This window comes from Canis lupus, chromosome X, assembly GCF_011100685.1.
Source record: "Canis lupus familiaris isolate Mischka breed German Shepherd chromosome X, alternate assembly UU_Cfam_GSD_1.0, whole genome shotgun sequence".
NCBI lineage: Eukaryota > Metazoa > Chordata > Mammalia > Carnivora > Canidae > Canis > Canis lupus.
The window spans coordinates 101351116-101423204 of NC_049260.1; the positions used below are offsets into that span (position 1 = coordinate 101351116).

The 72089-nt window shown below is 38.3% G+C and overlaps 1 long non-coding RNA gene and 1 other non-coding gene across 2 annotated transcripts; one reads left to right on the plus strand and one right to left on the minus strand.

The window, feature by feature from the left end:
* Nucleotides 1-20742: 20742 nt before the first annotated feature.
* LOC119868565 lies at nucleotides 20743-20849 on the minus strand. Its single transcript, XR_005386559.1, has one exon. It is a non-coding gene; the product is annotated as a U6 spliceosomal RNA (small nuclear RNA).
* Nucleotides 20850-22583: 1734 nt separating this feature from the next.
* On the plus strand, nucleotides 22584-32002 carry LOC119868513. The gene is made up of 4 exons (XR_005386434.1): nucleotides 22584-22769; nucleotides 22889-22951; nucleotides 24592-24673; nucleotides 31834-32002. It is a non-coding gene; the product is annotated as an uncharacterized LOC119868513 (long non-coding RNA).
* The last annotated feature ends 40087 nt before the right edge of the window (nucleotides 32003-72089 follow it).

Here is a 72089-nt window from a genome sequence, read left to right on the forward strand (position 1 = left end):
TCTGTCTCCCTTTCTGATATTTCCCACACACTTCTTCTCCCTTCCCTTATATTCCCTTTCACAATTATTTATATTCCCCAAATGAATGAGAACATACAATGTTTGTCCTCCTCTGATTGACTCATTTCACTCAGCCATAATACCCTCCAGTTCCATCCACGTTGAAGCAAATGGTGGGTATTTGTCATTTCTAATGGCTGAGTAATATTCCATTGTATACATAAACCACATCTTCTTTATCCATTCATCTTTCGATGGACACTGAGGCTCCTTCCACAGTTTGGCTATTGTGGACATTGCTGCTAAAAACATCGGGGTGCAGGTGTCCTGGCGTTTCATTGCATCTGTATCTTTGGGGTAAATCCCCAGCAGTACAATTGCTGGGTCGTAGGGCAGGTCTATTTTTAACTCTTTGAGGAAGTTCCACACAGTTTTCCAGAGTGGCTGCACCAGTTCACATTCCCACCAACAGTGTAAGAGGGTTCCCCTTTCTCCGCATCCTCTCCAACATTTGTGGTTTCCTGCCTTGTTAATTTTCCCCATTCTCACTGGTGTGAGGTGGTATCTCATTGTAGTTTTGATTTGTATTTCCCTGATGGCAAGTGATGCAGAGCATTTCTTCATGTGCTTGTTGGCCATGTCTATGTCTTCCACTGTGAGATTTCTGTTCATGTCTTTTGCCCATTTCATGATTGGATTGTTTGTTTCTTTGCTGTTGAGTTTAACAAGTTCTTTATAGATCTTGGATACTAGCCCTTTATCTGATATGTCATTTGCAAATATCTTCTCCCATTCTGTAGGTTGTCTTTTAGTTCTGTTGACTGTATCCTTTGCTGTGCAAAAGCTTCTTATCTTGATGAAGTCCCAATAGTTCATTTTTGCTTTTGTTTCTTTTGCCTTCGTGGATGTATCTTGAAAGAAGTTATTGTGGCCGACTTCAAAAAGGGTGTTGCCTGTGTTCTCCTCTAGGATTTTGATGGAATCTTGTCTCCCATTTAGATCTTTCATCCATTTTGAGTTTATCTTTCTGTATGGTGCAAGAGAGTGGTCTAGTTTCTTTCTTCTGCATGTGGATGTCCAATTTTCCCAGCACCATTTAATGAAGAGACTGTCTTTCTTCCAATGGATAGTCTTTCCGCCTTTATCGAATATTAGTTGACCATAAAGTTGAGGGTCCACTTCTGGATTCTCTATTCTGTTCCATTGATCTATGTGTCTGTTTTTGTGACAGTACCACACTGTCTTGATGACCACAGCACTGTAGTACAACCTGAAATCTGGCATTGTGATGGCCCCAGCTCTGGTTTTCTTTTTTAAAATTCCCCTGGCTATTCGGGGTCTTTTCTGATTCCACACAAATCTTAAAATAATTTGTTCTAACTCTCTGAAAAAAGTCCATGGTATTTTGATAGGGATTGCATTAAATGTGTAAATTTCCCTGGGTAACATTGACATTTTCACAATATTAATTCTGCCAATCCCTGAGCATGGAATATTTTTCCATCTCTTTGTGTCTTCCTCAATTTCTTTCAGAAGTGTTCTATAGTTTTTAGGGTATAGATCCTTTACCTCTTTGGTTAGGTTTATTCCTAGGTATCTTATGCTTTTGGTGCAACTGTAAATGGGATTGACTCCTTAATTTCTCTTTCTTCAGTCTCATCGTTAGTGTATAGAAATGCCACTGACTTCCGGGCATTGATTTTGAATCCTGCCATGCTACCAAATTGCTGTGTGAGTTCTAGCAATCTTGGGGTGGGGGCTTTTGGGTTTTCTATGTAGAGTATCATGTCATTGGCGAAGAGGGCGAGTTTGACTTCTTCTTTGCCAATTTGAATGCCTTTAATGTCTTTTTGTTGTCTGATTGCTGAGGCTAGGACTTCCAGTACTATGTTGAATAGCAGTGGTGAGAGTGGACATCCCTGTCTTATTCCTGATCTTAGGGGAAAGGCTCCCAGTGCTTCCCCATTGAGAATGATATTTGCTGTGGGCTTTTCGTAGGTGGCTTTTAAGATGTTGAGGAATGAAAAAAAAAGAAAAAAAAAGATGTCGAGGAATGTTCCCTCTATCCCTACACTCTGAAGAGTTTTGATCAGGAATGGATGCTGTATTTTGTCAAATGCTTTCTCTGCATCTAATGAGAGCATCTTGGTTCTTTGGTTCTTGGTTTTTCTCTTGCTGATATGATGAATCACATTGATTGTTTTACGAGTGTTGAACCAGCCTTGTGTCCTGGGGATAAATCCTACTTGGTCATGGTGAATAATTATTTTCTTAATGTACTGTTGGATCCGATTGGCTAGTATCTTGTTGAGAATTTTTGCATCCATGTTCATCAGGGATATTGGTCTGTAATTGTCCTTTTTGGTGGGGTCTTTGTCTGGTTTTGGAATTAAGGTGATGCTGGCCTCATAGAACGAATTTGGAAGTACTCCATCTCTTTCTAGCTTTCCAAACAGCTTTAGGAGAATAGGTATGGTTTCTTCTTTAAACGTTTGATAGAATTCCCCTGGGAAGCCATCTGGCCCTGGACTCTTGTGTCTTGGGAGGTTTTTGATGACTGCTTCAATTTCCTCCCTGGTTATTGGCCTGTTCAGGTGTTCTATTTCTTCCTGTTCCAGTTTTGGTAGTTTGTGGCTTTCCAGAAATACGTCCATTTCTTCTAGATTGCCTAGTTTATTGGCGTATAGCTGTTCATAATGTGTTTTTAAAATCGTTTGTATTTCCTTTTTGTTGGTAGTGATCATGAAAGACATTTTTTAATAGTACAAGAAAAACAAAGCTTATTAAAATTGTCCAATCTTTCCAATTAATCTATAAACCTAAAAATGCACAGATACTTAAAGATATAATTAATTACAGTTGTAGTAAGTGGTTTTTTGGTTTAATGAGTGCTTCTGTCAAGGGGGATTTTCACTTAGTTATTCATAATACAATTGTTAGTAGATCCATATTTTTCATTTGTTCCATTTCAGTTGGTAATTTTACTTACATCAATTTATTCATTATAGAAAAAATGAATCAACTTTCTCAGTAAAGGGAGACAAACAACAAAGAGAAATAAGTAAAATAGCTCATTAATTTTAGTTTTAGGGAATTGAACAATAGTTTGAAAGCATCGTTCTAAAAAGAGTTCTAAGTCAAGTTCAATCTCTTCAGATCTCATCTAGAGAGCTGTTTGGTCTTGGATGTCACATTTTAAGAAAGATATCAACAACTGTGCTACTTGCTAGAGAAGAATGACCACAATTGTAAGGTGATCTAGAAATCCTGTCAAATGAAAAGGAATTGAAGGAACTGAAAAAAAAGGAATTGAAGGAACTTGAAAAGTTAACCTGACAAGAAAAATCTTGAGTGTGTATTCAAACAGCATTCAAATATATGAAAGGACCAGTAAGCAGTTGGTAGATAGATTTACAATATGTCACTCAAGAAAGCTAAAATGGGTTAAAGTTGCAGAATAGTAGTTTTGTCTCCACTGTAGAGAACTTTCTAACTGTAAGAACTATCTAGCAGTGTACTCTGTGTCCTAGATAATATAAAGCTGTCCCCAGAAGTGGGCAAACAGACAGGATAACACAATGTCCCAGGTTTCTCCCAACCCTAAGGTTCTGAGTCTAAGCTGTTCAACAAAAGTCTGCTTAAAACCAAGTGGGAAAAAAAAAAAAAAAACCAAGTGGGAAGCTTCCTTAGCTTAAAAAAAGTTTTCTTTAATCGGACAGGTACCTATTTATTCAATAAACACAAATACAGAGGAGATATTTTTGGGAAAAAATCAATACTTTTAAAGATAAAACCCATCAATGTTACTTGTGTCAAATGCCTAGAGTAAATTAAGTTTACAACTTCAGCAGACTGTCATGTGAAAGTGTGGCAGCGACTAACAAATTGAATTACCATAGTACTACATCACTCACAAAAGTATTATTGATAGTGACAGAGGGATATTGAATTTAAATTATTCATTTTTATTGATTGAACAGCACATCTTAACTAGGAAACAAGAAGAAAAGAGCTGATATGTTAGACTTGAATTTTACCTCCCATTGAGAATGACCCCCCAAAAGGAATATGTATATATGGATTTGAGCCCTGTAAAAATTAACTGAAGTTTCCTCAGGATACCCTTGCACAGCTGACTTCTCTATCCATGCCCACCTAAGTGGGGACCTAAATATCCAGAACTCTGTGCTTTAATGTCCCCTTCTTGTGTTCCCACCTTACCCTGTTTCCCTGGCAACCTAGTGGCCTGGTTTCATTCCTTATTTCAAAACCGTGTATTGGATACTTTTTCTGTGTTAAATGCCATGCTGGGCATCAGGGATGCATGAATGGGTATGGCTTTCTCTCAAGGAAGACACAGTCTAATGAAAGGAAAGAGACACATAAAAAAAAAAACAAAATAAAACAAGCTGTAATAAATTGTTACACATTTCTCCCTTAGCATTCAAAATCCACTGTCCTAAGCTCTGTCATCCTCATATCTAAGGAGATTCTTACCTTTTGGGGAATTGTGGGATTCATCTCAGAATGCTATATAAGCTATGGACTCTCTCTCTAGAAAAAAAATCACAAACATATATATATTTGATTAAACTTGAGGGAGTTTAGAGATCCTTGGAAGCCTAAATAAGAAGCTCTAGAGATAAAAGCCTTGCCCTAAGATGCTCAGGATCATTAAATACTGTTTTTCCTAATTCTGGAGCATTTCAATTGTCATGGGGAATTTCCAGAATCTAAATGCATCAAGGCAAAAGAATTAAATGACAATAAGAATTTTAGGATTCGGGATCCCTGGGTGGCGCAGCGGTTTGGCGCCTGCCTTTGGCCCAGGGCGTGATTCTGGAGACCCAGGATTGAATCCCACGTCAGGCTCCCGGTGCATGGAGCCTGCTTCTCCCTCTGCCTGTGTCTCTGCCTCTCTCTCTCTCTCTCACTGTGTGCCTATCATAAATAAATAAAATTAAAAAAAAAAAAAAAAAGAATTTTAGGATTCTTAAAAGGTCAGGAAAGGTGAGGAAACCATTATTCTCCTGACCAGATTACTCCACACAGGTGGCCTAAATTCAGAGATGTACTATGCCTAGGTCTTGTACACTGTTATGAATGTTTGTGTTCCCTCCAAATTCACAGATTAAAGCCCTTAATCCCCAGTATGATTATATTTAGATATGGGACCTTTAAGGAAGTAATTAAAGCTAAATGAGGTCTTAAGGATGGGGCCATGGTCAGACAGGTTAAGTGTCCTTATAAGAATAAATACCAGAGGCTTTGGGCGCTCTCTCTTCCTGCCCCCTCTCAAACACACAAGGAAGAAAGAGGTCATGTGAGCACAAAGCAAGGCTGCCAACTACAAGCCAAGAGGCCTCAGAATGAAATCTACCTTGCTGACACCTTGATCTTAGACTTCCAGAATCTAGAACTGTGAGAAATAAATATCTGTTGATTAAGCCCCCCAGTCTGTGGTAGACTAGGCGACTAATACATTTACCAAAGGAAAATCCTTTCATCTAAGTTCTTTGAGTACTTTCAAGCATCTGTCTGTCACCTCCAAAATCTCCCTTGTTTTAGGATGCCTGGGTGGCTCAGGGGTTGAGCATCTGCCTTTGGCTCAGGGCTGGGGTCCTGGGATCAAGTCCCACATCGGGATCCCTGCGAGGAGCCTGTTTCTCCCTCCATGTCTCTGCCTCTCTCTCCGTGTCTCTCATGAATAAATAAATAAAATCTTAAAAAAAAAATCTCCCTTGTTTCATTTTAATTAAACAAAGACAGGAACATTATTCCATCCCCCTCAGAAAAACAAAAACACAATTTACATCCATGAATTTTATAGCTGCAGAGATGTGTATCTTAATTGATTTGGGGTCTTTTTAATTAAAACATGTATGGTTGTTGGTAGAGCTTGAAAATTAAGCAGCTACCATTGGGGCCTCAGGCAAGGAAATTTCTCTACAGCAAAGGAACAAGTAGCCCCAAGTAAACAGCAATCACCTGGCTAGCTATACCCACTACCCTTTTTTTATCTCAAAGCCTTGCTACTCAAAGTGTGGTCAATGAGCTAGGAGTACCAGTATCACCTGGGAGTTTATAAGAAATGCAGAATCCCTGACCCATCATAAACCCACTAAATTAGAATTTGTATTTTAACAAGATACCCAAGTGATTCATGAGCATTAAAGTTTGAGAAGCACTGTGTTAAAGAACATCTTAGCTCTTCTTGTAATAGCACTCTCAGGCCTAAGGGATTTGGACTGTTGGACAAATGGATTTAAGGACTGAGGTACTTCCACTGGGGTAGTCTCAGCATCTAGCAGAGTGCCTGGAGCCTAAGAAACTGCAATAAATATTTGTTCACTGATCCATCAAAAAAGTATTTTTTGAGCTCTACTATGTGTAAGGCACTATGCAAGGCATTGTAGATACAATATTCAGAAAGCCCTCATGGATCTTAGAGTCTAGTGCAGTGTTTCTCAAAGAGGTATCATATTACTATCCATATCTTAATTATAGGGGTGGGTATGTGTTTAAAATAAGCTAATTCCTGGCACCCACTCCAGATCAGCTGAATCATAATCTGAATGGACATGGCCCCAGGAGTCAGCATTTAACAGGCACTTCAGGTGATTCTTGTGTACACTGAAGTCTGAGAACAATTGACTTAGTAGATTGTGGAGGACTAATGAATAAATTCATTCATTTTACAATTTATTGAGTCCCTACTATGTGCGAGGCACTGTTTTAGGCACTAGAGATATAGTGGTGAGTGAAACCCCCCGTTCTTGGGGTGCCTGGATGGCTCAGTCAGTTGAGCATCTGACGATTTTAGCTTGGGTCATGGTCTTAGAGTCATGAGACCAAGCCCTGGGTCAGGTTCCCCACTTAGTGGGAGTCTGCTTCTCTCCCTTTCCCTCTCCCTCTGCCCCTCCCCTCACTTGTTCTCTCTCTCAAATAAAGAAATATTTTTTAAACAAAGAAATTCCTTGTTCTCACGGAGTGCACACTCTAAATGGAGGAGGTGGATAATAAACAAGTACATATGTCAACTAGTGATAAATGCTATGAAGAAAACTAAAGCTAGGGCTAGTTAGTGATGGGGGTGCTATTTCATATAGGGTGGTCCAGAAACGTCTCTTTGTAAAGACAATACTTGAGCAAAGACTGTAATGAAGTGAATAAATGAGTCATGCAGATATATTGGAAAGAGTTTTCTGGGTAGAAGGAACAATATGGGTTAAGACCCTGTGGTAGGAATGTGCCTGACATGTTTAAAACTAGAAGAGGCCAGTTAGAAAAATATTAAAGAAGATTCAGAGAGGTAATATAGATGTGGGAATATGGACAAGTCCTGTTGGTCTTTGTAGGCCATTTTAAAGATATTGGCTTTTACACCCTGAGAAATAGGGAGCCATTGGAGAGTTTTAAGCAGAGAAGCAAAATGATATGATTTATATTTTTATAAAATTAATTGCTGTGTAGAGAACAGACTATATGAGGTGAATTAGGGAAAAGCTAAGCTGCTATAACAAAGAGATTCAACCTTATGGTAGATTAAGGAACAAAGGAATTTGTTTTTCTCTTACTTAGCCCTAATGTGAACAGTTCAGGTCTATAGAGCCAGTCTATTGCTCATGGTAATTCATGGACCTTTCCAAGTTGTTGCTCTGCCATTACCTAGGGCCTTGTCATGATCTGCAAGATAAAAGCCAGGTTATCAAGATATCTAAGTTCCAGCAGACAGAAAAAAGAAGATGAGGTCATAGAAGAAGCCCAAATGTCAGAAACTCTTGACTCAGAAATAGCACGTCACTTCTTCTAACATTCTGTTGATGAGAACTTAGTCACATGGCTACTCCTAACTGCAAGCAATGTTGGGATGTGTAGCAGCAGGATAGTTGTGCATCGTTATATTCCTGTGGATATATAGAGTTAAATGGGTTTTGATGGACAACTAGCTACATGTACCATAGAGGACAAGGGCAAAAGAAGGGAGATGTTGCAGTCAACCAAATGAAAGATTATTGTGTCCTGAGGTAAGGTGGTGGCAGTGGAAGTGGGAAGGAGTGCTTAGCTTATGTATATACTATATCTTAAAGGATGTGCTGATAGACTGAATGTGGATGTGAAAGCCAAGGATGACTCCGAACATTTTATTTTTATTTTTTATTTTTATTTTTTGGATTTTATTTTTTTAATTTTTAAAAAATATTTATTTTTTATTGGAGTTCAATTTGCCAACATATAGCATAACACCCAGTGCTCATCCCATCAAGTGCCCCCCTTCAGTGCCCATCACCCAGTCACCCCCACCCCCTGCCCACCTTCCCTTCCACTACCCCTTGTTCATTTCCCAGAGTTAGGAGTCTCTCATGTTCTGTCTCCCTTTCTGATATTTCTCACTCATTTTTTCTCCTTTCCCCTTGACTCTAAACATTTTAATCTGAATAACTTGAAGAAAGGAGTTGAATGAATGATCAGATAAAAAATATTCCACCTGAACCAGAAATTTCTCTCTTCTCTCCATCTTCCTTAAACCAGCACTACATCTTGGTGTGAATAAGACTCAAAAATCCTTCTTAAATATTCCAATTTTCAATTCTATTTTCTACATGTGTGACCTTAAGCAAATCATTTCATTTTACTAGGTCTTAGTTTCCTTCTCTATAAAACAGTAATAATAATAGCACCTACTTCATCAATTTAATGTGCATATTAAGATAACGTACAGAAAGTACATAGCATAGTACAGGACACATAGGAAGCACTCTGTATAAAGCAGCCCAAGACTTGTTACAAGGATTAAATAGGACTATATTTACCTTGTAAAGCACATAACACAATTCTTGACACATAGTAACTACTTATAAATGGCAGTCGTTATTATTAAAAGGCTAGAGTTGCCAAAGAAAAATCCAGTGACTTTCCAAATTCTTCCACAGATAGCACTGAGAAGAGTATGTTCTCACCACAGTGCAGAAACTAAATGAACATGCTGTATGGAGATGTTAGACTATCAGAAATATGTCTCTTAGACCTTGGCTTGTAAGTATCAGCCATAGTCTCTCCCTATCTCTGGTATACCAGACACTGACATACTCCATATACTAGTGTCAGAGAGTTATATAAATGATTTTCATTCAAACCATATGTTGTTGCAGTTTCATTAACCAATGCCTTCACCTTCCAAAGGAGCAAAGCATCCAATGGAAACTAAACTCAAGCAGGCTACATGAATGAATGCTTGTATTTGACAGGATGAAGAGACTTGCATAAACCAAACAGAAGGAGAGCTGTGAGAACCACTAGTCTCCTTTTCCCCCATGGTCAGTCACTAAATTCAAGAAAGAAAATATATTTCTGATCAACAAATGAGATTTCTATTATGACCCATCTGTTATAATCTGTGTACCTATGTACCACCCTACACAGTTTGCAACACACTCACAGACATTGATACTTTCAACAATTCTATAGGTTAGTAATTCTATTTTACAGATGAAAAAACTAAGAGTTAAGAGGTAAAATAACTTGCCCCCATCCAAACAGTTAGCAAGCAATTTAATTCATTTATTACAAGGTAGGGACCTGCCACAGCTTGGATTTAAGATCTTTATGGTGAAATTCTAAATTTGTATCATCATACTTGTGTTTTCCCACAATCAACAAGGTTTCCTAGTGTAGGTACCCAATGCAAACTAGAATCTGCAAATCCTGAGTGCCCCCTCCTCATCTTAGTAAGACTTTATAGCATTTGAGTTAATTAGCTTATTCAGGTTTTTTTCACCTATGACTAGAAGCTGAGCTATACCTGAGCAAAATGTTTCAGAAGGCAATGTTCCATACACCCTGATTAGATTGTTTCCCATGGCAGTACTTGCCTTCTGTTTGACTTGAGTTAGAACCCTGAGTTCACATCTTCTATCTGAGAAAAACTGTGCAAATTACTCTTTTCTTCTAAGCCTCAGTTTCCTCAACAGCAAAGTTAGATACTAGTGGTATCCACTTCACAGGACTGTTGTAGGAAATGAAGTAATGTCTGTAAAATACCAGGTACATATTAGTCATCCAATAAATGATGATGATCTGATGGGGGTAGGATTGATTGCAATGGCAGTATTAATTATAATTATGGTTTCCAGATCATTCCCTTGACACTTCCCATAAAAACATTTATCCCAGTTCTCTTCAAAGCCCTATCTGCTTGCCAAACCTATTGAATTACCTCCTAACCTGCTGATAATAATTTAATGTGTTACTTCCACCAGATAATACATATGCATTTTAAGAAGATGATTGAAAAATACTTGTCCTGAAAAATAACCAAACCAAAACTGCTGTACCTCAAAGAAAGAGATTTGAGGGCTAGTTTTAGTTTGGCTATACCCACCTTCTGCAGGCACACCCTTATTCTATCTGGTATAGATCCAGGCCTGACTGGTTGTGTTTGGCTCCACATGTAAAAGAAAAAGAAGGAAGAATGGGTTCTGCCAGGTATTCCAGAAATTGACTTCCAAGTCAAGATATTTGAAAATGTTTTGAAAAAAAACAAACAGAAGAATAAAATCAAATAAACCTTTGTCATTCCAACCTCCCTAGCTTCCTGCCTCCCTGCATCCCCTTCCTTTACCCCCCAACAGGAACATGCACGCACGCACACACACACACACACACACACACACACACGTAAAACAAATATATGGACCCACATAAGCTGCATAAAATATCATAATGTTCTGTCACAGTGAGGCCAAGGGTAAATGTTGTGCTGTACTGTAGTCAAATGCATTTGATAAGAAATAATGCATGAGAAGGGGAAAGCAGGTGTTATCAGAAATGTGCAAAATACCTCTATGCTTCTCAGAATTAATAAACACAAAAAGGCTGAACACAGAACAAAATCAGTCAGAACCCATCTTTTTCTAAGAATATGTGACTTTCCATGGTTATTTCTGAACACCTATATGGTGCACAAGCCGTGATAAATCTTTTAGATATAAGTTGGTCTTTTCCAGAGGAGCAGAATATCCTGCCTAGGGTATCTGGCTGCTGTGGATTTTCACATTTTAATCAGACACTGGCAAAGCTTTTTTGTATAAGACAAAAGGGCTGTATCATATATTCACCCAAGTAAAATTAACAATACAGAATGCCACCCTATTCCTCAATTTATCATCTCTTTTAGGAGGGTTGTCATCCTTGCTAGCTTTCCAATAAACCCAAATCTGAAGGCTCTTGACTATGGGAGAGTGTAAGTCTTCTAAACAATAAATGGTTTTATCCAAGAAAATGGAATTTTCCATGGATCCTGGCTTAAGTCTGTCTTTGAAATCAAAGGTACTACATCAGGCAATAGGACAATTAATTCAGAAAACTTTAAGTACAAACCAGAGCCAGCCTCACTAGGAGTGGCTGTCTATGTTTATAATTCCCCATCAACTTGTCATATAGTATTAAAATTCATAGTTTTGGAGTAAAACACAAAAATGCTGGTTAAAACGTATTGCCCCAAAAGAGGAGTATGTATATATTGGTTTATCAGGAAAGGGACTGATCTTGATAGAGCCAGAGCATTTGAATATTACCAATTGATGTACATCTGACAGAGGTCCTGACTTCTGGAGTTAAGGGACAGGGAAAGTGGAACAGGTGCTGAAAAGACTTGCAGTAGAACATAAAATTACATCATCAATTAAACAATTTTGCCAAGAGTCAGACCTTTTGGCCATCCCCATCTCTAAGCATCTTCTTACTTTACACTAGCCCCTGGAGGACTCTGAATGATAACCATGCATTATCACCTTGGTAGGGCTTTAATCAGCCTTATCTGATATGAAAAGCAGAGAACATTTACTCACTTCTGGTATTGCTTTCCATGACTCCCCTCACTTCTTCCCAGGAAGACGGAACTCACCTAAGAAGTGGTCAGAAAAAGCCTGTTGCATTTGTCCTAGCCCCTTTATCAACTCTTAGTCTTGGGAGTAAAGCTGTCAACATGGAATGTGTATTCTGTTCTGCTCATCCATGTAGAAAGTGTTATAGGAACATAAATATCCATGGGGAGGGGAAGGGCTATGTGATGGTCTAGTGCTACTTTTGGGTAAATAAGTCTGGGATACAGTATTAAGAAGCTCACTTATCCATAGATATAAGCTACATTTTAAAATATCAGCTTAATTGAGAAAGGGGTTATTTTCATTTCCCATCCTCTGTTCTCTTTTTTCTTAAATATCTATTTATTCAGAATTCAAAGTGTTATTCATTGGACTTCCTTCAATCCAAATACCTCATGCACTGGACCAAGAACATGGAGAAACAGACTAGGACTAGAATTAGCAGACTAAAATAACATGAGGAGAATGTCTGGGTGGAGCCAGGTCACATGGTTATAGGCCTTGGACTTCAGTATATAGATAAGATACTTTAAACTTGGCAGTCTATAGATGCTTACATTAGGCCAAGAGCCTAGTTTTTATAGTTATGCAATTGGATTTTGAATACACCAGGCCAAAATTAACTAGTGAGAAATTTCTCCAAATTTGATTGAAGTTCACAGATCATGGAATCCAGATATATGAGTAGACTGGCATCCCTAGCAAGGCTAAAACCAAGATATCTTCTATCTATTATTTTTTTCTTCAGATAATATTGAGTTTCCACCACAATCTTTAGCAATTCTGAGTACTAGACATAGACAACATAAATTTGTCTAGAACAACTTCTTTGGGTATTGGCCACTATATTAGCTGCCTGTTATTGCATAACAAATTATCCCAAAATTTAGTGGCTTAAAACAAAAAACATTAATTATCTCACAATCTCTGTAGGTCAGGAATCAGGTGCAGCTTAGCTGGACCTTCTATGTCAAAGGTAAAGTATTTTCCAAGGTTGCAATCACCTCAAGGCTCAACTAAGGGAGGATCCACTTCCAAGCCCACTCCCATGGCTGGTATCAGAATTTAGTTCCTCAGAGTATTGGACTGAGGGTGTCATTATTTGCCATATGGGCCTTTTCCTAGGGAAGCTCACAACATGGCAATTGACATCAATTCATACAAGTGAAAAGAGCCAGAGAGGGAGAAAGTACTAAGATGAAGCCAGTCTTTTGTAACTTAATTATTAAAGTGATACCCCATCATTATGACATATTCCATTTGTTAAAAGCAAGACACTAGGTCCAGTTCACATATAGGGAAAAGGATTCCAAAAGGGGTGAATTGTAAGAAACAAGGATCAATCCATATGAGCTACAAGGTGGCTATAATAACTTGTTAGTTTGTTAATTGAAAATTATGGGGCCAGTGATAGGATTATTTTATAGGTTCTTTTTTTTTATCTTATAGGTTCTATTAATTCTTTGAACTCTATGTAACATCAGAGACTTGGCATTGAACTACTATAAATTCTGGGGCCTTGAAGTGACCACACTCATTCCAATAAGTAATAGCACAGGCTAAAGCTGCTGAAAAATCCCAATTGGACACCGGCCTTGAAACCTTTCTAGTTAAGACTGAGCAGAATGAGAAGATAGAGAGGATATATTTGGTCCTTAATTTCCTTGAAATTTTACTCATGAGGACAAGCAAGCTTCATTTTGAACTTTAAGTTCTTTGGATTTTAAGAAATTTGGACTATTCTCTGGACTTTCAGTGAAAAGTGCAAGGGAATTCAATATTTGAACTTTAATGTCCCCCTAGAATTGTAATAAGGGCAGACTGTACTCAAATGAGTGGCATCTAACTGTTGTACATTATTATTGTAGTGTCTTAATGTCCTTTGATCTCACTGTATATCCTCTGATAGATGACTTAAAACAATATAGCTGGACATCATATGAAAAGGTTATTAGAATAGAGAATGAGGGGTGCCTGGGTGGCTCAGCAGGTTAAGCATCTGCCTTCAGGTCAGGTCATGATCCTGACGTCTTGGGATTGAGGCCCACGTTGGGCTCCCTGCTCAGTGGGGAGCCTGCTTCTACCTCTCCTCCCAGTTCATTCTCTCTCTCTCTCTCTCTCTCAAATAAATGAATAAAATCTTTTTTAAAAAATAGAGAATGAATTTTCATCATTAGGTATGGCATGATCCTGATGTTAATTTAATCAATATAGTCTTCAGACACATTTCAGAGCCTTCTGGGTGCATTAGCACCTACATTGTCCATCATCACTCCCAGTGATTGCTATTGGGGAAGTAGCTTCATCAAGGTGGGAGCAGGACTATCATAAACTGCTGACCTCCTGCTCTATGGAAATTGTTCAACAGTTAAACTTCGTGATTTAAGAGAAAAATAAACTGGAATAAACTGGGGAATATTAGGGGAGTCTCTTCTTCCCACTCCAGATGTTTCTTTTCATGTGTTGTGATATACCTATAGGGAGGAGGGGACTGAGAAATAATTTAACTGGTTGTCAAACTTGGGACAAGGAAATGTGCATGCACAGTTCTGTTCATACATCTCCTTACTGGAATATGACAGACTACAAAGGAGCTGTGTTCTGCTCTGATCTCTGCCAAACAGTGAGAGGGGCCTGACCCTGGGAAGGCCCTGCAATGGTATGGCACAGGCTGTGACCGAGAGGACAAGTCTCTCTAACACAGGGGCACAGTATTAGAAAGCCCACTTGCTCATTGATCTATATAGGGTGTCCTTCACCCCAGACTTTATCCATATTAAAGGTGATATTTTAGATTATCTTTAGATTCCTTTTAATTTCTCAATTGTTCAGAACTCAAGGTAAATAAAATACCATGCTATTGATTGGTCCCCCACTTGCTCACAAACACATGTGGTCTGTTTATGAAGGGAAATTTGCTTCTCAAGATGACATGAAAGAGAATTCCTATGGATAATGAGTGGGGGGACCCTGAATATACAACATGAAAATCTTGAAAGGTTGTCACCCAAAGCAGGAAGTAGGACCCTGAAAAGGGAAATGAGTCTTAACCACTTGGCTGAGGGCCAGCTGGGAATAACAGAACTATTCTCAGAACTTTACTTTTGAATTCAAAGATCCCTTTAGGCTCTACAAATGCTCATTTTAAAAAATTCTCCTGATTCAACAAGGTCTGAAGGCTGAAGTAGAATTGAGCAACTGTGATAAATAGCAATATGATCAGTGGCTTATTTGCTCTCACAAATTCCTATTGCCTCTGGGGATTTTCCTGATACTGGGGGACATGAATTTGCAAATAATGTCTTTCTCTGGGTCTGGAAGAGTTTCTGTCATTTTCTTCATTTTTGTTGACATTTCCCCAATAATTTATGAGCTTCCGTTGATATGTAGAAAGATCAATAGCTATGTGCGTCTTTGGGAACTAAGTGACAAAATAACACTAACATGCTCCAGTAAAAAGCATCACATTTCTCTTGTCATGGTCAATATTTGAAGTTGGTAAAACATAGAGGTGACTCTTTCTTTGTGCATATCTATATTTCCTCAGATATTCTGAAGCATGGATTCCTTTCTAAATGCCAAGGGACAGTAGTTATTCAAAAGAGCTAAGACACAGCATTAGGGGTGACAAGGAGCCCTCTCGGTGGCCATGGAAATGAAGAGTGAAGAGGTAGGTTCCATCTCTTACCCAACTATACCTGGGGCATCTTTGTTTTAATCTGTTTTATGTATTGAGCTTTCCTGAAATATTTCATTTGAACACAGAGTCCTAAAATTTTTAAAAGTTTGAAAATCCAACAGCAAAAATATAAACCCAATTAAAAAATAGGAAAAGGACTTGAACCTTTCTCTAAAGAAGACATACAGATGGCCAATAAGCACATGAAAAGATGCTCAGCATTACTAATTATTAGGGAAATGCAAGTCAAAACCACAGTGAGATACTGCATCCCACCTATCAGGATGCCTGTAAATTAAAAAAGTAGAAAATAACAAGTGTTGGTGAGGATGTGGAGAAATTGGAACACTTGTGTATTACTGGTGGAAATATAGATAGTATAACTGCTGTTAAAATGATATGGTTACTCCTAAAAAAAATAAAAATAGAATTACCATATGATTCAGCAATTCTACTCCTGGATATATACCCACAAGAATTGGAAGCAGAGGCTCAAACAGATATTTGTACACCTATATTCATAGCAACGTTATTAATAATAGCCAATGATAAATGGATAAACAAAATGTAATATATCCATATAATGGAATATTATCCAGCCTTTAAAATGAAGGAATTCTGACACAGGTTATAACATGGATGAAATTTGAAGGCATTATACTAAACAAAATAAGACACAAAAGGACAAATATTGTATGATTTTACTTATATGAGATAACTATTATAGTCAAATTCATAAACAAAGAAAGTAGAATAGTAGTTGCCAGAGACTTGTGGGAAAGTGGAATGGGGAAATAATGTTTAATTGGTACAGAATTTTGATCTGGGAAGACGAAGACATTCTGGAAATGGATAGATGGTGATGATTGCACATCACTGTGAATGTAGCTTCCGTAATAGTTTATTAAAGGTATACATCATTAGGCAAGGTTCTAAGACCAAGTTAAGGGAGAAGAAAAGTTTAAAGTTTGGGAGTAAAGTGGATTCTGTTGGATGCAGTTAAACTCAGATGCCAAAGTTGGGTTGAAGAGACCCCAAAACTGGAGGAAACAAAGAATATAGTCAACCCAGAGAGCAAAGAAGACTTGAAATATGGGTCTAACCGTAGTGTGACAAAGTTGGGGTAGTAGGAACAGTAGTCCTGAACCATCATTGACTCACAGGACACAGCACTCCAAACACTATACCGCTAATGGAGCTAACTTAACCTTTCTCAAAAATTCTGAACCAGGTAAGGGGAGACAGTGACAGGAGAAGCTATTGAGAATTCCTTAAGAATACTACCATCCATGGATGCCTGGGTGGCTCAGTGGTTGAGTGGCTGCCTTCAGCTCAGGATGTGATCCCAGAGTTCCAGAATCGAGTCCTTCATCAGGCTCCCTGCAGGGAGCCTGCTTCTCCCTCTGCCTTGTGTCTCTGCCTCTCTCATGAATGAATAAATAAATAAATAAATAAATAAATAAATAAATAAATAAATCTTTAAAAAATACTACCATCCAATGTGAGAGAGAAATATTCAAGGCTCAGAAGACCACTGGAAAAGAGAGGAATGTACCACTTCCAAAACAGTCAATTTACATATGGACGATTAAGCATGAAACACAACACTAAGCTCAGTCACCATGGGGTTTCCATTGTCATTAAGAACTAGCTAATTCTTGCCTCCATTGGTGTTCACTTTAAAGAAAGTAAGCCTGGGTGACTCAATTGTTTAAGCAGCTGCCCTAGGTTCAGGTCATGATCTCAGGGTCCTGGGATCAAGCCCTGCGTGGGTCTCCCTGCTCAGCAGGGAGTCTGCTTATCTCTCCCATTCCCTCTCTCCTTCTACCCTTATTCTTACTTGTGCTCTCTTTCTCAAATAAATAAATAAGACCTTTAAAAAATAAAGAAAGTGCTTCCAAACACACCAGGAGATTTCTATGTCAATAATAACTAAATCTTAGGACACCTGGGTGGCTCAGTGGTTGAGTGTCTGTCTCTGGCTCAGGGCATGATCTTGGGTCTGAGGATTGAGTCCTGCATCTGGCTCCCCTCAAGGACCCTGCTTTTCCCTCTGCCTCTGTCTCTGCCTCTCTCTCTGTTTGTCTCTTATGAATAAATAAATAAATAAATCTTTAAAAAACAAAACAACTAAATCTTTTTAAAAGTCATTTATATATTACCTTCAAATCTTCCTATCATCCTTGACTTTCTTCTTTCTCTCATACCCCCCACATCCAGTCTGTCAGTAAACTGCCTTCAAAATAAATGCAGATTCTATCTCCTCTTCAAATCTGCTGACTTTGAAATAAATTCAAAATCTGCCTCCTCTTCATCTCTTCTACCAAGCCATTATTTGTTGCCATGTCTACTCCAACAGCTTCCTAACTACCTTACCTCTACTTCTGTCTTCCTATGGTCTGCTCTAAGCAAAGCAACCAGAGGGAGCCATTTAAAATATAAATCAGATCATTGACATGATATATAAAAAGGCAGTATAATGCAGAGTAGGAGTGCAAGTCTGGAGCTAGACTGCTATAGTTAAAATTCTAGATCCATCACTTTCTAGCTGTATGACCTTAGCTAAGAAATTTAATCTCTATGTAACTTTCTCTCATCCTTACAACAAAGATAGTATTAGTAGCTATATTATAGATATGCTTGAAGATTACATTAGTTGATACACCCAACACACTTAGCTTAGTACCTGGAACCATAAATTTTAGCTATTGTTATGTCACGTAACTGCTCAAAACCCTCCAAAAGGATTCTCATCATGCTTAGAATAAAAATCCGAAGTCTGTACCACAGCTTAAAAGATCCTACATGAACTGACCTTTACATACTTCCCTGATTTCACTTTCTTTCATTCTTTTCCCTGTTCAACTAAATTGTATTCACATTGACCTCTTTGCTGTTACTAAAACACACTGGACATTATAGTATATATAGTTTATAATTTCACTTGTTCATTCAACAAATATTTGTTGGACAACTACTATGTAACAGGAACTGCTGTATGTATTTAAAATACATCAATGAACAAAGCAGATGAAAATCTATACCCTCTATAAACAGATCTAAGCCCACCCCCTCCCATCTTTGTCTACTAAATCCTATTTCCCTAGGCAAATCAAAGATAAGTGAAAGTTGATCAGGAAGACTGTGAGGCCAGGTACAGGCAAAAGAGACAAGTGAGAGGGAAATGTAGCCCTAGTTTCTCACATGAGTGTCAAGTTTCCCGAAGTTGAGTGGTTTATTAAGGAGTCCCGAGAGCTCAGGGCCAATCACCTGACGGTATCTCTCAGTCCCAAGCCATACCAACCAGTCTGCCCAATGAGACAGTCCCATCCTTCCTGGGTAAGGCCCAGGCACATAAAATTAGTTGTACTTATGTCCCCAGCTGAAACATTAAAGGACTTCAACCCAACATTGTGAGAAAAGGACTTATTTTGCTAACACAATAAATGTGACATGGTCTAATAGGTCACTGCTGAGGGAGCTCTTTAGGAGATTATTTTAAAACATATGAGTAACTTATTAAGACATGGATAGTAGATTCTTTTTATTTATGTACACTGAGGTGAAGAAAATCCTCAATATTTTTTAGTTAATTACTAAGCTAACTTCTGAATTTCAAGGCTTTTTTGTTTTCTACGAGGTAAGCAAGAACACAAACCACTGAGCCAGTCCAACAGGAGCCTAGTACACTCTGGCCCAGGCCACAGGATGGCCCCTCCTGCACATGTCCCAGCCTTCTCACTCAAGTTCCTTTGCACAGGACTTAACTAAGGAGCAGAATGATAAGGCAAAGTGAGGACATTTCCTGAAGATGCTAGGTTTTCAGGGTCTGTAAATGCTGTAAGATACAGGCTACAGGAACTATCTGAGGGCTCTGGAGCTAAAATAAAAGGTTGGACAGGCAACCAACACTAACAAACCTGGTTAAAAAAAAAAAAACAAAACTCTAAGGGTCATGTCATACATCCTAATTACTCCTCTCTATCCTTATTTAGCATTGGGCCTAGCTGGCTGCTAGGCCTCATTCCCTACCCTAAAGCAGCAGGCAACAAATGCTTGTGAGTCAAGGTTGCTGTTTACAGCAATCTGGTAGTAAATCCTTCTTTGAAGCAAAAATGACCCCAAAATTCTTCTGCATATCTGCACTATGTCTATTGATTTTCTGTTTTCCCACTGTGTATATTTTTAATTATACAAGTACTACATGGATACATTCTTGTAAAAATGCAATTGGTACACATAAAATAAAAGGGCCCCTTGACCACTGACTCCCTATTCTATTCCCCGCCCTAGAGAGAACCACTATGATCAATTTGGTCTATATCCCTCAAAGCCTTTTCCTATTCATCTTGGTTCCTTTATACATCTGAGTTCACAAAGCTGTTTTGAGGGATTTTTTTTAAAGAAATAGTTTCAAACTGTTATAGTGTAATTTTTGCTTGCTTTTTCTTCTTGACAATATGCCTTAGAGATTTTTCATGTTAGTAAATACACAGTTATCTTACTCTTTTTAACTGTTACATAGTATTCCATAATAAGGCTATACCTTTGTTTATTTAATCAGTTACCTTTGAGGGGTCTCCCATGTTCTCTTGGGCTACTCTTAAAATTTCTCAGAGATGCCTGCTAGACCAAATGTTTATGCCCCCCCACCGCAATTCATATGTTGAAACCGTAACCTCCAATGTGATGGTATGATCAGGCGGAGCCTTTGCAAGGTGATTAGGACATGAGGGTGGAGCCCATGTGAATGGGATTAATGCTCTTGTTAAAGAGACACCAGAGAATTCCCTTGCCCCTTCTACCACATGAAGACACAGTGAGAAGATAGCTATTTATGAACCAGAAAGTATGCCCTCATAGACACTGAATCTGCCAGTGCTTGACCTTGACATTCCAGCCTTCAGAACTGTGAGAAACAAATCTGTTGTTCATACGTCACCCAGTCTATGGTATTCTTTTATAGCAGCCTGGACAGACTAAGACAATGTCCCATTACAGAAAATAACCTGTTTTCCTTTATCATGAAACTACTTTGTTTTATTCTACTTTTCACTTTTCCCCCACTAACTCTCTATTTGGGAAACTGTTGCCTTGATTTAGATGGAGGACTATGGAATAAATTGCTCTGATTTTCTCTCTTTCACCAGGATGGTAAACTTTTTCTTTTCTTTTCTTTTAAATATGGAACGCTTCATGAATTTGCATGTCATCCTTGCGCAGGGGCCATGCTAATCTTCTCTGTATCGTTCCAATTTTAGTATATGTGCTGCCGAAGCGAGCACTGGTAAACTTTTTCTATCCTTACCATAACAGTGTGATTTATTCACAGCTACTCTGTCCCATCTCCTGTTTACTTCCCAAAGGCAAACTCAATCTGTTCACTCTTTCTGTAGTTTCTAAGACAACTTATCTCCAGAAGCAATTATCTATAACTTCTAAAAAATATACCACCTTCCAGGGATGTTATTCAAAATATTTAGCAACCATATGAACCAGGCACAGACCAATCTTACTGGATGCCTGAACAGGGCAAACAGTAGTTTTTGTATCATGCTGACACCAATTAGCTAAGTGCCAGTTTTTCTCTACCACTCCTTCATAAGATTGTCTGTCAAACATGTGTCTGCTACCAAATCACATTTTTGTTCCCCAAACTTCAATCATTAATTCAATACACATTTATCAGGAGGCTACAAAGTCCCTTGTATTTAGGCATTGCATTAGAGCAGGGTTTGACCCCAGGACTATTGACATTTCAGGTAAGATAAATGTTGTGGGGGACTGTCCAGTGCACTGTAAGATGTTTAGCAGCATTCCTGGCCTCTAACCATTAGATTCCAGTAGCAGCTGCCTCCTCCCCAGTTGTGACAAACAAAAATGACTCCAGACATCGCCAAATGTCCCCTGGGGGGACAAAATCACCTATGTATGAAAACCACTATAGTAGATGTTGATGAGATAGAAGACAAAATTTCTGCCCTAGGTTAGATTACAGTCTCATTTAACATTTCATTTAATATACTAGTGGGCCAGCCTAAAATGTTTCTGTTGTTACAGTTATGTAACCTCAATATTCACTCTTTACTCAAAGTTAATATAGAAGCATCTTCATAGGGGATCCCTGGGTGGCGCAGCAGTTTAGCACCTGCCTTTGGCCCAGGGCATGATCCTCGAGACCCGGGATCGAATCCCACGTCGAGCTCCCTGCACGGAGCCTGCTTCTCCCTCTGCCTATGTCGCTGCCTCTCTCTCTCTGTGACTATCATGAATAAATAAATAAAATATTTAAAAAGAAAAAAAAAGAAGCATCTTCATATTGGCAGCCTTGGCCCTAAGAGTATGAGCAGTAGTTAATGAAAGAATGCTTATAAGCTTCATTAATAGAAACTGTAATCACACCTGTGCCTTTTTTATTCAATAGCTGATTCCTGAAGAATTGTGGATAAATGCAATTACACTTCCCCACTGACAGAATTTAATAGCTCAGAACCACTTTTTTACATCTCCACTTGATTCTAAATGGATATAATCTCCTTAGACTTTAGGTATCAATTAAGAACATGTGTGTAAATCTGCTAACCCAGTTCTCGGTATTTGTCATGGATTATCTCATTCATTCATCACAACAAGCCTATAAGGTAGGTTTTGTTATCATCGCAATTTAAAGATGAAGGAATAGAAGTGCAGAAAAGTTAAATATGTGACCTAAGGTCATACAACCATTACAGGGTAGGCCCAGAGCCCAAATCCTCAACTACTACATGGCACTGCCTCAATAAAGATGAAGAAGAGAAAGAATAATGAGGAAAAGGAAGAGAAAGAGGAGTAAAGAATTAAACTTACCCCTGCCTCCTCCCATGGATTTGAATGTAGTCCAAGTACCAAGAGAAGGAGGTTCTGTATTACAAATGCCCCGGACCACTTTGGAACTTATGACCACCTCAGCAACAGGTGCCACAGATCCAAAGTCAAGAGTCCCTAGCAGGTCTTAAAGATGTGTCCTGAGAGGGCATATGAAATTGGCAGAACTACTAGCCTTGCTCAAGGTCAGAGAAGCAAGAGCATAACGTCCAAATATTTTGACAATGTCTCACTACCCTATTCACTGCAACATATTCCAAAGAAACTGAACTGCTTGCTGTGGAAGAGGAAGCTCAAGGTCAGAAAAACAGAAGATCCTGAAGCCAGAACACCAAATAACTGTTAGTATGGAAATCCACCAGAGGAGTCTTTAGATAGAGGCTCTGAATGGTCCACCACCAAAGTTAAGCATCTCCACTGTACTTCAGTGTTTCTCTTCTTTTTCTTTTTGCCTCTGCAGCACAGAATCTTCACTGACTTGATTTTCATTGTTTGCTAAGTCCACCCAAATACACTGTCCTAGGTAAGTTAATATATATAATATATATAATATATAAATATATATTCAGTCATTTCTGCTATAATATGGCATATCCTTTTAAAATTACTGCACTATGCAAAATTGCACAATGAAAACCACAGGGCTTATGGGAAAAATGGGGTTAGAGGAACAACAATAAAAAATATCAGTAGCATGCTAAAAACCAGATAGGAAAGGCAGCACAGTTTTACACATGTTAATGGTTAAGAAATACATAAATACTACAATAAATATGGAACTTCACCTTGAAAACACCTAAAGTTTGCTTGTAAATGTAGGCATAGCAGGTTATGAGTTATTGTGAAGTGGTGGAAGGAATGTTATCTGAAATCAGATGGAAAGTTGTAACACTAAATGTGAATGGCTATGGCTAGTAGATGTTTAAGGGTGTGTTTTGTGTATTACCAAACCACTCAGTTCAGCTGGGTGTAGTTTTCTGCATTCACCTAATATTTCTTGTTGACGGAATCATGCTCAAGCAAACACAAAATTCATGTCATGCTCAAATTGTTCCCTAATATATCAACCACATTGGAACAAACTCAAGTTTTCAAAACAGACATTATAGCAGAACTGACTTACAATGATTTAGGTACTAAGAAGATGGAAAACAGTGGCAGAATGGAGTATTATCAAGGACAATAAGCCTCCAATTAAAATTCCAGGCTACCTTTCCACGCTACTGTAAAGGCATACACCTACAACTAAAAGAAAGTATCTTTTTATATTCTCCCTTTTATTCAAAGATCCTAAAACAAAATACTATGGGGGCTGCAGGTTCTATTTATCTCCTACTGTGAAGGCACTGACTTGGACCCGCTGCCTTCCCCAAATAGACAAGATAGGTACGTAGAAGTCTGGGGGATTATCTGACATTCAGAGAACCTTTACACCAACCAATACTTAATAAGTCCAACTGAAGTAAATAGAGACAGAAACAGCCCCAGTGTTCATTTTTAATTCTTTGCTTTTCTTTTCATTCTTTGCCTCATTTTGTTGCTTTTGCATATCTAATTCCCCCCTCCTAGAATAATCTTTCTTCCCCTTGTGGTGGTTTTAAAAATATGTCCACAAATTTTTTGATACTTTCCCACTTCAAGAAGTGAAGTTTAATTCGCTTCCCTTTGAGTATGGCCTGGACTTAATGACTCACTTCTAACAAATAGGATAGAAGTGATGGTATATCACTTCTGAGATTAAGTTATAAAAAAGACTGTGGCTTCCATCTTGGTTTTCTGTGTCTCCCTTTGGAATCATTTGCCATGACAGAAGCCGGCTGCCATGCTTTAAGTTTTCCTAGCTTTCATTTGGTGATTGTTTATATATTTTTATTTTTTTGCTGGGGCTTTCAATTTTTCCATTTCTTTCAAGGATTTTGCCCTTGCTTATTGGTGTATTTTTATAATAGTTGCTTTAAAATTTTTTCATATAATTCCAACATCTGTCATCTGGGATTACATCTGTTGATTGTCTTTTCTCATGTGAGTTAAGACATTTCTAATTCTTTATATGCTTAATAATTTTGGATTATATCCTGGATAATTTAGATGCTGCCTTACCAGATCTTGAAAATTGTTTAAACCCTATGAAGAATGCTGATACTGATGGTTTTGTTTTAGCAGGCAGTCAGCGTTCTGACCCAACTTCTGTGGGTTGTGGTTCCAAAGTCCATTCCATTTTCAAAGCCTTTACAGCACTATCCAGGTATGTTTCACATGTCTGCCTTTTAGTGAATAGTCTGGGATCTAGGTTGTGGTCTGTTTAGTTCTTGAAGACTTTAGTCTGCTAAATAGGGTCTAACCCAGACATGTTCACTCAGGGTTGAGCTCTAGAGTTCATAAACAACTTTATAAGGTCACTTTCCCAAGCTTCTCCCTTTCTGTGATCTCCTCAGAACTTTCTGGTTCCCTGAGGCTCTTTTTGTTCAGTCCTCTGGACTGAAAGCTGAGGTTTAGTTATCCTACTCTGCTATTCACTTTTGCAATGTGCCCTTGTTTAGGTCCAAGCAATAGGGTACAGAAAGAGGAAAGAAGCAATGGAAATTGGCCCAACCCTCTTATAACTACAGATCCACCAAAAAGAAAAGAGAATACCCTGTCCTCAAAGACTTAGCCCCTGCAGCCTTCAATTATCAACTGCTGCCCACTATTTCCAAAGAATTTCTTGGGAGTCAGAGCACAAGAAAACAGAAAAGAGTTTTTAAAAAAGTGGAAGATTTCCACACTAAGTGTTAGTAGTTCCCTTTTCCATTCTTTTTTTAAAGATTTTATTTATTTATTCATGAGAGACGAGAGAAAGAGGCAGAGACACAGGCAGAGGGAGAAGCAGGCTCCATGCAGGGAGCCCGATGTGGGACTCAATCCGGAGACTCCAGGATCAGGCCCTGGGCTGAATGAAGGTGATGCTAAACCACCTGGGCTGCCCCCGCTTTTCCATTCTTGAGCCAGAATTAGATCACTTCTCCTAGAGCTCTGTCTGCTCACTGATGGCCACTTAACTGGATTCTGGTATGCTGAGTTCAGGCCAGAGTATAGCAAAATTTTTTAAGTGGCATACTCACCAGTTCAGCGATAGTGTGATTTCTGTTTTTTCCTCCCAATCTGCTACTATTTACTTTTCAGACTATTCGATGTTCTATTCATTCTGTTCAGGCTTTATAGCTATATACAACACTGGAGGGTAGAGTATGCTTATTTCATCTAATCCAGAATTGGAACCCCATTATGCTATATTATAATTATCTAATTTTGTTTTTCTGTTTCTCCCTGCAAGCTCCTTAGAACTGAGATTCTATATATCCCCCATAACTAGAACAGACCTTAGAATAACACTGGTGATTAATAAATTATTCTGTAATGAGTGAGTGATTGAAGGTCCTAACCAGGGATGCCTGGGTGGCTCAGCAGTTAAGCATGTCTGCCTTCAGCTCAAGGTGTGATCCTAGAGTACTGGGATTGAGTCCCACATTGGGCTCCTTGCATAGAGCCTGATTCTCCCTCTGCCTGTGTCTCTCTACCTCTCTTTCTGTGTCTCTCCTGAATAAATAAATAAAATCTTAAAAAAGAAGGTCCTAATCAGGAAACCTACCCATTCCTAAAGTCCAAAAGCAAGGAAACCAGCTTGGCAGCATGAGCATGGAGCAGAGCTTGTGCCAGTAGGAAAGAGTTACAATGCCCTCTTCAGTAGTGTAAAATTATTTCTCCAGAAGGCCTCTGATGGCAATGCTCCCATCTTTGCCATTTAATCCATTACTAGTTGCAAGACAGAGATTTCACACATAGTAGTAAAGGGATGGCTATATTTTAAAAATGACCATCAATCAGTAATTTGAATGAACAAGCCCATATAATATTCTCAACTCTATGTTAAGCACAGGAAGAATAAACAAGGAAAAGGCATTGACCCTACTTCTCAATTTGGTTATAATACAGTCACAATTTGTATGACTAACTCATTGAAAAACAGAAAAAATTCAAGGCATGACATCAGGAAATATGTAATTGTGAAGAGTACTGTAGTAGTTCAAAGGGGTGCAGATCAGGGTGGTCTGGAACAGCTACAACAGAGGAAGACGCAAAACTTGAGACAAGTCTTGAACTATGGGTTAAAGAGTAGTAAGTGGAGGTCTTTTTAGAAAGATTAAGCAACACAAGCAAAGCTGTGAATGGGGAAGAACATGAGAAACAGATGGGCCTGACTACAGAAAAGATTATATTTGATGAGCTCAGTAGTCTATACTTATTGCTACATTCTGGCCATGGTGTCAAAAATATTAAAAACCCAGAACTAAGAGGGATCTTCACTTATTCAACTCTATCCAGTGCCAAGACTCTGATTCATGCACCAGTTCCCCTGTCCTATACACACACACACACACACACACACACACACACACACACACACAAAGACCCTCTTTCTGACAACATGGGTCCATTTAGAATCAGTGTTTCTCTTTTAAGAAGTATCAGAAGATATTTTCTCTCTCTACTGGGGTTGCCAGGACACCATGTGGTGGGAGCCTAAATGTAGAATAAAGGAAAGCAAAGACAAACAGGGCCCAAAATAAATGGCAAAAAAGAGCCTGATGATATCAACTGATCCCTTAAATCAGCCCTCACTGAAGTCAGTTCCCTGTTATATGATACAACTGACTCTATTTTTGAGTTTTTTGAATTGGGCTTCTGTTATATGCCACAAAAAGAATCTTGAATAACACAAGACTTCTCCATACTCTCACCAACTGGTTAAGCAGCCATAGGATTTGGAGTTCCCAAATTATAGGGCAATCATTTCTTTCTGAGGCAGCCTATTAGGTCTTTAGATAGCCCTCATAGAATATTATTCCTTTCACTGAATTAAAATTTGCCTCCATTTTACTTCATCTTCTTGGTTCTAGTTCTCATCTCTGGAGCCAAATAGAATAACGGTGATCTCTCTGGCACACTCATTTGAGGACAACTTCTATGTCTTCCCTGAGATTGCTCACACTCAGTTCCTTCAGCAGTTCCTGATGGCATAGTTTGTATGACTGCAAGCCCCCTTACAGTCTGAGTAACACTGCTCCCAATGGGTTCCAGTTTGTAAAAGGTATTGTCCAAGACTAAGTGAAACATACTAGTTAGAACAATACACATTACAATTGGATTATCACTTGTCTCACATTCTATTATCGCAATGGTTCTCAACTTTGGTTTCCCATTGGAATCACCTGGGGAGATTTAAATATACTTATTTCTAGGCCCTACCCCCACAGATTCCTATGCAGTTGATCTGAGTTGCAGCCTGGGAAGCCAAGTGTGTGAACCACCATATTAATGTGTCACAAAAAATACACACTCACAGGCAAAAATATGTGAAGGGAGTTAAAAGGTAAACACTTCTAGTTATAAAATAAATAAGTTACAGGGATGAAAAGTACAACATAAGGAATATAGTAAAAAATATTGTAATAACTTTATATGGTGACAGAGGGTAACTACACTTATGGTTAACAATGAATAATTTATAGAATTATAATTCTATATATTATAGAATGTACTAGCATTAATATATTAATATTAGTATAATATTCTATATATAGAATTGTTGAATCACTATGTAGTACACTTGAAAGTAATATAACACTGCATGTCTACTTTAATTTAACAAAATATATTTAAAACAAACACATAGACATGTCTCATAGCTAATTTACCTTTGAGCTCATTGAATATTAAAGCCCCTAAGCCTTCTTTATATGAGCTCTGCTATGCCATACTCCATATTTGGGCAATCAGTTTCTTGGAATTTCCCCCACAGTCATATATATAATTGAAGTTCAATTTGCCAAAATATAGTGTAACACCCAATGCTCAACCCGTCAAGGAACTCCCTCAGTGCCTGTCACCCAGTCACCCCATCCCCCTGTCCACCTCCCCTTCCACTACCCCTTGTTCATTTCTCATAGTTAGGAGTCTCTCATGTTCTGTCACCCTCTCTGATTTTTCCCACTCATTTTCTCTCCTTTCCCCTTTAATCCCTTTCACTATTTCTTATATTCCCCATATGAGTGAAACCATATAATGACTGTCCTTCTACGATTGACTTACTTCACTCAGCATAATGCCCTCTAGTTCCATTCACATCGAAGCAAATGATGGGTATTCATCTTTTCTAATGGCTAACATTCCATTGTGTGTGTGTGCATAGATAGAGATATATAGATATATGGATGTATAGATATATAGATATATATACCACATCTTCTTTATCCATTCATCTTTCGATGGACACCAAGGCTCCTTCCACAGTTTGGCTATTGTGGACATTGCTGCTATAAACATTGGGGTGCAGGTGTCCTGCCGTTTCACTGCATCTGTATCTTTGGGGTAAATCCCCAGCAGTGCAATTGCTGGGTCATAGGGCAGTTCTATTTTTAACTCTTTGAGGAACCTCCACACAGTTTTCCAGAGTGGCTGTACCATTTCACATTCCCACCAACAGTGAAAGAGAGTTCCCCCTTCTCCACATCCTCTCCAACATTTGTTGTTTCCTGTCTTGTTAATTTTCACCATTCTCAAGATGTGAAGTGGTATCTCATTGTGGTTTTGATTTGTATTTCCCTGATGGCCAGTGATGGCGGAGCATTTTCTCATGTGCTTGTTGGCCACGTCTATGTCTTCCTCTGTGAGATTTCTGTTCATGTCTTTTGCCCATTTCATGATTGGATTGTTTGTTTCTTTGCTGTTGAGTTTAATAAGTTCTTTATAGATCTTGGATACAAGCCCTTTGTCTGATAGGTCATTTGCAAATATCTTCTCCCATTCTGTAGGTTGTCTTTTAGTTTTGTTGACTGTTTCTTCTGCTGGGCAGAAGCTTTTTATCTTAATGAAGTCCTAGTAATTCATTTTTGCTTTTGTTTCCCTTGCCTTCATAGATGAATCTTGCAAGAAGTTACTGTGGCCAAGTTCAAAAAGGGTGTTGTCTGTGTTCTCCTCTAGGATTTTGATGGATTCTAGACTCACATTTAGAGCTTCCAAAGATTTTGAGTTTATGTTTGTGTGTGGTGTAAGAGAATGGTATAGTTTCCTTCTTCTGCAGGTGGTCGTCCACTTTTCCCAGCACCATTTATTGAAGAGACTGTCCTTTTTCCAGTGGATAGTCTTTCCTGCTTTGTCAAATATTAGTTGACCATAGAATTGAGGACCCATTTCTGGGTTCTCTATTTGTTCCATTGATCTATGTGTCTGTTTTTGTGCCAGTACCACACTGTCTTGATGATCATAGCTTTGTGGTACAACTTGAAATCCAGCATTGTGATGCCCCCAGCTCTGGTTTTCTTTTTCAATATTCCCCTTGCTATTCGGGGTCTTTTCTGATTCCACACAAATCTTAAGATGATTTGCTCCAACTCTCTGAAGAAAGTCCATGGTATTTTGATAGGGATTGCATTAAATGTGTACAATGCCCTGGGTAGCATAGACATTTTCACAATATTAATTAAATAATTAATTAATTAATTCTTCCAATCCATGAGCATGGAATATTTTTCCATCTCTTTGTGTCTTCCTCAATTTCTTTCAGAAGAGTTTTGTAGGGCAGCCCTGGTGGCCCAGCGGTTTAGTGCCACCTTCAGCCTGGGGTGTGATCCTGGAGATCTGGGATCGAGTCCCATGTCAGGCTCCCAGTATGGAGCCTGCTTCTCCCTCTGCCTGTGTTTCTGCCTCTCTCTCTCTCTGTCTCTCATGAATAAATAAATAAAATCTTTATTAAAAAAGAAGTGTTTTGTAGTTTTTAGGGTATAGATCCCTTACCTCTTTGGTTAGGTATATTCCTAGGTATCTTATGGTTTTGGGTGCAGTTGTAAATGGGATTGAGTCCTTAATTTCTCTTTCTTCAGTCTCATTGTTAGTGTATAGAAATGCCACTGACTTCTGGGTATTGATTTTGTATCCTGCCACATTGCCGAATTGCTGTATGAGTTCTAGCAATCTTCCTAGTCTTTTATGCTACATTTATAAAATTTCACCTTGCAGATTCTGCCCATCTACCAAATCTGTCAAAATTTGCAGAATCATAACTCTGGCTTCCATTGTAATATCCCTTTATAAATCTTATGGGCCTGTTTTTTATGACTTCAATCAAGTCATGAATAAAAATGTTTAACAGAACAAGGTTGAGGATAGAACCCTATAGCTTGTTACTAGAAATCATTATATTAATAGTGTCCAAATCTGTACGGATACATTTTTGTTATATCACTTCAACAAACTGCTAATTGACATAACTATATGAGTGAGACTACAGATTGTCACACTTTCCACAAATATATCATGGGAAATCATGCTAAAGCCCTAGATGACAGCCACATATGTATATCGTATGGTACATTCCCCAGATCCATCACTCAACTAATTAAATGAATGAAATTTGCATTACATGACTTCTCAGCAAACCTGTGTTGCCTCCTACTGATCAGACCTAACACTTCTTGAGATTTTAAACTATCCTTTAATAGCATTTCTAGAATCATTGTCTAAGACTGACATCAAGTTTGCCATTCTGTGTTTCATACAATGAATCCATCATTTCTTCCTTTCTAAAAACTAGAATTTAATTTGGCCATTTCATGTCTTCCCCAAAATGGGTAGAACCCAGGGTCTAACTTCTTCTTCAACTTTTATTATCTGCTAAAAAACCTAGAAATTAATGTCTTACTGTATCTGATGTATGACTTTCACACCTAAGATAGCTGTGTCTTATTGAGAACTGAGACACTGAACTAACTAGCCTCTACTTCCACTCCAACTTTCTGCTGTAAAATTGAGCACTATAGACATTAGCAAGCATCAAAACACCCCATTAGGGAACCAAATAAAGGCTCCTCTCCTCATCTTAGCTCAAAGGTCTTTTTCTTCTTTGTTCATTATATTCACTATCATTCACTTCTCCAGGAGGGGTTGCCAAAGTGTGTGTGTTATGGGATGGGGCTGATTTCCGTGTCATCAATTTTTTTTTTATCTGTGGCTGTACTGTACCTTTGAGTGTTTTGCTGCTTTATCATTCTCTTTGAGCTGGGAGCAAAGAGAGAGCCCACATTATTATTTAGTAGAAGCTGCAATTGAAGAGTCTGGGCAGCAAGCAGAATAAGGAACAGCAGAATATTCCTTTGTTCTTACACAGCTGCTTGCTTTTTACCTCTATATTTTATATGTTCAGATCTTACCTGTCAAATACTTTCATGTCTCTCTCCCTCCCTTTCTCATGTTCCCTCTCTCCTTTCTTCCACCTTCTGTTTCTCAAATACATTGCTATATTATGTCCTCATAGCAAAGCTGGGCCTCTCATGTTGATCTGAATTCATTATTTTTGTTAATTTTATTTAGATGGAATTTCTTGAACATACATGGAAAGGAACTGAGATGAAAAGAGGCACTCTTGAGCAGCCCAGGTTGGCTCAGCGGTTTAGCACTACGTTCATCCCAGGGCCTGATCCCGGGATCGAGTTCCACGTCGGGCTCCCTGCATGGAGCCTGCTTCTCCTTCTGCCTGTGTCTCCGCCTCTCTCTCTCTCTGTATCTCTGATGAATGAATAAATAAAATCTTTTTAAAAAAGAAAGAAAAAGAAAAGAGGCACTCTCGTGAGCATGGCTGGTCCTAACAGAACTGGTCAACAAGTAAAGTCTTGTTGTCATTGTCCTCAGCTCATACTACCAAGCATGTGATGCTTGCACACAAGCTCCCCTTTTTCCCTGAATCTGATCTTGCAGGTCTAATGCTTACCTAGGAATTATGCCCCCTTTAATATCTTTTCTGCAGGTCTTGGGAAGGAGGCTCTGGTGTAGAAGTATGGGCACTGGCCTTGGTCAGCTCAGCTCCATCACTGATTTACCTCTGTCTTGGTCCACCCGTTCAACTTTTCTAAACCTATTATTTTATCTATGGGTTGGGATAATAATAATAACAACATTAACAATAATGTTGATCCCTATGAGATTGTTATAAGGATTTGAGAGACATGAAAGAATTCTATAAACTTTGATCAGTGAACTAAGAAGAGTGGGCTACTGAGTCTCAAGGCCCTCATATGAACTTACATATATATAAAATATTATCAATTATGATAATGATAGTTAAGATATAATAGTTATTATGTGTAACAATGATTGTTAAAATGCATGAGGTATCTGACAGCCCCTCTTCTATGCACTACACACACGTCATATGTGCACATATGTAACCATGTACATAAAAACCAGAGGTCTTCTGTAAACCATGCCACCCATGTGTGCTGTCTGAGCTCACACAACAGGCACACTGTAGTATACAAGAAAAAGCACAAAGTAGGACATCAGGAGATCTAAGATATAGCCCTCACTAAGCCATGAATTTGCTCTGTAGTCTTAGGCAAGTTTACTCCCATCAGAGATAAAGTAGACAATGCCTACAAACCCTTCCTCTTACATGCAGAGACTAATAGTAAAAGGGGACATAGCACTATGGTAATGCAAGAGTCCCTGTTCCAGTGCCTCACTATGAATACTGATGGGAAAGGATTAGTTCTCATGCCAATCACCAGGGCTGGTCCAGCCTTTATGTTCAGCCAGTACAGTATGCTTGTGACTCTCCTGATGAGGATGGAAAGGATGACGAAGATGAGTATCAGCTATTTTGTGATGTCTGGAGTCCTACTGCCTTCAAAGAAATGGCAGGAGTTGCCCCTGGCCTTGATTCTAACAGGATTCTTCTTGCTGATTTTATCCAGATTCAAACTCATCTCAATCCTTATCCATTAAATACTCTACAAAAGGTCTCAAATGCCAACTTCCAACCCCAGAACCCAAGCAGTCCAGGCCCCATTACCAAGAGCTGTGGCAACTACTACTCCTGCCCACCCACTGCTGCAAAAGGCTAACAAGCAAAGGCTATGCCTCATATAACCCTAAGAAAATTGCCTTTCTCTAAGAAGGCTCCAAAGGATATATATTTTCTAGTAGCCATTGAGGTGGTATGAAAAAGCTACCTACTCAAACTTCTCTCCTCCATAACCTAATGTCTTCATGCATGAAATTCCACTGTACATCATTTCTTTGAGGGAAGCATCCTGCTAATATGCAGATAATATATGAGAAAGGTAATACATTAGAGCATTAACATATTAACCTATAGTTTATCAGGTAAATTTTATATACAACAGGTCCCAAAGGGAATGGGACACAAAACAAGGAATTTTTGACAATTATGCAGAAGGTAAAGAGATATCCAGAGATAGAGGAGACTCCTTGAATTGCAAAAAAACCTCAAAACCATGAGAGTGATGTGGAGTATGGGAAAGAGGGGCATACTAGGGCAGCCCGGGTGGCTCAGTAGTTTAGCATCTGCCTTTGGCCCAGGGTGTGATCCTGGAGTCCTGAGATCGAGTCCCACATCAGGCTCCCTGCATGGAGCCTGCTTCTCCCTCTGCCTGTGGCTCTGCCTCTGTGTGTGTGTGTCTATCATGAATGGATAAATAAAATCTTTAAAAAAAACAGTAGCTTTGTGATGTCATGGAATACATAAGCTTTGGATTCAGACAGATGTGGGTGTAACTACTGACTCTGTTAATTTATTTACTCTAAGCCTAGGTTTCCTGATCTGTAAAATGAGAATAAAAGGGCTGATGTCATAACTAAATCTGAATGAATGATATAAAAAATGTAAAGCACTTGACATATGGTAAATAATAATATAATTCTCTTCCAATGTGAAGTCCTACCAATTAAGCTTATGAACCAAAGGGCAGATGCAATCATAAGTATTAATCTTTTCCAGGCTCTACAAGTTGTATGGTTCTAAAAGACCACTAAGAATGAGATAGAAAAGCTGCCTTATTTTGCAAAACAACTTTAGGGCCCATGTGTCTGATAGAAAGCAGCTAGGCTAGACATCTTTTCTTTAGTCTCAAGGACACATACTCTGCATTTGATAAACTATTGGAGACAACTCTAAGAAGCCTAGAGCAATGTAATACCAAGAGCTGACTGCTACTGTTTCAGTGCCTCAAAGCTAAGTCACTTGGATACCTACATTTCTGTTGTCAAGGAAATAGGATTCTCTGAGTCCTAGACAGATGGTGAGTGTGGTTAGGATGCTCCTTCCCAGGTGGAGGAAAAAAGGTAGAGAGGGCAGAGTGAGATTGCTCAGCCCAGGCTGTGTCAGGAGCCAGAGGTAGTGAAATGGAGTTACCATGCCCCAGCTTCCCAAAATATCCCTCTCCTAAGGCATATAAAGAAAAGAACTGGTGGTGACTACTACTAGCTCCTAGCTTGCTGAACATACTCAAGTAAATAACAAGAATCATAAGATCTCTAACCTTTACTGAGCTCCTGCAGCTCAGAACAATGCCGTGAGGGAGGCTGAACAGATATTATAATCCCACATCACATATGCGGAATCTGAAGCTCAGAGACAATATGTAGTTTATCCACAGTCCTGCAGACATTAAAGGATAGAAGTATTATTCAAGCCTAAGTCTGTTTAGATCCCATTCTAGAGGTTACCACATGGGAAGAAACAGAGTCATGAAGAATGCACCAGTATACAACTCTATTATCTGTGGCTTTTTGTCAGCAAAAACCATGCAGAGAGACCTATAGGGATGATGATGCTGCATTTATAATGGGGACCAAGAATAACAAATCCAGTTTAAGGAAGTAGGTACTTTGATGACTCACACTATATGTCTCCACAATGCTCTGAAACCCCAAATAAAACTAGCAGAATTTGGCAGAACTAGCAGAGCGAGTGATAAAAAGAAGAAATCTTATTCCTTAGTAAGAACTCTTCTAGGAGGAAAACAGGCCTGGAAATAGTAAGCAGTGAAGAAACTAAAGATTACAATATCCCTAGTCTTTAAAATTTAAATAAAAATCATATGTTCATTTAAATTTCATGTGGAAACATAAGATGTCCTCAACCAAATATTTATATGACCATAATTAATCTGTCATTTGCCACAATGATTCTATATAGCAAACCATCCCTAAACTCAGAATCATGAAACAATAATCATTTATTTTTACTCACATGTCACTCACCTAGGTTAGGCCTATGTGGGCTTGGCACCAAGCTTGGGATGGATACAGGTATGCTCCACATGTCTCATTTTCCCTGTAATAGCAGGATCATTGGGACATGTTCTTTTCATGATAGTGGCAGAAGGGCAAAAGATAAGCCTAATTATAAAACACATTCCACAGCTCTGCTCTTGCCATGTCTCCTCAGTGAGGTGGCTAAGCCCAAAGTCAAGGAGTGGGGGACCATAGTCCAACCACCACTAGGCCAAAGCAAATTACATGGCCAACCTCAATATTAAGAGGATAGGGAAGTATACTCCTTCTACAGGGTTTGAGAAGGAAGATCAAGGAAGTGAACAAAAAATGTAACACAGTCAGTAAAAATTCTAGATGTGGGGCAGTATTTGTTTAAATTTAAAAGGCAGCACAGTTTAGTGGTGAAGAGCTTAGGCTATGCTGTTAAACAGGCTTGAGTTGAAATCTCACTTTGCCACATAGTATAGTAGCTTTTTACACATGATCACCATCTTGTATGTGCCAATGTGGGGCATAGTGGAAGAGGAGGTCATCAAAATGAGCAGAATGTTTGTTGCACTTAAGATATCACCCCAAAGGGATCCCTGGGTGGCACAGCGGTTTGGCGCCTGCCTTTGGCCCGGGGCGCGATCCTGGAGACCCGGGATCGAATCCCACGTCGGGCTCCCTGCATGGAGCCTGCTTCTCCCTCTGCCTGTGTCTCTGCCTCTCTGTCTCTCTCTGTGTAACTATCATGAATAAATAAATAAAATCTTTAAAAAAAAAGATATCACCCCAAAGAAATCTTAAAATTGCTGTAACCAACAAGAAATATGTCTTGTACTCAAGAGTTCCAGTAAATCAAGGGGTGCCTGGCTGTCTCAGTCAGTGAAGCATGCAAATCTTGATCTCAGGGTTGTAAGTTTGAGCTCCATACTGGGTGTAGAGATTAGTTAAAAATAAAATTTAAAAAAATTTTTAAAAAGAGTTCCAGTTAATTAAGTCTTAATTGTTTGGGTTTTTTTTTTTCACTTTGCTTTGATTGCAAAAGAAAATGAAACATTTCCTGCAACAAACCCAAATTATCCTAAAAAAAATGGATTTGAGATTTGGCCCCAGGTAAGTTTTCTCTCATCAAAATTAATCACAAAGCCCAGGCAGAATATACATGGAGCATCTATTTGAAAGGTAAATATCAGGGATAGAAAGAACACCAGAATTTGAGGCATCACAAACCCAGCAGTGAGTTTACCATATTCTTTCCTCCTAAATCACCTGGCCAGTAATCAAAGTGTCAGAAACCCAAAAGTGTACTCTATGGTACAGATAGAGAAAGCTCCCCAAAAAGCTCTCTAGTTGTGGATGGAGGAACAGGAAAAGGAATTACTCATGATCATAAAGTAAAAGAAAACCCTAGTTTCTTTTCCTTCTTTCTCATTTTCACAGTATCTCAATCTCTAGGTGATTCTGCAGCTATAGCAATGGAAGCAGCAGACACTGGAAAACTGCAGAAGCCAAAACTCTGGAGAGAACTTTTCTTTCCCTTTGGTTGAGGTATAGTTCCAAGATGGCTAAGCACATTACTTTTTTATTTTCTCTTTGTCCTCTTGATGCCTGGCCCTGCCAATAGGACAATCATGAAAGTAGGTGGTTTCTCATCAGAATATCAAAAAAGAAAGCCCCCAGGGAACCATAAAATATTGAGGATATTGAAGAGAGGGAGGAGCTCATAAATGTAACCCTATAATGCTGCTTATGAACTCCTACTCTCACTCCCCATGCATGTATGTGTGGATCTGGTCTGAATCAGCATACCAAATTCAGTTTCAAGAACTAAATCAAAAAACAGGCCATTACTCAGATTCCAGTCTGGCCACTGGGTGGCACATAGGCAGACAGATTCATATAGTACTGCAAAAGTTTTAGAAACTAAACTGACATAGGAACTTCAGGCCACAGAAAAAGTGTTGGAACTTGTGGTCTGAACTAAACCAGATGGATAACCTGATAACCCAATTAAAAATAAAAATATCAACATGCTCAACAGAATTTAAACAAATCCTAGGGTCGCAAAATATAATATTCAGGGGCACCTGGGTGGCTTAGTAGGTTAAGCATCCAACTCTTGTTTTCACCTCAGTTCATGATCTCAGGGTCACAAGACTGAGCCCTGCATTGGACTTCACATTCAGTGAGGAATCTGCTTGAGATTCTCTCTCTCTCCATCCTCTTCTATTCCTCTCCCCACTTGCATGTGCACATACTCTTACTCTCTCTCTAAAATAAAAAAAATGTAATATTAAAAATGTCCATGATACAATCCAAAATTGCTAGACATATGAACGACCACAAAAATCTTGGTTGATACAGAAAAAGATAATCAAGAAATGACACAGATGTTGGGATTATCTGATAAAGACTTCATACAGCTATTATAGAGAAAGATCTAGGTGACCTTGAGTTTGATTATGATTTTTTAGATACAGCACCAAAAGCACCATATACAAAAAAATTGATAAATTGAGCTTTATTAAAATTAAAAATGTGTTCTTTGCAAAAGGCACTGCTAAGATAATGAAAAGACAATCCACAGAGTGGGATAAAATATTCACAAAATACATATCTGGTAAAGATATTCATATCCAAAAAAATTTTTAAAACCTTTTAAAACTCAACAATAAGAAAGCAAACAAATTTTTAAAATGGGCAAAAGATTTAAAGAGATACCTCATCAAAAAAGATATACAGGTGGCAAATAAGCATATGAAAAGATGCTCAACATGATATGTCATAAGGGAATTACAAATAAAACACCACTACACGCTTCTTAGAATATCTAAAATCCAAAAACCCAATAATATTATATGCTGGCAAGTGTGCAGAACAAGAGGAACTCTCACTCATTGCTAATGGCAATGGAAAATGGCACATCCACTTTGGGGAACAGTTTAACAGTTTCTTACACAGTTAAACATACTTTTACCATATGATCTTTTTACCATATGATCTGGCAACTGTGCTCATTGGTATTTACCCACTTTAGCTATAAACTATGTCTGAAAAAAAAAAACAGTACACAAATGTCTATAGCAGCTTTACTCCTGATCACCAAATGTGGAAGGAACAAAGATGTCCTTCAATAGGTAAATGGATAAACAAACAACTTTGGTACAGCCATACAATGGAATGTTACTCAAGCAATGAAAATAAATGAGCTATCAAGCCACAAAAAGACATGGAAAAACTTTAAATACATATTGGTAAGTGAAAGAATCTAGCCTGAAAGGCCATATAAGATTCCAACTATATATTACGGAAAAGGCAAAACTATAGAGATAGTAAAAAGATCAGTGGTGGTCGGGGGTTTGGGGATATAGAGGGATGACTGGATGGATCATAAGAACTTTTTAGGGTGGTGAAACTATTCTGTGTGATACTGTAATGGTAAATACAGTATGCATAATGGTGACATTATGCATTTGTCAAAACCCACAGAAATATGCAACACAAAGAATAAACCTCAATGTAAAGTAGACTTTAGTTAATAATAATGTATCAATATTGGTTTGTTAATTATAACAAATGTGGCACAAGAAAAGATGTTAATAATAGGGATAACTGTATGGGAGTAGAGCGTGGTAACAGAGAACACTCTGTACTGTTTGTTTGATTTTTCTGTGAATGTGAAACTGTTCTTTAAAAAGTTAACTAATTACCAGAAATGTTAAAATTTAAAGATGGATTTTGTAACACATAGAAAAATCACTAAAAATATTGTTCACAACAGTAGATTAAAATAGAATACTAAAAATGTTTACTCCAAAATAAGGCTGGATGAGAGAAATAAAGGAATAAAACACAGAAGAAACAAAACAAACATGGCAGATGTAAATCCAAATATACCAACAATTACATTAAATATAAATCATCTAAACATACCAATTAAAAGACAAAACAGACGATAGAGAAAGAACCACCTGGCTTCTGCATCCTAGTCCTCAATATTGCACAGTCTAATTGAGACTATAACCCAGAATCCGAGAAGATGATAAGTGAACCTCATACTCATGGTGCTCCAACAAACCTGAGAACATCTTTCAGTTCTTCCAGCACACTAAAATCATTTCTGTACAGGAACTCTGTACTTGCTCTTATCTGTTCCTGGAACACTGTTTGCATGAGTGCTTCCTTACCTTTTAGGGCTGAGTTAAATGTCACCTACTCAGGGAAGCCTTCTCAGGCCACCCTATGTAGTTAGCCTGCCTCTCCTTCACTCTCTATCCCCTTGTCTTGCTTTTCTTCATATCTTTATCACTATCTGAAATTAACTTGCTTGATTGTTTACCTCTTTGTCATCTCTCCCACAAGGATGTCAGGTTCATGAAGGCAGAGAATCATGTCTGTTTTGTTTACTGCAATATCCCCAGCATGTAGTAAGTGTTCATAAATATCTATTCAGTGAGGGAACAAGGAACATTTAAAATATATTTAAAGTATATATTACATCAACATAAAATTGAAGCATGGAATGTGCAGCACAGAAATTATTTTTTGATCAGATGTGGTTAACTGAGGCAGTCTTCTTTAAAAAGGTAAACTTTTATAAAGGTTTTGAAAATGGGCAGATACGTATTTGGAGAGAGGAGGGACAAGACATTCCAGGCCATGACAATTTCACAGGCATACAGCTGAGAGATGTAAACATACTTTAACAGCATGGTCCCAATTGGGCCATATCTAGGATTCAATTACATCTGGCAGATGGAGTTAAGTTACCACTTTCTTTACCACTCTCCACCCACAAACCAATTACATTGATTGACTTGTACTAGTACAAAATCTTCTGACAAAGGACATCAGCCATATCTCTTCTTGGATTTCTGTTGAATATATGGAGAACCCAGCTGAAGATATGTTTCTGAACAGATTTTAGGGCTCCTGGGAGTTCTCCAGCTGTATATGTTTCTGAACAGATTTTAGGGCCCCTGGGAAAGAATCCACCAATGAGTAAAAAGAAGTCTGGCGAATCAGATTTAGCAAGAGGGGCTGAGAATGAGGGGCAGGCAGAGTTTACAGTTATAGGATAGCTGTTGTTGCCTAAATCCATCTCAACCCAACTACTCTGACTGGGCAAATATGTGCTCTGGGGAATTAGGACTATGAGCAAAAAGCAAATGAGCTGACTAAACTCTGTAATATCACAGGACCCGAATAACTGTGTTATGAGATTCCCCTAAGGGAACATAATGCAGGAAGGAGAAACCTTTGCCCCTTCTGACTTTGCAGTTGATTGTCAAGGTCCATTGCTCTATGAGGATTGAGAGCATCAATAACCAGAATAATCAACAGGATATATCAGACTGGCAAGGCAGCAGCAGCAGCATCACTGACAGAATGAGGCACAGTATCAGCAGCAGTGATGGTGGTCTGGCTAATTCAGAGCTCATGTATGGTAACCCCTGGGGACTCCCATAAATACTTTGGCAGTGTCTTTTTGAGAGGGACAGGCTTAAAATTACTGTGTGATCAGATAGGGGCCAGAGCCAGGGTCAGTTAGTTATAGCCATAAATCAGACATGACAGCACAATGAAACGTGATACAAAAACAACCTTCACACTAGAATGACTATACATTATTTACTCTCTGACAAGAGCAGTTGTTTTCTTGGTGCCATTAACTGATTTGATGGTATTAAAAACCTAATAATTAAAATGACAAACTCACATGGACAAGTCAAAGTCTGCTTTGGTTAATCAATTTCCTTCTCAATGTGTGCTACTGCACTTCTAGAAAATCTGCTTATACTTGGGCAAATTTAGTGAACATGTTCATCAGTTCCACGACAGAAATGACACATTTTAAAATAGGAATCTTAGTACCACATACAAACTCACAGAAAGGAACATTAAAAATGGGATAAATAGAAGTCCTGGGGATGCCTGGGTGGCTCAGTGGTTTAGTGCCCACCTTCCACCCAGGGTGTGATCCTGGAATCCGGGGATCAAGTCCCACATCGGGCTCCCTGCGTGGAGCCTACTTCTCCCCCTGCCTATATATCTGTATCTCTCTCTGTGTGTCTCTTGTGAATAAATAAGTAAAATCTGTAAGAAAAAAAGAAGTCATGGCTACAGCAATCAGACAAAAAAAAAGAAATAAAATGTATCTAAACAGGTAAGGAAGAAGTAAAACTATTTGTAGATGACATGATACTACATATAGAAAATCTGAAAGACCCCACCAAAAAACTGCTACAACTGATAAATGAAGTCAGTAAAGTCGTATGATACAAAATCAGTGTATACAACATATTTCTATAATGAAGCAGCACAAAGAGAAATTAAGAAAACAATCCCACTTATAATTGCACCAAAAATAATAAGATACCTAGGAATAAACCTAACCAAAGAGGTAAAGGTCTGTACTCTGAAAACTACAAAACACTAATGAAAGAATTGAACATGACACAAGGAAATGGAAAGACATTCCGTGCTCTTGGGTTGGAAGAATATTGTTAAAATGTCTATACTACCCAAAGCAATCAATACAGTTAATGCATTCCCTATCAAAATACCAACAGCATTTTTTTTACAGAATTAGAACAAACAATTTAAAAATTGATATAGAGCCACAAAAGACCCTGAATAAGGCAAGTTTTCAAAGCAAACTTGAGGAAGAAAAGCAAAGCTGAAGGCATCACAATTCCAGACGTTAAGTTACATTACAAAGCTGGAGTAATCATAACAGCATGGTACTGGCACAAAAATAGACTCATACATCAATGGAACAGAATAGAAAACCCAGAAATAAACCCACAACTATATGGTCAATTAATCTTCAACAAAGCAGGAAATACTATACAATGCAAAAAAAAAAAAGAGATAGTCTTTTCAACAAATGTTGCTGGGAAAACTGGACAACTACATGCAAAAGAAAGAAACTGGACCACTAACACCACATACGAAAATAAATTCAAAATGGATGAAAAACCTAAGTATGAGACCTGAAACCATAAAAACCCTAGAGGAGAACACAGGCAGTAACTTCTTTGACATCAGCCATAGCAACTCTTTTCTAGATATGTTTCCAGAGGCAAGGGAAACAAAAGCAAAAATAAACTATTGGGACTACATCAAAGTAAAAAGTTCCTGCACAGCAAAGAAAACAATGAAACTAAAAAGCAATCTATGCAGTAGGAGAAGATATTTGCAAATGACATATCCAATAAAGAGTTAGTATCCAAAATATACAAAGAACTTACTTAACCCAGTACCCCCAAAACAATCCAATTAAAATGGGTAGAAAATATGAACAGATATTTCTCCAAATAAGACATCTAGATGGACAACAGACAAATGAAAAGATGCTCAATATTATTTATCATCAGGGAAATGCAAATCCAAACTACATTGAGATACCACCTGACATCTGCCCAGAATGGCTAAAATCAAAAACACAAGAAACAACAGGTGTTGGTGAGGATATGGAAAAAAAGAAGGTATGTAGATACCTCATGCACTGTTTAGCAGGAATGCAGCCACTCTGAAAAACAATGTGGAGGTCCCTCAAAAAGTTAAAAGAAATAGAGCTCTCCTATGACCCAGCGATCACACTATTGGGTATTTGCCCATAGAATATAAAAACACTAATCCAAAGGAATACATGCACCCATATGTTTATTGCAGCATTATTTAAAATAGCCAAGATATGGAAGCAGCCAAGTGTCCATTGATAGAGGGATATATAAAAAAGATGTGGTATATATATAATGGAATATTATTCAGCGATAAAGAAAAATGAAATCTTGCCATTTGCAATGGCCTGGATGGAGCTAGAGAGTATAATGCTAAGTGAAATAAGCCAGTCAGACAAAGATAAATACCATATGATTTCACACATATGTAGAATTTAAGAAAAAACCAAATGAGCAAAGAGGGGAAAAAGATACAAATCAAGAAACAGACACTTAATTATTGAGAATAAACTGATGGTTACCAGAGGGAAGGGGGTAAGGGAGTGTATTAAATAGGTGATGGGAGACTCCTAACTCTGGGAAACGAACAAGGGGTAGTGGAAGGAGAGGTGGGCGGGGGTTTGGGGTGACTGGGCGACAGGCACTGAGGGGGCACTTGATGGGATGAGCACTGGATGTTATGCTCTATGTTGGCAAATTGAACTCCAATAAAATTATACCAAAAAAAAAGATTCAAAAAAAAAATAAGTGATGGGGACTAAGGAGTGCACATGTGATGAACACCAGGTGATGTATGGAATTGTTGAATCACTAAATTAAAAAAAAAGAATTGGAATGTTTGTCTTTTTAAAAAATATATTTTAAATGGGATAAATATAGCAACTCAATTGGAATGTCACAGGAAATGTCATCTCATTGGTTAGATTCATGGAGATAGGCAAACACTTCCTAAAATGCTTTTTTACAGAAATATATATTCCACTTTGGACTAGCTCTTGAAATAATAAGAATAGGGGTGCCGGGGTGGCTCAGTCAGTTAAGCGCCTGCCTTTGGCTTAGGTCATGATCTCAGGGTCCTGGGATCATGTCCCACATTAGGCTCTCTGCTTGGCAGGGAATCTGCTTCTCCCTCTCCCTCTGATCCTTCCCCCTGCTCATTCTCTCTCTCTCTCTCTCTCTCTCTCTCTCTCTCTTCTCTCATAAATAAATAAATAAATAAATAAATAAATAAATAAATAAATAAATTCTTTTTAAAAAAAGAAATAATAGGAATAATAGCCAACACTTACTTGGGCTTACTCTGAGTCAGATACAACTCTAAGTATTTACTTGTAAACACATACCCAATCCTCCTAAAATTCCTATTAGTCAAGCACTTAGTATCTCTATTTTTCAGTTGAGCAAAATAAGACTCAAAAAGTCTATATAGTGAGTGGCAGAGAGAGTATTCCAACCTAGGAAGTCTGATATCAGAAATAAAGCTCTTATTTTGAATGTTTTCTGTGCATATTTAATGCTTGGATCCCACCTCTAGCTTCCCAGGGTCCACCAGAGTGTTACTCCATCACAGCCTACCTTTCTGAGCAATTCTCATACAACATGGAAAATAGGCTAAACAAAAATGTGCCTGTTCATGAACTTGTCTATTCAGCCCACTCTCTCCATGGGCAGGTAAGTAAGTATGCTGCTTGATTGGAAACCTATGCTCTTTCACTCTAAGCAAATGAGTTGGTAGCAAAATAATTGTCCCAGCACTACTAGTTCAAGGTACTTAGTCTGGTTCATAAGACAAAACTGTTTTATTCCACATCTGGACATGATCCCCATGACTAGCTATTAGTAGGACATTCATTTTAAGTTGGTTCTCCAACATAGAGATGACTCTTACCAAGTCATCCATATTCTCTACTCTGGCCCAACGTTCAGTTTCACAAGGAAATAGGCCATTAGGGTAAATAAACCTTCCACATAAATCTTAACCACTTTTTCAAAACTATTTCTTCTATTTCCCCTGCTTTGTATCATGTTTTATCACACACCTGATGACCCAACAATTTTTTGTTTTCTGTTTTTGAACAGATAGACCTAATTTACAATACCACCTCTGCCACTTCCTAGCTCCATGTTCAATCTAGGGCAAGTTACTTAACCTTTCTTTGATTTAAATTTCGCAACTCTAAAATGAGTACACAGACCTATCCTTACAATCAAGTTAGTGGGGAGAAAATGAGCATATGTGTGAAAACATTTGGCAAAGAAGATACAAAATAATATCATTTTGCTTTAAATTGCATAAACTCTCAGAAGGACAAATAGCTGGAATCAAAAGTGAAAATAAAATAATCTTATAAATCCAAGGAGACAGGATTTTTTTAAAAGATGTTATTTATTTATTCATGAGAGACACAGAGAGAGAGAGAGAAAGAGGCAGAGACACAGGCAGAGGGAGAAGCAGGCTCCATGCAGGGAGCCTGATGTGGGACTCGATCCCAGGACTCCGGGATCACATCCTGGGCCAAAAGCAGGCACTCAACCGCTGAGCCACCCAGGTGTCCCAGAGACAGGATTTTTGATGGATTACAGTTTCCAGGTGTCTATCTATGAACCTCCACTGCTCAGTATTAATAATCTGTATAGACTGTCATTTTCTTGGCATTCAGCAATGGCCAGAACTCAACCAATCTGTAATCACAGTTTCTAGTAAATACAACAACTTCAGTCCTCATAAATTCAATTCCTAGTCTCTACCATTTTAACCAATATCTAAACTAAATGCTCAGGTTCTTTAAGAACAGTGTCTAAAGCTATCGGACCATATTGCCAGACAGTGGGTTCAATTTTTAATTAAAATAGACCATGGGGTAAGGGGTGCCTGGGTGGTTCAGATGGTTAAGCACCTGCCTTCAGTTCGGGGCATGATCTCCAGGTCCTGGGATCAAGCCCTGCGTCGGGCTCCTGGCTCACTCTCCCGCTGCCTCTCTCCCCTGCTCATTCTCTCTCTCTCTCTCTCTCTCTCTCTCTCTCTCTCTCTTTCTCTCTCTCAAATGAATACATTTTTAAAGATCTTTAAAATAGACCATGGGGAATTATTAATGGGCCATTTAGCTTCTCCAGAATACCTCCAAACATATTATTTGTTTTTCTCTAACCTGCAGTCATTCTGAAATACCGGAGTCCAGACCAGTATAAAGAAGTATGAGTTCAAAAAAGGGAAATTCAAAATGAGAAATTACAGAAGGAAACTGAATCTACCAGACAAATTTTCAGCAAGAAATTAACATATGCCACATTTGCAAAAAGGATAAAACAACCATTCCCCCAAATATCCATATTTTAAATTAAACCTTTATTAAAAATTGAGATCAGCTGAGTTCCCATCAATATTACACATGTCCTGCAATATTGTAATCATACATATTTCATTAACTACATACCCACAGCTTTCTAATAAGATTTCCATTTGGACTTCCTGTCATTGGAGCTTATATTAGTATATAGGCACATGGAGTCCATGAGGAAGGGAAGAAAAAACATAATAACCAAAATGTGCTTTCATTCTCACTGTCAGCAGGAACTGTAGCTTGAGACACATAATTTAAAAGCAATACTGGCTTGAAATACTGCATTAGACAAGAAAAAATACAGTGGCAGATTCAGAACAGAGAGAAGAAATCATAACGTTGTTTATCACAGGTAATTGCAGGCTTTCAATATTTTTTAATTTATTAGATATCATTTCACCAAATTTCCTGTCTTCATTTGCATGAAAAAAAGAACTCTGACATTTGCTTCTGCAAAATACTCATTATCTGGTAGAATTTTGAAATCTTAGAGCACACAGTAAGAGGCACAGACAGGCAGCCCTCAAGTTACAAACCAATGACACAGTGTTCTGTTATTACTTGCTTAATTTCTGACAGTTGCCTTTCAAGCAATCTCTTCGATTTGAATGAATGCTATATGCACTTAACCTTCACCTTTACTTTTTCTATACCATTTTTCAGGTCATGCTTGTCTTAACTTGACCACGTAGAACAGGACAGGGTCACTGTGAAATGTCAGTGCCAAAATAGATTTGCAAAAGCAAAACCAGGGATAGCCTGGGATTTGTTTGCCTGGAGAACATGGGCAGGCTGCCACAATCTGGCCTTTGAGTCAAAGAAAATTGGGAGCAGAGTTAGGATCAAACATAGGGCAATCCCAGCAGGGAATGATAGATCCAAGTGGATGAATGTGAGAGTTAACATCCACGGGCAAAACTGAAACCAAAGGTATAAAAGGCCTGACAACCAGGGTAGATACAGACAAATCCTATGTATCACACTTCCTTGTAATCTTTCCTTGTAACCTTTTGAAGGCATAGGACCCCAATCCCTGAGATATGCCTCTAACAGTATGAAGAGCACAAATCTCTTCACAATAAACTCCCACGATACCTAGCATGAAGTAAATGTTTAGAAATTATCTAAATAGAGTGCTATAAAGTACAAGTCCATGATCCTTTATATGCAATTTCAAAATACAAAGGGCTCTGAAATGGAGAGATATTTATAACTCATTTGGCATCAAAATCTGACATGAACAATTATGAGGTTATTTATAGTCTACATTTATCCTTCTTAGAGTGAATATATTTATACGTTTTGCTGCAGAAATATTACCGAGTCTGATTATGAAGCACTGCCCCACACGCTACTAAGGACATCATAAAACGTTTGGTACACACATTGGATTACCTTATTTAAAATCTGAAAAATTCTGAGTTTAAAATCACAGTTGGTCCTAAAAATCAGATAAGGGATGTGGATCTGTATTAAAAGCAAGGTGCCCAGTTGTCGGGGCACCTGGGTGGCTCAGTTTGTTAAGCAGAGGACTCTTGGTTTCAGCTCAGGTCATGATCTCAGGGTCCTGGGATGGAGCCCTGCTTTAGCCTCTGTGTTCAGCAGGGAGTCTGCTTGAGATTCTCTCCCTCTGCTCCTCCTCCCACTCACACTCTAAATCAATCAATCTTTTAAAAATAAATAAAAGAAGTTGTCTCTGAGTACTGGAATTGTACAGTTTGTTTTTTAAAACTTTTCTGTATTTTAAATATTTTCCATAGTACATATATTATTTTTATAATTATAAAAATATCTTAATAAAAAAAACCTATTCATCACAGATATTGCAGGACATCTGTCAACCCATATTCTTTTGACAGTTAATTTATTACATACACTTAAACAAAACAGTTCTCTAAACAAATGTTATACTATAAATCAGGCTTTTTATCAGTAGAAACTTTGACTTTATTCCAAATGAGGATTTCAAATGAGGGGTATTGGATCAATTCAAATGAGGGGTATTTCTTCCTCAACCATTCATTTTTAAAAACATTTTATTCATTTATTCATGAGAGACACAGAGAAAGTGGCAGAAACATAGGCAGAGGGAGAGGGAAAAGCAGAGTCTCTGGAGGGAGCCCAATGTGGGACCCAATCCCAGGACCCCGGGATCACGACCTAAGCCAAAGGAAGATGCTCAACCACTGAGCCTCCCAGGCATCCCTCAACCATTCATTTTTTAAAGTTAATAATTCCAAGCCAACATGCTTGTTTTAGAGGGAATTTATGTATTGAGTGACATTGCTTTTCAAACTCTTCTGCCAAGGCAGAAGAGAATGAACAGTTACTCCAGGGGGCCTGAAGGCATAAAGCCTGTCTCCTTGGTCCTCCATTGTAACCTAGGTGCCCAATTCAGGTCCTGGCAGGAGTGAAATGAGTAAAAAAAATGAATAAGCTAATAACTAATTTTCTTTTTAGAGCACTGCCTAAAAACAATCCTGCTTGTAATACTTTAAGGATCAAAGAAACTCTTCAAGGACATACATACCTTATTTACATGTCTCTCTAGATGTTAATTAGTAATCCTGGAACCAAGAATTTTCTCAGTGGTCAATTTAGGATTTCCCAAATGGCCTAGAAGTTTTAAGCAAAAGTGCTGAGGAACATATGGGGAAGGGAATACCAATGGTTTGAATTTTTGTACTTATCTCTGCAGCCAAATCAAGCCCCATAGATTAAAAACCTAGAGTAGAATCTTGGAGCCAGATAGGCCTGGGAAGTGTGTGTTTGTGTGTATACTTTGAATTTTTTTAACTATGCAAATTGGCTTAAAGCCAAAGACTCAGGGCCTGAAAAAAAAAAAACAGGCAAAAATTGAAAGTATCAGTTCTTACGCAAATAAAAATCAGAACTGAAAGAGACATGATTTCTTCTTTCCATTATCTCTGGAATGTTAGTGTGTTGAAAATGGAGTGGATTAAGATAATTAGATTCTTTATTGACAAGACTAGATTAAGGATATCTGTGAGTAGGATAAAGGAGAAGCATCTTCTCCTTATAGGAAGGGAAAGCTTGTTTCTACCCATTCTTGTTCAACTGTTGTGAAAGAGGAATAAGATGCATCTTGTGGGCCATAATGCTCAGCAAATAAATGCCTTACCCTGAAAACTGAAAACAGATTGGAGCCCTGGACAATGCTCAACATAATACAACATAATATTCCATGCTCTTAGCAGCATGGTACTCTTCTGCTTGGAGTCACAGCTCATTATGTCAAGAGCTACTACTGTGAAGTAAGGAGATCTGGGAAAGGTCCTCCTGCCCACTCATTCATTCAGTCATTCAAAAATATTTATTGAGGGGCTACCATTGTCCGGGCTCTTACTTGGAAGATACAAAACTAAGTATAGTGAGAGAAGAACACAGAAAATTACCACTCATTTGTGATTTAATCTCAAAATATAGCAAGAAGGAACAAACATTTTCTACCCTACCCCTGCCCGCAACTTCATTTCCAGCTAGAAGATGCCAAAGCATTCAATGGTAGTATTCCATCTCATCAGCTAAAGGTTGGGTTCTCTGCTTCAGTGGCCCTTTGTGCTGCATCAGCCATGTCTTCATCATGTTGAAGAAGTTCTCCATCCTTTCCAAGAGCAAGCAGGTTTTGACAAGGTGGGATAGAAGAAAGTTAAAGAGGTCTGGGGACCTGTCAGGAAGGTTAGGAGTGTAGGAAAGGGAGGAAAGACAGGCCCATCAAGGGAAAACAAAAAAAAATGAAGGCAGCAGCTACAGGAGAAGAAACTCCACCAAGAACAAACTGGTAGCTGTAACAATTTTGCCAAAGATTTACTTTGCAATAAATACCAGAGCCAGGAAATGGATTGGGGAAGCGGGCACCTCAGCAAAAGAGCAGAGAAGACAGACAAGTATGTGGAGGAAACTGTAAGCCAAATGCATCTGCTCAGGATTCACATGGTTGTTTCTACATTTCTTTATGGTAATTATAATTCAGACCACTGAGAGATCTAAGTCTATACTCTCTGTCCCACTCCCTTATACTCCTGGACAGGTTCCCAGACTCACTAAGATCCTATTTCTAGTCTGAAGACTGCTTGACTGTGTGATTATAAAACAGGAAGTCACATGGGGCCCTTTAATGATATCAAGGCCACAAATACTAAGAAAGGCTTCCTGCACAACATTAGGGTAAGATATAAAGTGTCACTTGTCATAAGTCTGTGCAATTAATGAAGAAAAACTGAGAGCCTTCCCCCTAAGATCAAGAACATGACAGGGGTGTCCACTCTCACCACTGTTATTCAACATAGTACTAAAAGTCCTAGCCTCAGCAATCAGACAACAAAAAGAAATAAAAGGCATTAGAAAAAGAAATAAAAGGCATTCAAATTGAAAATAAGAAGTCAAATTTTCCTCCTCATAGATGGCATGATACTGTTTACAAAAAACTCAAAGGACTCTACCCTAAAATTGCTATAACTCATACAGGAATTCAGCAATGTAGTAGGATATAAAATCAATGCACAGAAATCAGTGCCATTTCTATACACTGAGACTGAAGAAAGAGAAATTAAGGAGGCAATCCCATTTACAACTGCATCCAAAACCATAAGATACCTAGCACTAAACCTAACCAAAGGGGTATAGGATCAATACTCTAAAAACTACAGAACAGTTATGAAAGAAATCGAGGAAGACACAAAGAGATGGAGAAACATTCCATGCTCAGGGATTGGCAGAATTAATATTGTGAAAATATCTATGCTACCCAGAGCAATTTACACATTAAAAGCAATCCCTATCAAAATACCATCGACTTTTTTCACAGTGCTGGAACAAATAATCCTAAGATTTGTTTGGAACCAGAAAAGACCCCGAATAGCCAGAAAAATGTTGAGAAAGAAAACTAAAGCTAGGGACATCACAATGCCTGACCTCAGGCTATATTACAAAGCTGTAATCATCAAGACAGTATGGTACTGGCATAAAAACAAACACATAGATCAATGGAACAGAATAGAGAATCCAGAAATGGGCCCTCAATTCTATGGTCAATTCATCTTTGACAAAGCAGGAAAGACTATCCACTGGAAAAAGACAGTTTCTTCAATAAATGCTGTTGGGAAAATTGGACAGCCATGTGCAGAAGAATGAAACTAGACCATTCTCTTATACCATACACAAAGATAAACTCAAAATGGATGAAAGAGCTAAATGTGAGACTAGAATCCATCAAAATCCTACAGGAGAACACAGGCAACACCCTTTTTGAACTTGACCACAGTAACTTTTTGCAAGATACATCTATGAAGGCAAAAGAAACAAAAGCGAAAATGAACTATTGGGACTTCATCAAGATAAAAAGCTTCTGCACAGCAAAAGAAACAGTCAACAAAACTAAAAGACAACCTACAGAATGGGAGAAGATATTTGCAAATAACTTATCAGATAAAGGGCTAGTATCCAAGATCTATAAAGAACTTATCAAACTCAACACCTAAGAAACGAAAAATTCAGCCATGAAATGGGCAGAAGACATGAACAGACGTTTCTCCAAAGGAGACCTACAAGTGGCCCATGGGCACATGAGAAAATGTTCAACATCCCTTGCCATCAGGGAAATACAAATCAAAACCACAATGAGATACTACCTCACCCCAGTAAGAATGGTGAAAATTAACAAGACAGAAAACAACAAACATTGGAGAGGATGTGGAGAAAGGGGAACCCTCTTGCACTGTTGGTGGGAATGCAAGCTAGTGCAACCACGCTGAAAAACAGTGTGGAGGCTCCTCAAGAAGTTAAAAATAGAGCTACCCTATGGCCCAGCAATTGCACTACTGGGGATTTACCCCAAAGATACAGATGTAATGAAATGGCAGAATTGCACCCCAATGTTCATAGCAACAATGTCCGCAATAGCCAAACTGTGGAAGGAGCCACAATGTCCTTTGTCCTTTGACAGATGAATGGACAAAGAAGATGTGTGTATGTGTATATGTGTGTATATGTGTATATATACATACACACACACACATATACCATGGAATATTACTCAGCCATCAGAAAGGACAAATACCCACCATTTACTTCAATGTGGATGGAACTGGAGGGTATTATGCTGAGTGAAATAAGTGTATCAGAGAAAGACAGTTATCATATGGCTTCGCTCATATATGGAATATAAGAAAAAGTGAAAGGGAGTATAAGGGAAAGGAGGGAAAGTGAGTGGGGAAAAATTAGAGAGGAAGACAAACCAAGAGAGACTCCCAACTCTGGGAAACAAACGGTTGCAGAAGGGGAGGTGGGTAGGGGGATGGGGTAACTGAGTGATAGGCACTAAGGAGGGAACTTGATGGGATGAGCACTGGCTGTTATACTATATGTTGGCAAATTGAATTTAAATAAAATATTAAGTACAAGTTAAAAAATTGGTGCAATTATAGATTAATACAGATGTGGAGTGTGATTTGATGGATCAAATTCCCAATCTCTTGCCCTCTCGCTCTTTCACACACACACACACACACACACACACACACACACCCCTCACACATTCTCCACTGTCATTCTCATAAAAAAAATACCTAAAAACACCAATATATTGACTACATCTTTGAAACTCTTGCATCCTGAAGCATCTAAAATGTCACTTGACAAATAATTAGAAAATATTTCCACCAAAGGCCAATTATTTTTAAATAAAAAAAAATGTCTACATTCCAGCTTTTGTCTGCACCCTGACTCTGGGCACAAACTCAACATCTAATTTTAATTAGCCATCTTAGAAATGTGTAATAAAACAGGCAAGGGAAGATCAATGTGAAAGGATGGGTGACATAGAACAAACATCCCCAATGACGGAAAAATCCAGAAAGCTCCTCTTTTTCCCAGAAGGTTATCTTCATATTATAGAGGATAGTGTATTTTGCTTTCTTTGGTTAAAGGAACACACCTGACAGGCGAGTTTTAGAGCATGCCAGTGAGTTCAATGAGGGCCTCCTCCATAGAAGACTCTCATCATCAAGTTTTCCATGACACTCACTCCCAGTGAAAAGGCTTAAGGCAAAATCCAAGTTCATTAGTTTCAACTTCACAAAGGCAGGAAAATACCCAGCTAAGTTTGCCTTCATGAGAAAGTACCTTTAAATATGCTTAGGGTGTCTTTTTTTTTTTTTTACAAGATCCCTTATTTGCATCTGACTCTGCTCACTGCAATATAACACACACATAAAACAGTGCAACTGTGTTTGTTTTAATAAGGCCATTTTGAGCAGCTGTTTAATGATCCATGTTGTTAAATGAAAACTACAGGTGTTCCAAATGCAAACCTTATGGCCCAGGGCCCCCCTTATTACCGCTTCACAATTAGCAGCCAACTGCTCTTAGGCTGTGCAAAGAATTGCCGCCATCATCATTACATTATTTCTTAATTTCATTCTCTGCCTAAGTGTCTTCCCCCAAAGGAAAAACCTGCTTGGCATGGGAAAGCATAACACTGACAAAACTAAAAGGGAAGGAGAACACAAACCACTCTGTCCAACCAAAGGCAGGCTTCAGTCAAGGGGGAAATAGCTGGCTGAAAGGCTCAGACACTTGAGGAATACTCCAGAGTGACTTGATGGTCAAACTGAGCAAAGTCTTCTTGAAACTACTGGTGTGCAAGAGGATTCCATTAACTCTTTCCTCCTCATGATTTTCCAAGTTTTATTATTCTGCTAAACCAAAATACCAGAAGCCACATAACTGGAGCCTATCACTCTGGCTTCTGCTTTTGCATAATTATCAGTTTAAACCTCACAACTTCAGCTTTCACTGACAATACATACAATAAGGAATAAAGGAGAAAAGCTTCCATATCTCATGTGAGATTGCTAATCTATAGCATCATTCATTACATAGCTTAATACCCCTTACATAAGGATGCCTGAGACAAATTTAATCAGAGCTCAGGAACAAGTTTATCTTCCCATATCAATGGGTATTCTTTCTTCTATAAAAGTAGTAGTTCTCAATTCTGGCTGTACATTAGAATCATCTAATATTAAACATATTCACATGACAGGTACATCCTAGCCCAGTTAAATTTGGAGTTATAGAAGTGGGTGCTGAACAAGGCTGTTGAGTTGTGCAGCATCAGGGGTCACCACTTACAATGTGCTTGGCTAAGCTCCAGGGTTATACTCTGCAGCCAAGGTTGAGAACCACTGCCCCAGAAAATTAGAGTTTTATAATTCACTGCCTTTGCCTCTTCATTTTGGTTACTAAGAAGCTCAAAACTAATTATATTGAATTACAGTAGTTTTCCTCTGCCAAACTTTTTCAATATAGTTTTCCCTCTGAATCCCCTTGCACTAATGGTTTTACCAGTACTTTAATGTAAGCTACCAAATATTCTTTTTGTAGATAAAGTAAAATAAAATGAGCAAATAAAGAATTTGTTGGGAAGCAAAGGTAGATCAATATATGGATCTCTAATCATCACCAACATAAGATGGCCAAAAATGGTCTCCTGGTTCCCCTGATACTAGCTCTTTCCGAATTCTTCCCATTGCAGTAAAAGATGCCCCATTTGCTCAGTTACTCAAAAGTGATCCTTGACTCTTCTCCTTTTCTTTCATCCCATATCTTACAAACACCAGAAAGTCTTTTTAGTTATGTCTTCAAAATATTTGTAAAATCTAACAGCTTCTTGCCATTTCCACTGCCAGTATTTGGGGGGTTTTGTTTTGTTTTAGGATTTGGGTGGATTTTGTTTTTGTTGTTTTTAGTAGCTTCAAACAATCCCAGAATCTCTGGGGCTTCTGGAAATAAATATTTATTTCTTGCTCCAGTTACATGACAGCTGCAACTCAACTGAATTCTGCTGGGTTCTACTGGGATGAACTTAATTCCATGTGTCTACAAAGGACCCTGAAAGTCATGCTATTCTCATAGTGGAGAACAGAAGCAGAAGGGTAGCAAACCAAATCACAAGTACATTTACAACTCTGCTCTGATAGGATATAGGTTACATTTTCTCAAATTTAATTGGCCAAGTCAAGTCACATGTCCAAGCCCAAAGTTAAGGGGGAGAGAAAATATACTTAGCCTACAGGAAATCATGGCAAGAAAGAAACAAATACTTTTGAACAAATATACAATTACCGCAGTCTTCTAATAGCTACCCCAGTTTCCACCCTTGGTGCCATTTTTTTCAACACAGCAGCCAGAAGATTCTTATTAAAATTCAAAACTGGGACACCTGGGTGGCTCAGTGGTTGAGCATCTGCCTTTGGCTCAGGTCATGATCCCAGGGTCCTGGGATTGAGTCTGCAACAGGCTCTCTGTGGGGAGCCTGCTTCTCCCTCTGCCTATGTCTCTGGATCTCTCTCTCTGTATCTCTCATGAATAAATAAATAAAATCTTTTTTTAAAAAATTCAAAACTGATAACATAACTCCCTTGCTTAAAATCCTCCAATGGCTTCCCAACACATTTAGATTCAAATATAAATGGTTTGTTTGTTTAAAATTCCCTTCATGATCTGACCCCTGCTTATCTCTATGGTCTCCTCTCTTATTAATCTCCTCTTCACAAACTCTATTCTAGCTACATTGATTCTCACATATACCTTCCCCCACTCAGGGCCTTTTCATTGGCTCTATCCTCTACCTTCAATGTTCTTCCACTTGATCTTTGTAGTCTGGCTCCTTCTTTCATTAAAAACTAAGTTTAAGTATTACTTCCTCAAAGGACCCTTCCCTGACAACATAATCGAAGGTTACTCCTCCCAGTCACTCTATCACATACTCCTATTTTAATTACCCATATGCCATATATTACTACCAGAAATTATCTATATTATTTTATTTACATGTTATATAAGCCCTCCCGACTCAAGTTTAAGCTCTTGTTTTATTTATTTATTTGAGAGAGAAAGTGTAAATGCATTCATGCCAGCAGGGGGAGGGGTAAAGGGAGAGGGAGCTGCAGACTCCCTGCTGAGCAGGGAGCCCCAAGACTAGGCTCCATCCCAGAACCCCAGGATCATGACCTGAGCCGAAGGCAGATGCTTAACCAACGGAGCCACCCAGCACCCCAAGTATAAGCTCTTTGGAGACAGAGACCTCATCTGTTCTATTCACCATTTTATTTACAGCACCTAGAATAGCATATGAAAAGTAATAGGTGCTCAATGAATATTCATTGAATGACTCAATCACTCCCCAAGAAAATCTTATATTTGTAAATATTTAAGTAACTATAACAATAGTTTCTTCAAGCATAGGACAGGGAATTGGACTAGATGACCTTTTGAGTCTTATCAAATCTATGGTTTTCTAGACAAGTCCCTACATTTGTACAGCAATTTTCCATTTGCAAAGATTTTCACAATCATTGCCACTTTTGACTGTCACAAGAACAGTGGGATTTCCAGAGCAAGGTATTAATACATGTGAAGAAACTGCTTTATACATTGGGTAAGGATAAGGAAAAAGCAACAACTGAGAAGCACTATTACTGACTATTTTTTAATTTTTTTTTATTGGTGTTCAATTTACTAACATACAGAATAACACCCAGTGCCCGTCACCCATTCACTCCCACCCCCCGCCCTCCTCCCCTTCTACCACCCCTAGTTCGTTTCCCAGAGTTAGCAGTCTTTACGTTCTGTCTCCCTTTCTGATATTTCCCACACATTTCTTCTCCCTTCCCTTATTTTCCCTTTCACTATTATTTATATTCCCCAAATGAATGAGAACATATAATGTTTGTCCTTCTCCGACTGACTTACTTCACTCAGCATAATACCCTCCAGTTCCATCCACGTTGAAGCAAATGGTGGGTATTTGTCATTTCTAATAGCTGAGTAACATCTGCCTTTGGTTCAGGGTGTGATCCTAGGTCCAGGGATCGAGCCCCTCATTGGGCTCCCTGTAAGGAGTCTGCTTTTAAAATATTTTTTATTTTTATTTTTTTTTTATTTTTTTTTATTTTTTATTTATTTATTCATAAGAGACACAGAGAGAAGCAGAGACATTGATAAAGGGAAAAGCAGACTCCTTACAGGGAGCCCAATGAGGGGCTCGATCCCTGGACCTAGGATCACACCCTGAACCAAAGGCAGATGCTCAACCTCTGAGCTACCCAGATGTCCCCTGACTGACCCCTTGTATGTGGACTGATGTAAGCTGTAGGATCTAAGCTCTTCAGGTTCCATACTTTCCCTTTCCAATCCCCATAAGACATTCAGGCACTGATACTGGTGTTGTATACCAGCCCCTGCCATCTCTTTTTGATTCAGAATCCAGATATCCCTATCCTATACTCCTCCACTCAGCTGGATCTGGTCAGAGAAATCTATGACTAGACTGTGACCTTGTCCCAAAGCAGTTCGTTCTCCTTGTAAAGGAAACAATCTCCAGAAGTAAATGAGATGAAATTCTCTGCTGGTATAATGCATTGAAATGAGTCCAGACCATCGTGAGGAGTGTGTCTCACCATGCCCCTGTCCACAAGTAAGCAGAGAAAGGAACAGATGGACCAATTTTACCATCTTTAAAAAAATTGTGTTTTCAGTATGGTCTCCAATATGGAATTTTGTTGGGGGAGTGGATGGCCAAAGAATTTATTTCAGGAAGATAACCATAAACCTAGTTATGGGCAAGTTGCATGTTTTCTGATTGATAGCATTCATTAAAGTGTGGACCAACAAATGAGCCAGACTTCTGCAGTATGTAACTGTCCTTGGAACAAACTTCAGGTAGAAACCGAGTCTGTTGAAACATGCCCAAATCCTCTACCTCCCACCTGCCAGTGCTTGGAGATCTTCACAGAGAGCCTTGCCTCTGTTGGTTCTGCTAACAGAGTTGGTGCCTGCCTCTGGCCTCTGAAGAACCCGGACTTACTCTAGGTAAGATCACCCACACTGGTTTTGTCTATTCTCACTAAGAAGCAGGTTAAATCAGAGCAGAGGAAAACAATCCTGCTCAATGAGATAGCAAGAGATCAGTGGGGTTCAGAAAATACCTTTTTTTCCTTCAAATTTTTTTCTTTCAAATTTTTGTTTAAATTCTACCTAGTTAACATACAGTATAATATTGGAGAAAATACTTTTAATCTTAACTTTGGGGAACACTATGCTTAATGAAAGGTAAAGAGGAATGCAGATGATCACCATATGGCCATGCTTAGAAAATAGGAAATGAATAATGATGGTGGACTTTAACAATGCTTAACTTAATTCCCAATTTCTGATCCCCAACTACCACCACCTTTTAGGTAGATCCCAGTATAATTCCCTCAGTTCCAAATGAGAACTCCCTTGTAAGGTTATCTTAACAAGCATAATATGTTAGGGCAAAGGTATAAGACAAGCAAAAAATTTTCAAAAAAAGGATAAGACAAGCATAACTAGAATATAAAATTGTATATGGATGCAGGAGATTCAAAGTTTGGAAAAATAAAGAGGGGTCTGATCATGCCAGATGTTGTATGGAAGGCTGGAGTTTAGACATTTACTTAATGGTAACTCCCAATTTGGTTGGGGGGAAGTTGGTGGGCAATAGTGAATACAACAAAGAAGGAGCTACTTGTTAATCCTAGCTCTGACATTACTCACAGGTAAAAATAAGCTGTTTAACTACAGGAATTTGAGCAGCACCAACAAGCCCCCATGCTTTGTCCATACTCTCCTCCCATTAACCCAGCCACGACCACCACACCCAAAATCCTAATAAAATATAACGACAACAACATTAGTCACTAACTTTACTAAGCACTTATTATATTCCAGAATCTATTCTTTTTTTTTAATTTTTATTTATTTATGATAGTTACAGAGAGAGAGAGGGAGGCAGAGACACAGGCAGAGGGAGAAGCAGGCTCCATGCACCGGGAGCCCGATGTGGGATTCGATCCCGGGTCTCCGGGATCACGCCCTGGGCCAAAGGCAGGCGCCAAACCGCTGCGCCACCCAGGGATCCCCTCCAGAATCTATTCTAAGCATAATACATAGTTTATGATTCATTCCTCTAGTTCAAGATATTAAAACTTCCTGATAAAAATGCATGTTTCTGGAAATAATACATTAATCTATTATCAACCACTAACATCTAAATATTCACTAGATCATAATATTAGTGAAGGGTTGTATGCAGAGAAATAACATGAAAAAAGTTTCTGGTAGATTCATTTGACAGGTATATAGAGAATCCATTAGGACTAGAAAGAACCTAGAGCCCTGCATGAGTCAAGAGGCTATTTTATAGGAAATCCTGTTGCCAAATGAAAGACTAAGTTTTAATTGATATATCCTATAAGTTTTATAAATTTAGATATATATGTGTGTGTACGTATGCATACACACACACTCATTTGTGTATATACTACAAAACAAACCCAATCAGATGGGCCCTTTTAAGCAATAAGTGCACAGATGTGAGTATGCAAGGGGAGGTCCAGAATTAGGTTTTGGGGTTGGCACTAAGAGAGCCTAATCGCTCTGCATAAGAAAATTTGTAATACTTTCATATATATCTCCTGAGAGGACAGGAGCAAAAGGAAAAGGGAAGAGGCCATGAGGAAAGATCAAGGAGGCTAAGCAACACAGTGGGAGGCTGAAGCTTGGGCTAAGGGACTTTGAAGCACAAAAATACCTACTACTCCACTTAAAGTTGTTTACATACCTATGGTAAAAATCTCTCCATATCCCCCAAGCTTCATTAAAACTGGCGACATCCACTTTCCTTGTGGGAGTGGGTTTTTGGAAATTTAAGGAGAGGGGTTATGTTCTGAGTTTGAGTCAATATACTATAGAACAGAAACTGCACATACAGCCGCGTGAGAAGACTCTGAAATGACAAGTGCTCAGAGCTATGAGTCAATGCAATGCCATTCACAGCTCATGGAGGGCTTTGGAATTTTCACAGTCACTGGGATAAAAGTTCCAGCCAATCTTATTTAGATCCTAAGGATGATGAGGGTCACTCTAGCTGACATCTATATTGCATGTGTATAGGATCTTAAAATGAAATGCAAAAGCAATGAGAACTAGAAAGTTTTCCAACACAATTTGGTTGTCATAGGCCTCTGAGCTATTATTTTTTTCTTCTCCTTTACTTTTGTGTGTATGTGTTTGTGTTTCCCCTTTCACTCAAAGCTGGTGATGGCGAATTATCAAAAAAGGTCCAGTAATTCCAATCCTAGGTAGATCGTATCTGCAATCTGCAATCTGTAAGTGAGCTTTATGAAGAAAGAAAACCAATCAAGGTAGAAGAATATTGCAAGCCATATGCCAGTGTCAGGCAGGGAAGCTGCAGCTGTGCTATCAATTAGAACATTCTAATACTCGGCTATGAAGACTGACACTTTGAAAGTAATTAAGTATTAGATATTTTTAGGTAATTGTTGTTACAGGAGCATACAACCTGTGCATTTGGGAGATCAAAGACTTGATGATAGTGGCATCCTCCTTGGAGGCTGCACTATCTTAATTGTCCATAATCATTTTCAACACTTACGGTGTTTTGTGATTGCCTCAAGCATAACAATTGGTCACATGTGAACCAAGGGAGAACTGCCGCCTCTTCTTTTTCGCTAAATATCACGAAAAGCAGCGGGGGCATATTGGAATATCAAACTAAAACACAATGACAGAAATAGCCCATTGACATGCTAGATTCCTATTAAAAGCATACACTGTTACAGCTAATTTTCTATGACTAGTAGGGGATCCTAGGAGGCAATAATCATTCTGTCAAGATGCTGAGATTGTCAGAGGTGTCTCTTTCGAGCCAGAGTAAAAAGAGAGGAAAATCTTAGCTGATCATTGTTTTAGTTAACATATTGGCATTGTGTGTCCCTACCATGTGATCAAGCCCTAGATCACACATTGTGAGGGAGACAAAATGACCCTCAATAACAAGAAAGAATTCACAGCAGTACATTTGCATAAAATCATAGATTGTAAAGAGCTTCTAAAAACTACCATACCTGAGACTCACCCTTTACCAGTCAAATCAGAACTTTGGGGCAGTGGGGGCAGGAGTTGGATATTGATATATTTTATATGTATTTTAGAGCTTCCCAGATGATTCCAAAGTCAGCCTGGGTGGAGAACCACTTATTCATCCAACTCCCTTATTTTACAGGTGAGAGAACAGAGACTCACAAGGTCACACACTTGTGACAAATCTATACCTTATAACCAAGCCTCTGAACTTCCAGTGAGAGCTCTTTTCTTCCTCATGTAATGCTGCTTCCTATCAAAGGAAACAAGATTGATAGAAGGTAAGGAACTTATTCAAGGTCATGGAGCTTGTAAGTGGCAGAACTGAGACTTGAACCCAGACAGTCTGATTCCACAGTATGTGCATTTAGCCACTATACTGTTTTCATCCTCAAACAAAGCCATTCAACAGGATCAGACCAAATGATAATGACACCAGCAGTGCTGGAAGAATGTAGAGAAGGGAGCAGTGCATAGAAGGAGGCCATGTTTGAACTGGACCTGGAGATCTAGGTAGGATTTGGAGAAGCTGACTTGCCAAGTTAGGGAGAATCATCATGGGAGTGATATTAGTGAAGGAATGGAGATGGGAATCTACAAGGTATACATATAAGGGAAACAGTTGCCATCATTCTTTGAAAATAACTTCAAACTTAAATGTTGCAAGAATAGTACAGAGAATACCTATATACTTTTTACCCAGGTTTATCTCATTCTCTTCCTGACACACACACACGTTGATCAACTTTGTCTTGGGATGCAGATAGCAGAGTGACCAAGTGTGTAGACTGTATATATACATACATATATGTGTGTATGTATAATTCATTAAATATAATTTAATATATAATCTATATATATTTCTATATACTATATAGAACTTTATATTTATTTTATATAAATATATGTTTACATGCATATATAAAATTATATATACATGTATATATAATTTATTTTCAGAACCATTTGAAGGTAGGTGACATACATCAATCCCCTTTACCCACCTAATACTCCAGTTTGTACTTCTCCTAAGGACAAAGATATTCTCTTAGATAACCATAGTATATTTATCAAATTCAGGAAATTTAACATTGTTACAATACTTTTATCTACTGCTCGTATTCTTATTTCATTAATTGTCCCAATAACGTCCTTTAAGGCATTTGTTCCAACATAGGAAGCAACTCAGCATCATGATTGCATTTAGTTGTAATATCCCTTTAGCTTCTCTCTCTCTCTCTCTTTTTTTAAGATTTTATTTATTTATTCAAGAGAGATAGTGAAAGATAGAGAGGCAGAGGGAGAAGCAGGCTCCATACAGGGAGCCTGACGTTGGACTTGATCCCAGGACTCCAGGATCACGCCCTGGGCGGAAGGCAGGTGCTAAACCACTGAGCCACCCGGGAATCCCCCTTTTAATCTCATTAAATTTCTCTTAATCTCAAACAGTTCCTCAGCCTTTCTTTGTCTTTTATGACATTGACATTTTTGAAGAGTAGAGGCCCAGTATTTTATAGACTGTTCCTCAATTTTGGTTTGTCTGATGTTTCCATCTTATTAGATTCAGGTTACGCATTCCCAACCAGAAAGCTACAAAAGCAATGTGTCCTACTCAGAGCAAAATGTCTCTGGAAGACATTTGGAAGACAAAATGTCTGCCTCTGATATTGGTTTTGATCACCAAATATCAAAGCCATTGTCCAGTTCTTCCACTGTATAGTTACTCTTTTTCACTTCATAACTAAAAAGCTATCTATGTCAAGACACTTTGGGACTACACATATACCTAACTCTTCATCAAAATACCCCTGCCAACGTTAGCATCTATTGATGATTCTTGCCCGAACCCTCCTATATTATGATGGCAGCAAGATGATGATTTCACAGCTCTACCACATATCACTTGGCATTCTACTATAAGAAATACTTTCTCCTGGCAGCCCCAGTGGCGCAGCGGTTTGGTGCCGCCTGCAGCCCAGGGTGTGATCCTGGAGACCCGGGATCGAGTCCCACATCGGGCTCCCTGCATGGAACCTGCTTCTCTCTCTGCCTCTCTCTGTGTCTCTCATGAATAAATAAATAAAAAAAGAAATACTTTCTCCCCAATTTATTTGTTTATTTATTATTGGTGCACACTTTAATGGTTCCTACACCTGGCTCTGCTATTCACAATAGGGGCTGGCTAAAATATTATAGTAGAAATAGGGCACCTTGGTGGCTCAGTCAACTAATCATAGGACCACGCCCTGGAATCGAGTCCCACATTGGGCTTCCTGCATGAAGCCTGCTTCTCCCTCTGCCTGTGTCTCTGCCTCTCTGTGTGTCTCTCTCTTAAATAAATAAAATCTTTTAAAAAAAGGAAAAAACTAGTAAACCTATAGGAAGTTTTGATGGTTGATTAAATCAGATATAATGCTCATTAAAAATGCAGCCAGTTATTCATAGTAATGAACCTGAAATCCAAACAAAAGTACTTTGCTGTTTGCTGGAAATCACTGTACCTATTTATGCATAGTATCTCAATTTTCAATGACCATCCCAGCAAGGATTGTTTCAAGAACCTAGTTTTGTTCCCCCCCCCCAAAATACATTCAGCTAAATGCATCATGACAGTTATATTTCTTATAGCTCCAGAAATAAATACACTTTCTTGAGGTGGGTTGGCAGAGAATGAGGGATTGGACTACAGGAGGTGGTAATTAATCCGATAAAAATCGCTCAAACTGTGAAAAAACGAACCCTGCTGAGACTTCAGTGTATGTGACTAGTTCAGTTAAGGTTTGTGTAAACCATACCACAACACTGAGATACTTTAACAATCAAGAGTTGATTAGGCCCAGGGGAGACTTTAGTATCAGTAAGTTTAAAAATCAGGACTGCAAATCCAAAGAGTACTTTATAGATCAGTGGATTTAGATTCAGGTTGAAATAAATCATGTGAGGAATGTGCATCAAATTTCTTCCTTAAGCACACAGAAAAGTCCATATCTTGTCTCTAGTGCTTTATTTTTCCCTCCTATTTTCCCTCTTCCCAAAAGCGTACTCAAATGTGAGTCTGCTTTAGTCACAGCTAGGTCTGAACAAAGTAAGTTTGGGGTTACCTTCTTTCTGCAGCCCCCTCACATAAAGAAGCTCCAAAGCAATAATCTCCTTACATTTTCTAAAACTGAAAATCCCAATTATGATAAACAAGGCTGATACCAGCTTTGCCTCATGCTGTCTTACAAAAGATTTTTGTGCACCTCAGAATGTAAAAAGTTGTAAGGGAGATATGGTTTGCATGAGAAAATGTTGGAATGTTTTGGGAGTGTCAGTATTTAAGGGATCTAAGAGGACAGTTTTTAAAAAGGTCTCATTCCAGAAAAATTCAGAACACAGGGCTGATGTACAAATATTAAACAACAGGGATTTCTTGGCACTCATTTTATTACTGTTTGGTTGCATTTTTAAGCCTTTTTGGAAAAGGGACAAATGCTTTTAAGGTAATAAATGTAACTGGTTTACATAAAAGATTCAGGTTCTAAAAGCCAGAAGTGAATTCCCTAATTTTGAACTGTTATGGTAGGTCCATTGTTCCATCAAAATGATCCTTTTGCACCAACAAAGCCTGACTTCCTGAATTCGTCCACCATGAACCTTAAATAGTTTGTTGGTAACCAAGTAGTGAGTCAATTCCTTCTTGTGAAAATTTAAGTTTCAGTTCCTGGAAGGTCCAAAGTAGAGGAATCATGGCTGTTGTGTACAAACCACCCACAGGATACTTTAAAGGACTCTTGACATGTTAGAGACATAAGATTCAAATTTGCTGTTTAGCTGCTATAATATTGTTCAATTTCTGAAATGATTTTGTGATCTTTAGAAAATGGGATTTCTCATAGAGCTCTTTGGCCTTGAAACATACTTATTCACAACATTTGTCATATGCACGACATTCAGCTACAGCAGAGTAAATACGTTTAAAACCATGCGTTCTGCCAGCTAGAATGCTTTATCATTACGCCTTGGCATCCTCAAATGCAATAAATGTGGAAATTCGGAATTGAAGGGCTTGATTTCCAGTCTCATTGGCCTCTCTCCCTTTGAATTAATGTTGTGCCATTGAGTTCAGCAATAAAGCATCTCATGCTAACAGAGAGAAAATATCAACTTTCTTCCTGTGCATATGTGAATTTGGCAAAATATCAGTAAGAAGGAATATAAAAGTAAAAATGATTTAGCCATCATGAATATGAGAAGGTGAATTTAATGCATAACTAACACCCTGCAGAATTTGTGGTTCTGGTATATTGGAGGAGGTAAAACATTAATTGAGTTAAACTTTGGAAGAAAACCCTTTTTCTAGTGATAAAAGCAAAGCAGTAGCCTGGATGCTTTTCTCTAAGTAATATTATATTTAAATCACCTTATCATCATCAACAACAAAGAATTTCTGTTTAAAATCCCCTGTTTCTAGGCATGCATAATATAGAGAAGGCATATATATATTCTCCTATTCTTAGCTCTAGTGTCTTGCCTGGTTCCTCTCCTCTATCATTGTGCCACTCCTTTTGGCTAAAGCCATTTGCAGAATGAGCCACAAGCTTGGAACCAACATGTTTCTGATCAAGGAGGAAATTGACAGAACATTAGTTCAGGGGTTCAGCTGATGGTCTTCCCTGCTCGGATCATGCAGGGCAAAAAGTGCTAATTATCCCCAAGTTTCATTTCCCCTTCTTCCAGTTTTAAAGCCATCAGATCCAGTTGTCACCAGGTTTCCACCTCACCAAATATCTTCTGTTTGTGCATTTTTTTCCACTTCTAAATTCTGCAGTACTGTTCTCCTTTCCAGGAAAATTGTGCCCTTGATAATCTCCTGATGCTGACCATCTACCTGAACTGCTTCTTGTTGCCTGTACTAGACCTTTCTGGACATGGAGTTGAATCCATTACTGAGTTGAGATCTCCCAGATATATTTGTTTTGTTTCTAGTTCCAGATCTCTCTTACCCAGGCCCATCTTCCTGCCTTCTAAAACATCAAACACTGTTTCCCACAGTTACCACTTAATCATACCCTGACTTGCATGACCAACTATTTGCTTCATGTATTCTTGAGTAAAGTCAATTCCTAACTTTACCTCTAACATCACCTTCTGATAGGCAGAAAGAAGCATTAATATACAAAAAGTCAGATTTAGTGGCTCAAGAAAGCCTGTATTTCAGGAAAACTATACTTGTATAAAGTACATTAAAATATATTTCTAAAATCCCTAAAGGTTATCAAAGGCCAAGATAAGCAAGGCACTGCCTTGGATGCAAAATGTAAGGAGGCAGCCAAAGACTCAAAATCAAGATAAATAATATTTTAATGCAACCTTTTTATAAAAAATAACGCAAAATATATGATGAACAAAATATCAAAATATCAAATTTTAAATGAAGACAAGATCAATAAATGGCAATATGTAGTCATATTGAAACTGAAGGCAAAAGAAAAAAAAACAGCAATATTGATTGTCATATGTAATGTCTCCTGTTTTCTAAAGATGAAAATCTCAAACAAAATGCAAGCCTGAGTTGCTATATAAGGATGTAAACTGAAGAAGCTCAGAGAAATGTTCAATTTCTCTCTATAAGAAAGGAGACACGTTCATTTGGGGAATATAAAAAATAGTGAAAGGGAATAAAGGGGAAAGGAGAAAAAATGAGTGGGAAATATCAGAAAGGGAGACAGAACATGAAAGACTCCTAACTCTGGGAAACGAACTAGGGTGGTGGAAGGAGAGGTGGGCGGGAGGTGGGGGTGACTGGGTGACGGGCACTGAGGGGGGCACTTGATGGGATGAGCACTGGGTGTTATTCTATATGTTGGCAAATTGAACACCAATAAAAAATAAATTTATGAATTAAAGAAAAAAAAAGAAAGGAGACAGGGGTGCCTGGCTGGCTCAGCTGGTAGAGCATGCAATTCTTAATCTCAGGGTCATGAGTTCAAGCCCCACATTGGGCATGGAACCTACTTTAAAAAATAATAATTAAAAAATAAAATTAAATAAAAATAAAATTTATTAAAAACAAGAGAAAGGGGATAGAGGTAGAATAAAATCCAGGAGGAGGCAAAAAAAAAAAAAAAGCAGAGGAACTGAGGAGAAAGGAAGAGTAGAATAAGGAAGGGAGGAAAGATCTGAGGAGAGTTAGATAGGAGACTTTGAGAGAACATTATCTCCAATGAAGGAATCAGATTAAATTTCACTCTGTGGTATGCCATGTAATCAGGTCTTCCTTTCCCTCTTGCTGAAATATTCAGATAAATGCACATTGCCCATCAATGGAAGTGGTTTTATTTGTGGGATAAATGAGAGTGATGACTCTTATCTCAGGAAAAGCAGAGGGCAAAAGCAGAGGCTACCCACAGGGAGTACAGTTTAATTCTTCTTCATCTAATCACTCAACAAGTTCTAGTAATGATACCTCTTAAATATTTCTTCAATCTGTCTACTTCTTTCCACCTATACTGCAATTATCACCTTAGGTCATCATCATCATCTCTCACCTTAACCATTGTACTAACCTTGTAACTGATCAAGGTTTCACCTCCCTTCCTCTCTCCAGTTCATTCCCCATGCTGCAGTTCATTTCTAAAAACCTCATGTTTTTCCCACTGCTCCTAGGATAAAGTCTAAATAGTTCAACATGGCTTCAAAGCCTTTCATAATCTCGCCCTGCTATTATTTTTATCATACCCCATTATAATCAATGCACCAGCTACAGTAGACTTCTTCAAGTTATTTGAATCAATACACTATGATAAAGTGGAGAAAATTAAAAAGCATAAAGGTAGTATTGAATGAATGCACTATGATAAAGTGGGGAAAATTAAAAGGCATAAAGGCAGCACATAGGAAACAAGTTGCAAATTCAAGAGCTATGCCTCAAAATTTTAATAATTAAAGGAACAGTAGGATAAATGGAAGCTAATCAAGTCTAAGTTCTGCTTCATTAGCCAAACTACACCCAAAGACATTCATTTGGTTTATGGTATATCATTTTTTCCTGTTTCATTCTGTAGTCCAAGTCACCAATAGTATGATATTGAAATAGACGTTAAGTTTTTGGCTTTAACTGAATTATAAATGTCCCATATAAAGACGAACCTCTAGTTATTATATCCACAGAACAGAAGAAACATTAGCAGATTCTTTAATCAAAATCTTATTTACATTTCTCTTGTGAAATATTTATTTCTCTGCTTTACACAAGATGCATTACTTTCATTAAAATCATTAATGCTCATTAGTAAAGGATAATATGTTTGAACTTTCCACATCCTTAGATTGATCACAGAGACACATGCTCCACAAATATTGGCATGCTCTCATCTAAAATCAAGGTGAAGGGTCTATCTAAAGCTAACAAAAGCCTATTCTTCTCGATAGAGATATAAACTGAGCTTAGACATATGGATTTTCTAGTTGTTCTCTTTTCCTTACACTTTTATTGCTTTGGGATCTGGAAATTGACCTAAATTCTATGCTGTGCTGTGCAATATGGTAGCCACTAGCCACCTATAGCAATTTAATTTTAAATGAATTACAATTAAATAGAATTTAAAGTTAAGTTCCTCAGTCACACTATCCACATTTCAAGTGCTCAATAACCATAGGTTGTCAGTGGCTACTGTATTGGATAATGCAGAAACAAAATATTTCAATTATTACAGAAAATTCTATTGGACAGAGCTGCTTTCATATATTCCAAAGGCCCCACCTCTCCTGCCCCAGTACAGAGATCAAATGGAGGTCTAATTCCTTGGATCCTCCTCTCCCCACATTCTGAAATATTTAGATATTTTTTAAATCCCCTATTAGAACCCAGCTTCAGTCAAAGTGGAGACTCTGACAGTTTTATTACTACCTTATCAAGTCACTACATGATTTTTAAGAAATTATTATTCTAAAAACTCATTTATCCAGACCAGAATTGGTAGCTGTATGAAGTCTATTAATTTAATAGAAACTGACTTGCAGTACATGGTTCCTGGCTTCCTGGCACCTTAATGTGCTCTGTACCCAGCAGCACTCACTGTATATGTCCTTTCCAAGAAAGAAAGCTTCCTTCCATCAGCCACATTCACAGACCCATTTAAAATCATGTTCAGGCATTTGCTTTATGTTTTCACAGTCACGGGAAATTACTTCTTTTACTTGAGTTTCATTTTTTTCTTTCCATTAAAAAAAAAAGACTGTCTCCCATGGCAATAAAGCATTTGTGCTCTCTGCATTTGGATTATTGGGGAAGAAACACTGACAAGCATATTGCTGTATCAATAAAGCGCTGCCATTCACAGACAAAAAGCACAGCTACTGACCCACCTCTAGTAAAGCATAGGCCTTGAACTGTGTCTCCAGTGATGAGAATGGGTTTACCTTAACCCATCTGATAATGATCATTTGTGTAATAGTTTTCTGGAGTTTAGGTGCAAATTTTGGCCAGAATGGGGCTCAATCTGTGGTCAGGGCCAGGACTCAGCTTTAACTACAGTCAGGAAATAATACTTTGGCCAGAATCAAGGCGCAAGTTATATCTAATGCTGATAGCCAGAAAATACATGACGATTAGGGATTAGTAGTCATGTGTTTTAGCCCTTTGACCTAGCAAGGTGCAGATAATAATAGTTTTTGGCAGAAATCTACAACTTTCTCCTCTAAGGATAGTACATTTTTGATTCACGCATTCTGTCAATCCCCCATCCTATACCTACAGAGCAGACATCATTAATCGATCATGGCCTTCTTTCCTGCTGTGCTCAGATGAGACCTCAAATGACTTCTTGTAGTGCCTTATGCAGCCATTTCTACCCAATCAGAATTGACCCCGAATATAAAACCTATTTATCCTCTTTGCTCCAGAGAGATCCACGAACCAAACAGCAAATTATTCCTGCAAAGATCTTTTATGATTCTGACCATTTTTGAGATCAGAAGAAGATATGGAACAATAACTTTAAGGGTAAGACATGAGGCAAATCAAAATATGTGCACAAGCACTCCCCTGATTCAAAGGTGAAGAGTTGGCAGAGTTTGAGGATGGATAGGGAAAAGGCAGGAGAGTGTTATTTCCAGCCCACCTGCCCTAGTCCTAACTTTGCATACTGTTGGAAATAACATGGTTTTGTACCCATTGGATATTTGCACCTCTTTCTACCTTTTGATGTGTGAGTGAATCAGTTCCTTGTTTCTATGAGCAGCCACTGAGGCACCCCCAAAAATAAGATCCAAAAGACTCATCTCATTTTGTCATGTCCTGGAAATGACTTTGGCCAACTCAGAGACTAAATCTAGAGTAGCACCATTCTTTTCTGGGTATACAATTTGGTCACTGGAAAGAATCTGCCTGAGTTATCTCTTTTCAATTTCAGGACTACCCATACTTAATAGATATACTGTCTTTCCAGAGACTTGGTCCACAAGTCCCTGCTCTAGTTCATCATGCTTGAGAACAAATGCCAGAGTTTTAAGTTCTCAAACTTTCTCCAACCACAATTCCAAAGAATCTCGGTGTTGGAAGAATCCTTGAAATTTACCTTGTCTAGCCACCTATTACTGGAATCTCCTTTCCAGCATTCTCAACAAATTGTCATTAGGTGATTCTTAGATCATTCCATAGCCAGAGCCAGACTAACCACTTTTCCAAAGCATTCATTCACCAACACCTTTAACTGTGCCTTTCCCTATCAGCACAGTTCCCACTTCTGTATATTTCTTACTTATATTGTGCCCAAAATATCTCTCCTGATTCCTTCTTCCAGTTGGCCCTGCTTCTGCTTCATGATACCTTACAAAAAATGGAATCTGTTTTTACTTCTCTATAACAGTCTTTCAGACATCTGAAAATAGTTATCATGACCATCCCTATGCCTTCTCTTCTCCAAATTAATCAGGCCCTATTTACTTATGACTGGTAGCCATCAAGTCTTTTCACCATCCTAATCATCCTTTTTTAAATATGTTTCAGTTTATCAATCTCCTCAAGTCTCAGAATTGGATTCTTTAAATTTGGCTTCACCATAGCTGTTAAGGCAAAGCTGTTATGTTTCCTTCTCTAGCTATTATACTTCTATTGATGGTTTTTAAACTTGCATTCTTTTCCTTTGGAAATCATCACACTCTCTTGACTCAGAGAGTTTCCTAATAACTTCTTTCCTCCCTCCCAACAGTTGATCCAATCTATCAAGTTTTCTTTTAAAATACTTCTTGGGCCTCTCCCTTTCTTCCATCCCAATAACTCCCACCTATAATTTGGGCCTAATCACCTCTTTCCTGAAATACTACAGTGGTCTCCTATCTGGTTTTCCTATATCGATTCTTTTTTTTTTTTCTATCTTTTTTCTTTTTTTTTTCTTTTTTTTTATTTATTTTTATTGGTGTTCAATTTACTAACATACAGAATAACCCCCTATATCTATTCTTTCTTCTCTTCCTATTCATCCTCTGGCCTACTGCCACTTCCTAATGCAACATTTTGATGGTAGTTTAGTATAGTCATTCAGGGCTTAGACTTTGGAGGACTACTGGGTTCAAATCTCAGCTCTGCTATTTATGAGCTCTGTGAGCTTGGAGAATTCACTTAACCTAAAAGAACATTATTTTGTTCATCTTTCAAATATGGCTAATAACAGTATCTATCTCCCAGAGTGAAGTAAATGAGATATCACATGCAAGTTAGCCCCAGGCTTGGTACATAGTAAACATGCAATAAGTATAAGCTATTATTATTATATCTGCTGTTATC